This window comes from Gracilinanus agilis, chromosome 3 (assembly GCF_016433145.1).
Source record: "Gracilinanus agilis isolate LMUSP501 chromosome 3, AgileGrace, whole genome shotgun sequence".
NCBI lineage: Eukaryota > Metazoa > Chordata > Mammalia > Didelphimorphia > Didelphidae > Gracilinanus > Gracilinanus agilis.
Window position 1 is genome coordinate 479,877,612 of NC_058132.1, and position 72,089 is coordinate 479,949,700.

The following is a 72,089-nucleotide window of genomic DNA, read 5'->3' on the forward strand; positions in this document are numbered from 1 at the left end:
GAAAAGCAGTAAATAACTACAATACCAGGAAAAGCAGATGATTGGTTTAGACAGAATGTGCTCTAGGAGTTCAGATCCTCTCACTTACATTTGAGGGGATCAAAATAGGCTTGGTGGAAGAACTGGGATTTGACCTCTATTCAAACAATGGTATTATTTTGATAGGCAGTAGGAGACAGCATTTTAGGAGGAGGAAACATGAGTAAATTTTCCAGATGAGGAAACCGAAGTCCTGGAAACCTGAATGATTTTCAAAAGGCCACAGAATCAGTTAGCAACACCATCAGCATCAGTTCCATTGATATTTTTGACCTTTCGTTCTTCCAGATGAATTTTGTTATTATTTTTCCTAGTTCTAGAAAATAGTTTTTTGGTAGTTTGATAGGTATGGCACTGAATATGTAAAACTGATTTAGTTAGGATTGTCATTTTTATTATATTAATTCAGCCAGCCATGAGTAATTAATGTTTTTCCAACTGTTTAGATGTAATTTTACTTGTGTGAAAAGTGTTTTGTAATTATGTTCACATAATTCCTGCATTCACCATAAGTATTAGGATCTAGTGTCCTGTGTTCTTAGCAATAAGGAAAAAAGCTTGTGGTTGATCACATCTTGTCTTCCCTATGTCTTCATTTATTCCTCAACATTTTGAAGGTCATTGGGGTAGAGTTGGGAGGAAATTGGAATAGTATAATAAGTAACCAGAATATAGAAGGACCTGGAAAAGGAAGAAAAATTGGGGATAGACCATATGGATTTTAGGATGTGACGTGGATTCAGATCACTAACCTGATCTTACCATCTCTTCTACCTAATGCCACATTTCCCAAGCTGGGGTTTCAGCAAACTCAGAACAGTGTTAATGGTTTTATATCTTAAATGTATGCCTAACTACTTAATAAATGGAAATTTTAGACATCTCTTTTGGCCTGAGGCTGTCAGGAAAAAAATGTTAAGTCACCAAGAGCATAAGGAAATGAGAAAGTTTAGGAACCTCTATCTCACCTTTCTCTATTCCTTATTTTCATCCTTCACTCTTATCTAGTGTTCTTTTTTCTTAGCCTTACTTAATCTCTTCTTTCCTCCAATCTTTCTTTTAACCTCCCACAATGTACCCAATACATGCCTTCTTTTCTTTCCCAACATCTACCTCCTTACCCTCTATCTTTCTAAGCATTAGAAAAGCATTTGTGAGGTAGAGGAGGCTAGGAAGGGAAGAGAAGAAAGGAAGACTAATCAATAGCAAAGTGGCAAGGTTAGGGGATGGTAGAATGCATTTCTCCCCAACCTTCATGAGGGCAGGGACTACTACTCCAATTCCCAGCACATAATAGTTGCTTAATAAAGATTTGTTGAAAGATGACTTCAGAAAAATCTGGAAAGATCTGCATGATCTGATGCAGAGAGAAATAAGCAGAACCAGGAAATCATTGTATACAGTAACACCAATATTGTATGCCGATCAGCTGTGAAAACTGGGACAATCCTGAAAGACTTGTGACAGGGAATGCCATACACCTCCAGAGAAAGAACTGTTGGAATCAGATGGATGCAGATCAAAGCAGACTATCTTTCACATCAGTGTATTTGCAGTTTTATTTGGGGGGTTTGGTTTTGTATGTGTTCTTACAACAATGACCAATATGGAAGTATGTTTTGCATGACGATAAAAATAAAATTTAAAAATAAAGATTTGTGGGAGGCAGCTGGGTAGCTCAGTGGATTGAGAGCCAGGCCTAGAGACAGGAGGTCCTAGGTTCAAATCCGGCCTCAGACACTTCCCAGCTGTGTGACCCTGGGCAAGTCACTTGACCCCCATTGCCTACCCTTACCACTCTTCCACCTATAAGTCAATACACAGAAGTTAAGGGTTTAAAATAAAATTTAAAAAAAAAAATAAAGATTTGTTGATTGATTAAAGCTCTACTCCTTTGTCTCTCCTAACACCCTGTCTGCCTCTGTGTCTTTCCAACTTTCTGTAGCTCTCTTCTTCCCTTTACCCTTGCAAAACTTTATTCTTGTTAAAAATGAATATTAATAAATGTTTAAATAAAAAAAACTTTATTCTTTCCCAGGACACATGGAGAACAAGAGATAGAAATGATAAGGAAGGGTACTTAGATATAGCAATGAATATGTGTGATCTCATTGAAGGTGATCCTCTCTCTCAAATGGCACAGATTACAGTCCACCCATCTTCTCAGCTGGTGAGGTTTTTGTCCATAATCTAACAAAGACCTCCCACTGAAGTTATTCATCATACTGGAGGCCTTCCCTTTTGTGGAGGGCTCTTAACCTTTTCTGTGTCATATGAACCCTTTTGGTTATCTGGTGAAGCCAGAATCCAGTTTTTAAATGCAAAAATTAAAATAGGTAGATTGTAAACGTATATATAAAAATGAAATAGATTACAAAAGAACCAGCAATTAAATGGAAATAAGTTATCCAAATAATTTCAAAAAATTCTTAGACTCCAGGTTAAGAATTTCTGATCTAGATATTTTTCTATTTGTGGGTGTAAATAATGTCCTAGGACTATTTGTTTATCTCTCTTAATATATAACCAATCTACTCTTTTTTCCTTAATGACATCCTTCATGCTATACGTTGTACATAAGTTATCATTGAAAATATAGGGTGTCCCCAAAGTCCTAATGCAGTTTTAAGTAGCTGGAGGCTGGCCTGCCCATCTGATGGGTCTCCCAACATGCACAACAATCTCCTTCTATGTCCCAAGGAGGGAGAGGAGCACAGTGAACCATCAGTGGGGAAAAAGAAGACCCTATGGGTGTTGACAGAATGTGATTTCTGTCCAGCTTTAAAGACAAAGTGAGAAATTCTACATTGCCCATCTAATAGAAAAATAGCATTTCTAAAGCATCAAGATTTATTTTTTACAAAACTGGAAAAGTTCAAATATGTGCAAAAAATAAACAAATTTATCAAAATAAACAAATAATTTAATCCTAATATCATTCATTATCTTCTTGCCCAAGTGGGAAATGGACACTTTCCAACATTCTGTCCCAAGATCCTCTTCTCTTTATACTCTATCTCAGAGATATCATCAACTTTCAGTTTTGCAGATGACTCTCACATGTATATATCTATCCCTGATCTCTCATAAATTCCAGTCTTGAATTACCACCTTACTGCTTGATATTCATAGGTTCCATGGGCAAAGCCAATATGTCCAAAATAAGATTCATTGTATTTCCCATGCCCCAACCCTATCTTTATCCAAACTCCCCCATTCTTGTTGATGGCATCACCATCATAGCACTCTCTCAGATTCTATCTAATCATTTACCATGTTTTGCTGATCCTTCCTCCACATCTCATACCCTTCTTTCCATTCACACTACTACCATCCTCATTAGTACCTTCATCACCTCTAGCCTGAACAATTGAAAGCCTCTTCATTTGTCTCCCTTTTTCCATTCTCTTCATTCTGCATATAGCTGCTCAATTGATTTATCTAAAACATGGATCTGACCATGTTATTGATGTTATCTATCGCTACTAAGATTTTTTAAAATTTTCTTTTAATAACCTTTAAAGATGTTGACAATATGGCCCCCATTACTCTGACAGTCTTGTTTTATATTGTTCTCTTTCAAACTGTGTTCCGAACTGACCTAGTAGCCATTTCCCTTCTAGGATATCCTATCACCCACTTCCATAACTTTATATAGGCAGTGTTCCTATCTGGAATGTATTCTACCTTTAGAAGTACTTTGCCTCTTAGAATTCCTAGCTTCTTTTAAAGAACAATTTATGTGCCACCTTCTATATGAGGCCTATCCTACCTAGTTTTTAGCGCATTCCCCTCTTGAAATTACTTTGCATTATTGTTGTATTCTTTTGTATTTACTTATCTAGATGTTATATCTCCACTTTAGAATGTAATTTCTTTGAGGACAGTGTCTATTTTGTTCTCTTTTAGTATCTCCTGCACCCAGCAAGCATAGTGCCTTATACTTTTAGTAGGAGCTTAATAAATTTTGTCATTGATTGTAATTGAATTTAGGTTTCTGGAGCAAAGTATTTCTCTTTCTTGCCACTGTTTAATTTTCAATGAGGAGTCAATAAAAATAATTATTTTCAAGGTGAAGTTTTTTAAAATAAATATAGAAAAAAATCCATACTATGTTGCCACAATGAGTACCCTTTCACAAGAATGCCATTAATGCATTATGATCCAGCGTCATTATGATGTCAGTCAAACAAAGTCAGATATTCAGCAACAATTTAAGTTACAATGTTGTTTTATCTAATGTGTTTTCACATACTGATTTATGACCTTGGGAAGGATATGACTGTACTCATTGCCTGGCTTCTCCAAAGTCTCAAGAAAGAATTAGGCACTCAGCATTCACTTCAGAGACAATATAATGATATCAAAGATATGTACGCACCCAGGGCATACAGAGGGAAAGGCAGGATCAGTTTTGCCTCATTGTCATCTTTAATGTACCAAACTTATGCAGAGAACTGTGTAGAAATTATTCACTCACCCAGAAAGTACCCAATTCTTTTTTCTCTTCTCTTGTCTTTCTTCCTTTCTTCCTTCCTTTCCCCATTCTTTCTTCCTCCCTTCTTTCCTTCCTTCCTTCCTTCCTTCCTTTCTTTCTTCCTGTCTTTCCTTCCTCTTCTTCCTTCTTCATTTCTTTCTCTCATTTCATCTTCTCCAAGCTGGAAGTACAATGGCTACTCAAAAGGATCAATTCCATTGCTAATAGACATGAAAATGAAAGACTCCATTTCTGACCTGGTGTATTCATCCCTTCTTAGACATCTAAGTGATCCCCACCTCCATGCTCTTCAGGGCTCATTATATAGTGCCAGACTTAGTATGAACATCAAATCAGTTTGGCCCACTATAGCACAAACTCTAAGTTAAGAGGTCCATCAGCCTTAGTGTCCCCAGAAGCAAGGATTGCCTTTGTGTCCACCCAAATACAGGATTATGTCTAATGAGACATCCCTCACTCTTCATAGTAAAGTTTCCTGAGTGAATTAAAGCACTAATGTACTCATTTCTGCCTACTGAAGTGATAATACTGAGCTGAGGCTAATAAGAAAAGCAAAGGGCAACAAAATAAAAGTTTAGGTTTTTTTTAGCTCTGCTGGAGAAAGAGGAATATCAAAGAAGGCCCCTGCTCCTAGTATGAATGAAATGATTATAACCAGCAACAGAACTGTTCAGTTTTTCTTTTGCTTCTGATTTCTGTGCCAAGGACAATGAACTTTAGTTGAAATAACCAAATAGAAGTATCTAATAAGCTGCTGGTAACCAATAAAAATAAGGCCAAATGAACTACAACCTCAGTACAGAAAGAAATGGTGGGTGTTGTAAAAATGAAATTTGGGAGATGCCATCTTTAAGTATATATATGTATTTTCTATGGACACGTGGAAATTATCAAACTACATTTCCCATGGTCCAACGGGTTTCTGGTTCCGGTTCTTTGGGCGTGGGGACGCCTATGTCTCCACGCAGAGAACAGTTTAAATCTCCTGGGTTAGGAGGGAGTGGCCCTCTTGGCTAGCAGACTCAGGAAGAGACAGGAGGTAACAATAATGGCTGGGGCGGCAGTTTTGAATTCTTACAAGCGTGTGGTCTAATAACTTTATCTATCAGCATGGCTTTAATTAAATTACTAATTTATATTATTATATCAGCCTTTATTATTTTTTATCCTTATAGTGTGATCACTGTCATTGATATTTGAAAGACTGTGGAGGATAGGTCTGGAGAAGGGCAAATGTCCCAATTTTCAAAAAAGAAAGAGTGTAGTTTATATACTATAGGCCAGTGATCTTGAGGTGGATTGCTTGCAGAATTTCAGAATATATTATTAAAGTTATGGCTATGGAATATTTGGAAAAGGAAGAAATAATCCCATAAACCTAAAATGACTTCATCAAGAACTGGTTATTCCAGATTAAATCTATTTATTTTTTTGACAAGCCTACTAAAATAATAGATTGAAGAAATTGCATAAAGATAATTTATATAGATATTAGAAAAGTGTTTGATAAAGTACCTCACACTATTCTGGTGAGAAAGATGGAGAGATCTGGACTAGATAACAGTACGGAGTAGGTTTGACTTCAGTTGGAAGAAACATCCAATGGAGTATGCCCAGGGGAACTTCTGCTTGGCCTTCTGATGTTTAGCATTCTGCTATTTAGCATTCTTATCAATGATTATATAAAGGTTTAAATGGCATGTTTATGAGATTTATAGCTACCACAAAACTGAGGATAGATGACAAACTAGATGACAGAATCTTAACAATCTAAAAAGCTGCACTAAACCTATTAAGATAAAATTGAATAGGGAAGGGGGCAGCTAGGTGGCTCAGTGGGTTGAGAACCAGGCCTAGAGAAAGGGAGATCCTGGGTTCAAATCTGGCCTCAGACACTTTGTAACTGTGTGACCTTGGAAAAGTCACAATCCCATTGCCTGCTCCTTACTGCTCTTGTATCTTGGAACCAATTCACAGTATTAATTCTAAGATGGAAAAGTTTATCTATCTATCTAGGCACTACATATAAAGTAGAAGTACGGTGACAAATCAGATCTTCAGTTCATTTAATCTCCTCTTTACTGAAATGAACCCTGGAAATTCTTATTTCTTAGATAGGTTAATAAGTAGAGTTGTCAAAAAATACAAACCAGGGATAAATCAATGCTAATTAGCAAAACTCCCAAACCAATACAAATATTTTATAGTAGTGGGTGTTTCTTGTGCTTTCACTATAAAACCATCTTTTGCTTCAAACTCATGCTCCAGGAATTCTGGCTTATTTCACCTGAACTGGCACTCATCTAGCTAGAAGTGAAGCTTATGTGTATGTGATGTTGTATCAGCACTGTAATGAAATAGAAAGTTAGCAGTTTAGCTTTTAAGACCCTTCACAATGTGACTGCAACCTATCTTTCTGACCTCAATTTACATTACAGCCCTGTTTGACTCTATAGTCTCTTCAAATTGGACTTGTCTCTATTCCACACACACAGCTCTTCATTTCTTATCTCTGCACTTTCAAGTTAGTGGCCAAACCCACTGGAATGCACTCCCTCCTAAATGTTTGTTTATTGATTGGTTTGGGTAGACAAAATAAATCAGCATATTGTTGAAATAAAATAGATGTTCCAGTCAACTAAGTTTTTCAAACGATAGCTGGGTTACGGAAATTGAGCAGCAGCATCTAAGTTACCTCTATCTTGTCTGAAACATCCCTAACTTTAAATCTGGTCCAGATTTTAATGCTAGTCACCCGTAGGTTCATGAAGGAGTTTGACGCTAGGTTCTGATTATAGAACCCAGGACCAGAGGCCAGTAATATTTTCAGAGCTTGACTTTCTTGCTTTTATTTTTTATGAAGACTATGAGATGGACAAGATGAGGATATCCCCCAGGTGTTGATTCCTAATCAACTACTAAAAACATACCCAGATATCTCTAGTATATTTAAAAAATCACTTGATCCTGCCATCTCAACAAACTATCATCTCTTTCCAATGTCTTAGAAAAATCCATCTATGCTTACTGCTGCCACTCCCAAGTCTCTTGCTACTTCTCATACTCATTTTAATTTGACTTCTGACTTTGCTACTTGGCTGAAACTCTTTTAGCCAAGGTTGCCAACAATCAATTTCTTAATCGTTCAGTCCAATAGCCTTTTCTCAGACTTCATCCATTGCTCTTAAAGATAACCAGCCCTTTTCCTGGATAATTTCTCCTCAGTTGGCTTTTGTGACACTGCTCTGTGCTAATTCTCCAATCTGGTAACTTTTTTTCTGTTTTCTTTACTTGCTTATTATTCATCTCCTTTAATTAAGTTTCCCAAAACTCTGTCCTAGGCTTATACTTTCCACTCCATATTTCCACTATCAGAAAACTCATCAATTTCTATGAATTCAATTATATCTTTTTTGTTGATGGCTCCAAAATTATATATTCATGTCTAGTCACTCACCAGTTGTGACACAGTTCTACCATACCAAGTCGGTATTAAATATCCTACCAAGATGTCCTACAAGCATCTCGAATTCAACATATCCGAAATGGAAATCTATCTTCTGCCCCTGGAATATACCTCTTCCAGTCACCCAAATGGACAACCTCAAAGTCATCCACTTCTCTTTCCCCTCCCTCAGAACCTGTATCCAATCAATTGTACATCTTGTCAAATCTGCTTCTGTACCATCTTTCACATTAATCTTCTTTATCCTTAGGTAGCCATCATCCTAGGTCAGGTCTTCATCATCTTTTACTCATACTACCATAATAACTTCCTAATTGTTGTCCTTGTTTTTACGTTCTTTCCTCTCCTCTTTGTTGTTAAGTGACCAAATTAGTCTTCTTAAGGAGCAGGTAAGACAGTGTCACTCCCCTTCTCATTAATCTTCATGGCTTCTTATTGCCTCTACAAGAAATATAAACTCATCAGAATGGCATTTGCAGACACTCATAATCTGACTTATGTCTAACTTTCTAAATTAATATCTCTTCACTTCCCTCATGCATTGTGATTTCCTGACAGTTCAACCTGACACAATGGATAGAGCTTTGGCTTTAGAGTAGGTAAACCTTAGAACCAAATCAAGCCTTAGGCTTTTACTACCTATATTACCCTTATAGAGTTTTCCTTTAAATGCTTTGTGCCTCAGTTTCATTACCTGTAAATTCAGAAGACTAGAGTTGATGCCTTTTAAATTCTCTCTCATATCTAAATCTATGATTCTTGCCTCAGCACAGCCTGTTATTCATACTGGAATTTACTTTGCTCTTTCTTCAACCTCTTAAAAATCTTAATTTCCTTCAAGGCTCACTTCCAGACCCTGCCCCAGTCTTTCTATTGCTCTCCAACTTCACATCTCTAGCTGCTTTCCAGTTTTTCTTCAAACCGACTGTCCTGTAAATATATTAAACTCAATATAATAAAAATGACACTCATCATCTTTCCCCCAATAAACTCTCTCTTACCTTCTCTATTAATGTAAAAGGCAACACCATCCTCTTAGTCTCTCAGGTTCATAACCTGAATTGCACAACCTAGGAGTTATCCTAGATTCCTCACTATCTCTCACCCTCCAGATCCAAGCCGTTGTCAAGATCTGTTAATTTTCACTTCGCAGTGTCTCTCAAACATTCCTCCTTCTCTCCTTTAACCCTGCCACCCTTTTAATGTAGCCCCTCACCCCCTCATGCCTAGACTGTTACAATTGCTACTGGTGGGTCTACCTGCCTACATTCTCTTCCTACTTCAAACTATCTCCCATTCAGCTACTAAGTTATTTTCCTAAAGCCCAAATCCAATCATGCCACCCTACATAGTAAATTCTAGTGCATTCCTTTATTCCAGATGCAAATACTAAATGTTCTACTTGCCATTCAAAGTCCTTCATGATCTAGCCTCCTCCAACTTTCCACCTTACTCCTTGATGTGTTCTCTTTGATATGGTGACACTGACCTTCTGGATGTTCTATAAACAACACACTCCATTTCTTGAATCCAGGATTTTCTCTGATCTCCTTGGCTTCCTTTAAGTCTCAACTAAAACCCCATCTTCCACAGGAAGCTTATCCCAACTCCTCTTAATTCCAATATATTCCTCCTGTTAATAGCTTGCTGTGTGTGTGTGTGTGTGTGTGTGTGTGTGTGTGTGTATATATATATATGTATATATAGAGAGAGATAGATATAGATGTAGATATTTCATGTTGTCTCCCCATTACATAATAAACTCATTACTTCTTTTCGTATCCTCAGCACTTAACCCATTTCTTTGCACATAGCAGGTACTTAATCAGTGTTTATTGATTGATTTTTAATTGATATGTTCTAATAATGTTGTGCTTTGCCTGAGTAAGCATGAAAAGTGTGTTTGAACCCATGCTTGCACAGGAGAAAAAGCAATTGATATTACTTGAAGTGTCATTGAAACTGGCTATCCTTGACAATGCCTTGAAAAATCTGGAGGAGATTTTGAATCATACAGTGGTAGATATGAATTCTATTCCCTGTACCCTCTTCCCCAACTACAACTCAATATAACATAAACATCAGCAAGGTATGAGCTGTGATGAAAAGATTGATAGAACAGATTTTGTGTCATACCACATTATCTGAATTATGGCTCTCTGAGTTCCTCTTAGTTCTTTTTTTTTTCAGAAAAGACTGATGTTAGAAGGGCAGAGGATGACTCAGAGAATGGGGAATATATAGCCCTAAAGCTTTGTAGCAACCATTATCTATTCATATTGCCCATTCATTCCATGGAGATCAACTAAACCCAGTCCTCTATTTATCTGCATACATTCCTCATTCCTGAAGGTTAAGACCTGGGACCTTCAAAAGCCTTGGATACAGAGGATGAGTATCCATATCCATCTCTAAGATCATGTAACATGTGAAATTGTAAAAAATGTTTTTAATCTTTCTTCCTTGAAAAAAAATTACTCTTTTCATTAAAAAAAATAGTTTCATGGAAGTCCATTATGATTTCCTATTTTACGACTTGAGAAAAGTCTACTAAATCATTTTGGGAATTACAGGCAAATTAAAATTTCTTTTCTTTTATAAGCAATTTAAGACATGGCATAACTGAACTTTAAATGCAGAGGTTCAGATGCCCCATTTTTTCTGAAGTAGAGTCCATTGGGTAATTACAAAGGAGAGAAAGAAATAATCTTTTAGCTGTTGAAAAATAATTTGGGAGCCTAAGGAGTTCAAACGTGTGTTTCATTTATACTTAACATTATCTTTTCCATGCCTACAGAATTTTGTAAACAATTCAATAAACTTGTTTGAGAATTATGCACTGCAAATATAATCTTGCACCGATAAAGAGAGGTGGGTCTGGCTTATTTTCTCCCCTTTTTTTCTCATTTGCTTTTGCTAGAGAAAACCTTTCCTCCCTGCAAATCTCATGGCATTGCCCTGGTTGCCAATGCATGTGTCACAAAATCCAACTATGATGTTTCCCAGGCAGAGAATCTAATAATACTACATGGACACAATATGATCCAATAGCAAGTGCAACACAAGTAAGATCAAATGAATACAAAAATATGTTTTTTGTTGTTGTTGTCATTGTCATTGTTCACTTGTTTCAGTCATATCCAATTCTTTATCACCTCATTTGGGATTTTCTTGGCAAAGATTCTAAAGTAGTCTGCAATTTCCTTCTCCAGCTCATTTTACAGATGAGAAAATTGAGGCAAACAGGGTTAAGTGGCTTGCCTAGGGTCACATATCCAGTAAGTCTCAGAAACCAGATTTCAACTCAGGAAGGGGAATCTTCCTGACTTTAAGCCTGGCACTCTGTCCACTGTGCCACCTAGCTATCCTAAGAATATGTTTGAATTATCAGTTTTTAAAATAAATTTTTATGAATGACCTTTATTTTTGTATCACCTACATTTCCCAAATCATCCCTTCCCTCTCCCTTTCCCAGAGAGCCATCTCTTCTAATGTAGAAGAAAAAGAGATGGGGACGGGACCTGTGATTTTATTAGCTTAGGAAACTCTGGGGAGAGAAAACTTCCTTTACCAATGCAGGTCAGCATTTTTGCTGCAATTTATAATCTTACAGAACTGCCTAAAGCACTGAGAAGCCCTAGGTCAGACAAGTCATTATGTATCTGAAATGAGACTTGAACCCAGACTCACATATTAGATCTTCCTGCCTTTGAGAAGGCCTTTAGATCTACTATGCCCTGTTGAAATCAGAATAAAGTGGGGTAGGGGAAAGGAACAAGTATTTATTTATTAAATGCTTGTAATGCATCAGGTACTAAGTGCTTTACAAAATCTGACATTTTATGTAGCGTTCCATACCCATGGTCCTTTACCTATGGAAAGAAGTAGAAAGAAGGAAGGCACCTTTGTTACATTTTTTTTTGGGGGGGGGGAAGGAATCTTCATTCTTATCACCATGTGTAGGACATGAAGAGAGGTTCGGTCAATTGAGTGACTTAATCTGTTAGTTTTATTATAAGTATTCACTCTACCTGGCTTCTCTTCCCATTTTATGAAACAAGGAGGCTGTGGTCCTGGTTGCTCTGTGTCATAGTATCTCTTTGCCAGGAGAAGAAGTGGTCTCTCTTTACAGAAGGACCCAACAGTGGCAGGAAAATGATAAGCAGCCAAGAAGAAAAAAATCTTCTTGGGTGATGTACAGTATGTCTGGGGAAACGAGGAAACATATTAGGTGTGAATTAGTCATACAGTGAATAAAGCTTCAAGTTTTCCCCAGAGCAGGGGACTTTCTCTAAAGTAATGAATCTTTTGGGGATGGAGCTCAACCATTGCACTGAAAGAGATCTTTCTTTTTTCATGAAGGAATAACTGGAATTGGAGAGAGGAAGTGAAGGGAAAACTGATAGCCATTATTCATCCAGGGGGATTTCTGTTGTTACTCAAAAGTAACTGTGGGCTTTGATCACACCTTGAACTTATCTTGTTAGTTAAGTAATACATGAGGTCTTTTTTTTTCTGCCTTTCCTTTCTTTATCTTTTTTTTCCCCCTCTCTCCCCCTGGCCCCTGCTTCAGACACCAGCAAGCCTATTGTTCCTATCTTTGGTTTGCTTCCTGTGCTAACTATTGGAAGGATACACCTTCCCAACTTCACGGTCACATTTTTTATCAGCAACAGCTGGTTTGGAAAGAAATGAAGGTGAATAAATTCCATGCACATTGTCAGCCATCAGCCACACTTAGCACCTTAAGATGCCTTCAAATATCAACATTCCTAAGTGTCGGCAACAGCAAAGAAAAGCCCCCGAATCCACTGTGGATTTTCAAAAAGATAGCTCCAGACAGTAGGTTTAGGGCTTCCTCTGGGTGCACATTTTTATATTCTCGAGGCACTGAGGTGTCAGGCTCACCAGGACTCCGTTTTGCATATCTGCCTTCACTTCAGAGGAGAAAGCTGTGGCGCATTTGAAACAAACCCCATTTGGAGAGCCATGGAAATAATTTCTGACTACCAGGCCTAATTAAAGCCTCCACACTGACCTCTGCATCTAGCCCATATCAAAAATGTTACAGCAGAGCTGATTCAACATGAACTTGAGATCAGGCAAGACCTGGTACTAATGAATACTAATGAACAGTAATTACTGGAACTCTGCCACTGAAACCCACTGCAGAGACATATGCTAATGGGCTTCATGCCATCCAGTTCCACTAAGAGACACTATTCTCAGCCGGCCATAGAGAATAGTGCTAGAGGAAATCGTGGACATGCCAGTTCCCCACACCACCTGCCCCTCATGCCCCGACAGCTGACCTAGGGCCCTGCTCCGTAATTCCAGGTGGCAATCCTAGGGGCTCTCGCCATGCCACAGATGCCCCAATACTGGCACCCTCTACTACTAACCTAGCAGAAATTTTGAGATGAAATGAGCTTCACATTGGAGCTGTCTTCTGGCTTTCAGAAAGGATGTATACATCATTTACCACCTCCACAGACATACAGCTAGAATCTGGCTTCTCACAGATGCTGATACTAATGACAGCTCCATGAGATCACAAAGCAAATGTGACCCTTGTAATTAATTGATCTTTCAAACGCTCCCTTGACAAGGATCATTAGATACTTCATTATTCAAGCAAATGATCACCAGGATACCACCTTTAGAATATGTTCAACGTCCAACTAGAAAGGTACACATTACTTAAGAAAGATAAACTCTCCTTAGATCTGAGTATTTCTGTAGGGAATTGGGTTTTCCCTGTCTCTTAATGAAATAGGCTTAAATTTTTATGTAATCTTACCTGGATACCATTATCTTTTCCCCTCTCTTTCCTTCCATGCCTAGTAAGCCACTTGTTTTTCAGGAGTATTAGAATCTTGGAGAAAAACACAGTGAAAAGACCATTATTTTACTTCTCATTCAGGATACTGAATCTTCAGCCATTTAATCATTAGTCAAATTCTAAGTTTAGGCCAACCTATCTTGAGTCAGATATTCTTAGGTGCCAGTATCCTATCCTAGTTTACAATTTTTCTTGAGCTCCTCGGTATTTCAGAACTATGAAACAGAATGGGGATTTATTAGTCATAACTAGTACTTTTCCCCTCTAAAATATGTTTGCTACTAACCTGAAATGGGAGAAGAGAATGGGGAAAAAATGAATAGTTTTGAAAATATTGAAATAATTTATCTTGAATTACCTTGGAAATCAAAGAAGATTAGAAAAATATGTACAATTTTGGGGGTACATGATGGTTAATTGTACAACACTAGGTAAAACTGAGGACTTTATGAAACTTCAAGTATTCAAACAAATTTCTTGAACTTGAATTAATTATTTATTTGCACCTTCTTATAGCTGAAGAAATAGATAGCAGAAATTGGCTTCCATAGGGACATTTTATAATAAGACCAATGGAAGAAAGCTGAAGCTGTGTGTCTAAATTTGTTGAAATATATATTCTTTCTCTCATCACACTCAGTTAAATATGTGATCAGTAAATATGTGGCTTTTAATGAGTTTGGAAGAATGCAACAATGGTTTGTGATTCTGTCATGTAACACCTGAAAATGAAAATCTCGATTGATATTGAATGTTGAAAAATTCTTCTAAGAATATCCAAAAAAAGCAAAATCAATAAATATATGTTCAAAACTGGATGTTTCAGATATCATTCATTTCAAGAATTCTCAATATAAGGCTTTCAAGATTTTCAAAATAGATCCAGTTGCACACCTATTTGTTGCTAGAGCTCAAAAGCCAGAGCTCAGAGAGTGCTGTGTGGAAAAATGTACTGGCCTAGTGTGACACTATGACTCAGCTTTATTAAATACGGTGGACATTCAGAAAGAAGAAAATGAAGACCTAACTATCGTATGTGGAATCAGGGTATTCTTATACATGAATATTTATTCATGTCATTGCTTGTATAAGAATATCCATTCATGCCATAGGACTTTCTTCCTTGTATAAGAATACTCTGACTCCACAAAAGCTAATGAACGAAGGGACTGGCACCTGCTATAGAGGGTATGGAGAATCCAAAATCTGAAAAAGTGCTCCTTAAAAGCATTTTCAGCAAGAAGAGTTATTGGTATGGGCAGAACACCATGCTTGTATATTCCAACTGATGTCTCCTCTTTAGATTGTAAGCTCTGCAAAACCTAAGAGCAAGCTTAACTTTCTCAAACCCCTTGTACTTACATAGAATGAGAGGGTACATCACACTGACACTATTAAATGTTTCCAAAGGTCCTGACTCTCCAAAAATCATTCTCCCATGATACCAACCTCTCTTTTGGGTGACCTTCACATTCTCACTATTGGAATTTTTTTTTTTGTATTTTTTTTTTATTTTAAACCCTTAACTTCTGTGTATTGACTTTATAGGTGGAAGATTGGTAAGGGTAGGCAATGGGGGTCAAGTGACTTGCCCAGGGTCATGGAATTTTTTTTAAAAAAAAGAAACGGTGTTAACTCCTCTTTCAAAATTAAAATTTATTCTGTCGATTAATAAGGATTTATTTTCTTTCCCTCTCACCTTCTCCATCTACCCTAAAAAACATCTGGACAATGACAAAAAAGGAAATCCTTATGATAAGTTTGTATAGTCAAGCAAAGTCCCTTCCTTACTAACCACATCAAAAAATGCTTATTTCATTTTATATTTTGAACCCATAATCCTTCCGCTAGAAAATAGGTAAAATTTTTGTTGAGCAGCTAGGTGGTGCAGTACCAGGCTGAGAGTCAGAAAGATTCATCTATCATGAATATAAATATGGCCTCACACACTTATTAGCTGTGTGACCCTGGAAAAGTCACAACCCTGTTTGCCTCGGTTTCCTCATCTAGAAAATAAGTCAGAGAAAGAAATGGCAAACCACTCAGGAATCTATGCCAGGAAAACCTCAAATGGGGTCACAAAGAATCAGGTATGATGAAACAATAACCAAATACTTTGTTTCTGGTTACTTGGAATTATGATTAGAGATACTGATTCCTGAAAATTATTGTTAAAGTGCAACTGCTTTTCTATTGAGGAAATAGAGAACTCTAGGACAAGCCTTCTTACATTACCCTGTTGTAATACTCGTCATCAAACTGGTAGGAATTCGTTTATTAGATGGCTTGCTTTTCTCTCTTTTTAAAGCAGAACCCTGGGAAGGAAGTGTATGGAGGGGCCAAATGAGATTTGATGAGAAAGAAAAGGTAAGGACAGTAAGGTTCATAAGGAATTATCTAAGATGGGCCAGTCCAGAAATGATGTCTTCAATGAGAGGTCCAATAGAAGACACAATAAGTATAAAATGGGATGAAGAGAGATGAAATGGGGGTATTGAAAATAAACTATGTCCAGAAAGTTGCCAACCTATGAATGTCCTTTGCCTCAGCTATACTTCTATTAGGCCTAGATCTAAAAGAAATCAAAGTATAAGTTAAAGGATCAGCATGTATAGGGACAGTTAGGTGGCACCAGGGACAGAACATCTCACCTGGAGTCAAGAAGACCTGGGTTCAATCATGGCCTCACACAATTCCTAACTGTGTGACCCTGAGCAAGTCACAAATCCATTTGTCCAGTCTTTGCCCTTCTGTCTTAGAGTTACTAAAATAAAGGTGTTTTTTTTAAAAAAAAAAAAAAGGATCAATATGTACAAAAATATTTATAGCAATTTTTTAAATTTTAAATTTTCCTTTGCTGTCATATTGACCAATCTGCTAGGTGTGATGTGGTACCTCAGAGTTGCCAAAAACTGGGAACTAATGGAGCATCCTCCTTTTGGGTAATAGCTAAACAAATTATCTTATTGCAATGGAATGGAATGTTATTATGATGAAAATGATGAAATGGACAATTTCAGAGATCAGGAGCCTATGAATTGATGCAGAACAAAGTAAGCAAAGCTATGCAAACAATTTATACAATAACATAAAGACAGTTTTGAAAGTCTTCAGAGCCCTAATTAATGCAATGATAAATCACACATTCAAAAGAAAAGAATGAAGAATAAACAGCACATGTCCTGACAAAGAGGCGATGGAACCTAAAATGCAAAAAGTGACACATTTTCAGACATAGCAAATGAGGGAATGTGTTTTGTTGAATTAAGTCAACAAACATTAAGGGATTTGATTTTTTAGGGGTTATTTTGTATCTTTATATTTGCATAAAGGGGGAAGATGGAGAGGGAGGAACAAATTAAAAACAAATGCTTGTTACTTAAAAATAAAATTAAACTATCTTAAAAAAACAATAAGGACAATTTGTAACAAGAATGTACATATTACTGGCTAAAAGCAGTCATGTCTGATGATCTGAAGTAAGAAATAATTTCATAAAAGTCAGAGACTATAATATATTTTTTGGTAACATAATATTAGCAAACTTAATCCTTATCTCAATTCAGCAGTGTTTTGAAATGTCCATCCAATGAACAAATGCCAAGAATCTTCTTTTTCCTGCCAAAAACTCTCCCAAACCCTGCCAAAAATCTTGAATGAGCTTTCCCACAAGCATGAGCTATCCCCGTTCAATATTAGTTTATTCTTTTTCTACTATGCTGGGCATTCCCACCTTTTAGTCAGCAAAAGCTTCTAAGTAGATACATTAGTCTACTCAGTGTAATATATCATAAAGCTTTCTATACAGTCATCATGCTTTATCAATATCAAGTAACAAAAATAAATCATCTCCTTGGGATTACACATAGATATGACCAAACAGAAAATAGTTTCCACTTTCATGATCTTCCAGAAAATAGTAATAGTTTCTCTTCCTCTTTCAGAAAAAAAGAATAAATACCAAATTGCTTAAACTATTGAGTTTTTGAGTTATTCTAAATGACTGGCTGACCATGTGGAAAAGTGTTCTAAATCCCTCCTGATTAGAGAAATGCAAATTAAAACAACTCTGAGGTACCACATCACACCTAGCAGATTGGTCAATATGACAGCAAAGGAAAATGATAAATGTTGGAGGGGATGTGGCAAAATTGGGACACTAATACACTGCTCGTGGAATTGTGAATTGGTCCAACCATTCTGGAGGGCAATTTGGAACTATGTCCAAAGAGTTTTAAATGAATGCCTACCCTTTGACCCAGGCGTACCAGTGCTGGGTTTGTGCCCCAAAAAAGATAACAAGGAAAAAGACTTGTACAAAAATATTCATAGCTGTGCTCTTTGAGGTGGCAAAAAAAATGGAAAATGAGGGGGTGTCCATCAATTGGAGGATGGATGAATAAATTGTGGTATCTGTTGGTGATGGAATACTATTGTGCTGAAAGGAATAAAGAAATGGAGGAATTCCATGTGAACTGTAATGATCTCTAGGAATTGATGCAGAGTGAAAAGAGCAGAACCAGGAGAACATTGTACTCAGAGACTGATACATTATGGTACAATCGAATGTTATAGACTTTTCTGCCAGGACAATCCAGAGAAAGTGAGAAAGTGGGAAAGTGAGTGAGAAAGTGATCCAGAGAGTGAGAAAGAACACTATCCACATCTGGGGAAAGAACTGTGAGAGCAGAAATGCATTAGAAAAATATGTGCTTGATCACATAATGCAATAGGGATGTAATTAGGGTTTTGAGGTTAAAGGATCACTCTACTGCAAATACAAATAGCATAGAAATATGTTTTGAACAGTGATACATGTATAACCCAATGGAACTGCTTATTGGATTTGGGAGGGGAGAGGAGAGAGCAGGGCAGGGGGTATTATGAATCATGTAACCATGGGAAAATAGTCTAAATAAAATAAAATAAAATAAATGACTGGCTTACAAATGACTAGTTCACAATAGCTTTATAAGGATCTAGAGAAGGGAATCAAGGATGTGAAAAAGCTTTGAGTCTGTGGTTATAAGGACCAGTTAAAGGAACTAGGGTTGTTTAGCTTGAAGAAGGGAATACTTGAAAGGAGATGGGAAGCTTGAGAGTCCTCATCATTTTTTGAAAAGCTAACACAGTGATAGCCAACCTATGGCATGGATGCCAAAGATAGCACAAAGAGTCTCTCTGTGGGCACAAAGCTGCCCTCCTTCCCTCCCCACCCCATCCCCCAGTTCGTTAGTAGAAAGGCAGAGGGACTGGGGCAGAGTTGCTCCCATCCCCCTCTCCAGCATGCCTGATGACATTTTTTCATATCCTCCATCCCAACAGTCAATGGGAGCACACAGTGAGTAAGGAGGGCAGCTCACAGGCAACAGAGCTAGAGGGGAGTGGAGGGCTCTGGCCACTCCCCTCCCCCTCTTTATACTAGCTGAGGACATTCCTCACTTCACTCACCCCCTAGGTCCAGCAGCCGAACAGAAGCATTTTATCCCTCCCTCCCCTGTGTGGGGGAACAGTGGACAGGGTACTCCAGGCACCTGTTGGAGGGGAAGGAGCAGAGCACTCGGTCTGGGGAGTTGGGATAGGGGTGAAGGCCAGCACTCCACCTCTAAAAGGTTCTCCATCACTGGGTTGACACTTGAAAGCAGGACTAGAATTAACAATAATAGCATGTGTTTAGCATTTTAAAATATGCAAAGAACTATACATATGTTATCTCAATGTATTTTCACAACAATCTTGTAAGGTAGATGCTATTATTGCAAATGAAGGAAACTGTGACAGAGGGATTAACTGACTTGTCCAAGGTTCCACAGCTGGTAAATGTCTGAGGTAGGATGTCAACTCTAATCTTCCTGACTGCTCTCTCATTTAACAGTTTTGACTTGTTCCATTTGACAACAGGGACAGTACCAAGATCAATTGGTAAAGGTTACAAAGAGAAAAAAATTAGGCTTGGATTAGAAAAGACTTCCTGACAATATGAGGTAGCCAGAGGTGGAATAAGCTGCCCAGGAGAAGATGAATATTAAAGGTCTTCAAGAAAAGGTTTTATGAACGTGTGTTAAGTATTTTGTTATGAGAAGTTGTTTGTTTTTTTCAGACATGTTGGATTATCTTCAGGTAAGGACCCTTTGATTCTAAATTCTGTGATCCTGGGAATATAAAATATAAGGAAAAATTATATAATAGTTACTAAGTTACTAAGGAAGTAACTTACTCAATAACAAAGTTACTAAGGAGCTTTTCTTGGGAACTTACTCAAAGTGGGATGATTTTTCAATTGCCTAGAAAGGTTGTAGAGTAGCAAGTGGCATAGAAGATAGACTAACTAGGTCTGAAATTAGGAAGGTTCATCTTCCTGAATTCAAATCTGGAGTCAGGCACTTACTACTTATGTGATCCTGACCACTTAAGGCAGTTTGCCTCAGTTTCCTGATCTGTAAAATAAGCTGGAGAAGGAAATGGCAAACTACTTCAGTATCTTTGCCAAGAAAACCCCAAATGGTGGTCAAAGAGAGTCAGGCATGGACTAAAAACAACTGAATAACAACATCAAAAAGAATGACTGAATTGTCAATGGATGGTAAAATTGTTTTTTTTTTTAAATCAGTGCTTTTCATTCCCTATAATACTGTGATTCTAGTTCAGGAGAATGTTGACATGTTCGTGGAAAGGATAAAAAAAAAAGACTTTTACATTCTTCTTAGCATTTTCAGATTAGCATATCAGTGATCTAAAGGGACTAAGACAATCCTGAGAAAAGGTGTGGTAAAGGAAATCTGGGAGTCTTTCTATGTCCAAACTTCTCCATAGAGCAAAAGTTCTTTTTTTTTGTCTCCTGGACTTCTTCGGCAGTCTGGTGAAGCCAATGGAGTCTTCATAATTATGGTATTTTTATTCATAATTTAAGGAAATGCATAATTTCAGTTAAAATTTACTGAAAATAAAGATATAATTTCTTCCTTTACAAACTCACAGATCTCAAATTTAGAATATCCAACCTAGATCATCTGGTATCTTAAAAAACTATATTAACTCCTTTAATAGAGCATATAAGAAGGTGAATTAGAAGAAACAAAACAACCAGTTGTGTCTTTACCACAACCCCATAATCTAGGCAGAGCCAGACTTTTATAACAATTTTTAGAGGTAGGAAAAATGAGAATTAGGAAGCTTAATGACTTACCAAAGGTCACAAAGACAGACTACTGCTAAAGTGTCACAATTCATTATTATCATTCCTCAGTGTTCTCTTCTGTATGTTGCATCTCATTTTCTCTCATCTTTTCTGAAAGATCCTACTTTCCAACATTCCTCTAAAATATGGCATCTCAAATGACAATAGCATTCATATAGCACTTTGAGATTTACAAAGTACTTTACAAATATTACCTCATTTTATCTTCACAATAACTTTGTGAAGTAGGTACTATTATTATCTTCATTTTACAGATGAGAAAATGGAGGCAATCTGGATTAAGTGACTCGTCCTGGGTCAAACAACTAGTAAGTGTTTTAGAACAGATTTGAACTCAGGTTTTTTTGACTCCAGGTCCAGTGCTCTATTCACTGTACCTAGCTGCCTCAAACTATATATAATGTTCTAATAAACAAGATGTACATCCTTTCCCATGGCCTCCTTGGTGGACAGCCCAAAATGTTGAATTAGTAGCTATGAAACATTAAAAGGCTGAAAGTAGGATCTCCAATGCATTGAGTAGATTCTCTATAGAGGATTTCTAGGAGGATATTAACAAAAATTGCAGATTTTGAGAAGGAATAGATGGATTGCGAGATGTAGTGGCCACATCTATGAGTTCACAAGTCCTCAAAATATCAAAGTATTAAAAGATCAAATCTCTAATCTATTATCAAATCACAAATGTACCAAATTTTAATTCAGAAGGTCTATATCAAGAAATATTTAAAATTATTTCCTATGATGGACATTTCTCTAGGATAGGAAGAAAAGAGAGATGAGGGAAATGTAGGTAATGTTAAAAACAAAAGAAACATCAATAAAATGTATTTTAAAACATTTGTTTTTATCACAATTAAGGAACACATATAGAATCATAGAATGTAAGCTATGGAAGAGATCTAAAAGATTATTTAGAACAGCCTCTTCATTTCTATAGATAAAGAAGCTCCTACTCTACTGAGTCTTTAAGAGAGGAAAGGAGGGGTCAGAATTACCCAATTAGCTAATAGCAGAGCTAAAACCAGGTCCAGGTCTTTGTGATAAGAGATGGTCCAACAGTGGAAAAAGACTGATTTTGGAAAAGATCGAAGGCAAAAGGAAAAGAAAATGGCAGAGACTGAGATAGATAGATAGATAGTGTCATGTAAACAGCAAACATTAACTTGGACAGACTTTTGAGATATGGTACAGAATAGAAGAACTTGGCATGCTATGGTCTATAGGGTCACAGAGAGTCAGAAACAACTGAACAACTAAACAACAATAACACAATCTTTCAGACTAGCTGCCAGCACCACAAGGGCTATGTTGAAGCCATATTGCATCCAATATGGAATCATCGCACATTGTTGGTTGAATTATGTAGCAGCTTTGAAAAATAAGGAAAGGCTAGGGAGGAAGATATGAGCTTGGAAACTGTTGAAAGATTTTTGGCTCCATCTTGTTGAAAGCAGAGAACCAGTTAAGAGCAGGAAGGCAAGAAGGAGGTCCTGAAGACCATGAGACTACTTTTAAAGGTGAGGGTGGAGAAGGGGGAATGGTCTTTGCATTTATATTTCAGGTCAATTTGAAAAGTCTAACTACAGGAGAAGCAATGCCAAAACCTCTAGCTATCATTAATACCCAGCCTTTGGAGCCAAGATGTTCTCTACACTTAACATTGCTAGTGGTTTATGGCAGACTCCTGCATATGGTAAAACTGTTAAGCTGCCAAAATTCATTATACCATAGAGGAGATATTGCTTTCAACTCTTGCTTTTTCAGAATTACACATGCTCCCAAAATATTGCAAAGAAAAGCTACGGAGGCATTACGGGGAGTGGATCAGGTTCTGAGCTAGATGAGTGATATTTTAGTGTTTCCTCATTCATGGAAGGGCATGATAGGTGCCTAAATAATGTATTAAAAATCATTCAAGCCTCAGGGCTGGAGCGGAATCAAAAGAAGTGAGTCATGCAAAAGAACCACTTAAATTTCTCAGGCCATGTCATAGATAACAATGGGGAAGACCTAGTCTTGATAATGCTCAAGCTTGGCGAGATTTAAAATGTCCCATGTGTACTGCAGATGCATAGAGAATGAAGGAAGTATTTACCTATCTTGGAGAGTACCTGAAGGGCCTCTTTAAAAATAATACATGCCCCAAACAAAATGTCAGCATGGATGTATGAACCACCTGACTGTACTTGAAAGTGCTCAGAGACATGTTCTCAGCTGTGTTCTTTTCTAGTCCTCTTAGCATCACAACAGTTAAGAGGATAAATGACACTACTAAAACATGACCATGATGAGGAGGTATGGACAGCACTCTCCTGATAATGAGACAACTCGAGGAATGTAAAATAGGAATTGTATGGCCACCGCACAAGAAAGTCTTTTTAAAGTGGGACAAACCTATGGCTTTGGATACTACCGAAAGCAGAAATGCTTTTTCCCATTTTCCTCATATACAAAAATATCTGGATCTATTTTACTCTGCCCATTAAAAAGAGAAGCTTGTAGCATTCCCATAAGATCAAGAATATTCAAGCTTAGGAATCTCGGAGGCAAGTTAACAGCCCTGAGAAATACTAGTAGCCTTCAAAATATCCCATACCCCACAGTAAACCTTTGCAGCCTTCAAATGTCTACCACTTAAATGTTTAGAAAAACCAGCCTTCTCAAGACAAGTTTGTTGTAGAAACTCTCTTTTGGCATTCAAACTCTCAGCTTGAGAAAGACGTCCAGAACTTTGCAATTCTATAGAGACTCCCAGGTTCATCCCTGACAGCAAGCTAAATCAGATTGTGTGTGCCAGTTCCAGAGTGTCATAAAATGTACAATGTCAGGCTGTTCTTAATATGCAAGAGAGAACCCAGTGAAACTCAGAAAATTCATTGAAGTTAAGATTCAGCTAATCTCATCAGACAGACGTTTGATTCAGGGTGATTGAATAGCTATTTCCCTTGGTGATAATATTCTGAAACTAATACATAAGGAACATCCAGGTCTCACTAACTGGAAGCAATAGGCCAATATGTCAGCCTGCTGGCCTGTGAAGCGTGAGGAAAATGTACTCGTGGTTCTCAGAGCACTCTACTCACAGAGCCTGGGGTCAGCATCCCTGAAACAAACCCAGGCATCAATAAGGCAGGGTTTCAAGCTACAAAGATGATGTTATGTAGTCTGACCTGTGATCTCATCAGCATGGAATCTGCTGACCCCAGGGAAGATTTCTTGCCCAAGATCTTCCATAATTCCCTCCACAATACCTGAGACTCCTATTGTTCTTATTGGTCTTTGAATATCACAAGGGTATCAGTATAGAACTCAAGTTGCACACCTAGTGGTTACATAAGAAGGATACCTCCTTTTCTAGTTATTCATATGCTTAGTAATGCATTTTGTACATCATCATGTGCACAAATCATCACTGGAAATATTCTGCAGTCTGCTTAAACCTTCCATATAGTTTTCCTTTGTCTTTGGGTTACCAGAGGTTGCATTTCTTCTAAGAACATGATGTTCCATCATTTGCAGCTAGATAGCATACAGAAGAATACAGATGTTAAAGAATTAAAGGACTTCTGCCACAGTGAAAGCAGCTTAGGTTCTTTGAAAGAAATTCAGTTTCTCAAAAGCAAATCACTCCAACTTCCTCCTTCTACTCAACTTCAGGTCTAGCTCATTATCCATTTTTAGCATCTGTCCAACATATGCATACAGAATGTCTCAAAAGCTGTAGTGCAATCTTAAGTTTTAATAACTTATGGCTGCAATAAAACTTTTAGGATACCGTACATACATGAAATTCAATGAGCTCTATGCCCAGCTGCGTGTCATAGTCTGGGAAGTATGCATTTGTCCATCGACTTTATTTTTCAGCATTGACAGTTAAGCTAACCTCCTTTGAATAATTCTGGATCAATCAATCAATAAGCTTTCATTAAGTACCTACTATGTGCCAGGTGCTCTGCTAGGCTAAACAGAGCACTAGATACAGAACAAAGGCTAGACACCAGAAGACCTGAGCTCAAATCTAGGCTCATAAACTTATTAGCTGTATCTCCCTGGGCAAGTCACTCAACTATAAAAATAGAGATAATAATAGCCTCTACCTCCTAGAATTGTGGCAAGAAGGAAATGAGATATTTGTAAAGCGCTTAGCACAATTCCTGACACATACTAGGTGTTATGCAAATACAAACTACTATTGTTGTTATTACTAGGCTCTGAAAGTACAAAGTAAAAAAAAATGAAACCATCATTCCCCTCAAGGAGCTTACTTTTTTTTTTAAACCCTTACCTTCCATCTTGGAGTCAATACTGTGTATTGGCTGCAAGGCAGAAGAGTGGTAAGGGTAGGCAATGGGGGTTAAGTGACTTGCCCAGGGTCACACAGCTAGGAAGTGTCTGAGGTCAGATTTGAACCTAGGACCTCCATTCTCTAGGCCTGGATTCAATCCACTGAACCATCCAACTTCCCCCCCCCCCCAGGAGCTTAGATTCTAACAGGGGACACATGTGCAAAGAGTATATATGGTAAAGACAAAATACAAAGAAGGTAGTTGGCAGGAGAAGGGTACTAGCATCTGAAGAAAGCAGAAACGGCCTTCTATTGAAGATACTACTTAGACTGAGTCTGAAGAAAACCAGAGATTCTAAGAAATGAGGGTGATTTCATTGAAAAGGTTTTGTAGAATTTTCAAGGTATAGAACTCGATCATCCATGAAAAGTGGCATTTGGAAAACAGTAGTAGAAGCAAAGACTTAACCATTTCACCACTGCCCAGAACATCATCCCTGATACGGATATTTAAGAGAGTGTGAATAGGTCTACATTTCTTGTATGCCAATATTCAGTCATTTACAATAGAAAACTATCTTAATATTTTCATCCATTTACCTTCTTATTAAATATTTTGGAATAAATATATTCGAGAAAAGCTTTCAAAGAAGCATTTTACTCTACCAAGTTAAATGCCTTTCAAATATCAACAAAAGTAGACATTATAGGATCATTAATTTTCTATTATGCAGCTATTAATGTCATCTTTTGGAGAAAAGTCAGCTACCATTGTTGGTGGAGTTGTAAACTGATCCAACCATTCTGGAGGGCAAATTGGAAGTATGCCCAAAGGGCCATAAAATTGTGCATACCCTTTGATCCTGTAATATCTTTACTTCGTCTGTATCACAAAGAGATAATAAAAAGGGAGAAGGAACCTACTTGTACAAAATATTTAGAACAGTTCTTTTCTTGGTGGCAAAGAATTGGAAATTAAAGGAATGTCCATCAATTGAGGAATGGCTAAACAAATTGTGGTATATATTGGTGATTAAAAAAAACTATTGTGCTTTAAGAAATGGTAAGCAAGATGATTTCAGAAAAAAGCTGGAAAAATCTACATGTACTGATGCAGACTGAAATAAGAAGAACTGGAAGAACATTGTACACAGCAACAGCCAATATTGTACAATGATCAACTGTGAAAACTTGGCTACTTTCAGCAATGCAATTATCTGGGGCAATTCTGAAGGACTAATGACAGGGAATGCTATCCACCCACAGAGAAAGAACTGTTGGAGTTTGATGGATTTGGATCAAAGCATACTCTCTTTCATAGTTTTATTTTGGAGTTTTGGTTTTATATGAGTGTGCTCTTACAACAAGGACCAATATGTGTTTTGCATGATAATGCATATATGGTCCAGATCAAATTGCCTACCATCTCCAAGTGTGGGGAGAGAAGGAAGGAAGGGAGATGGTTTGGATCTTATAATCTTGTATGTTGAAAATTATCATTAAATATAATTGGGAAAATATAATCTTTGAACTTTAAAAAAAGTCAAAAGGTAAAAAAAAAACAAATAATTGGAGAGAAGAAAAAAGAAAAACCAGCTACCTGTTCATTGCTCATATTGTCATTAAGAATACACTCTGTACATACATAGATTGTTCTCATAAATGTTTTACAGAATTAAGAAAGTAGGCAGAAAGCCCCTAGTTGCCAATTCCTTCTGGGTTGCCTATTAAGCACAAGCTGTGCTCTTTTCCATTCTTTAGAAAGCTTCTCATAGAGATATTTTGAAAATTGTCCCCTGAATATCTTTAAAATTGTCTCCTTTGCCATGGATTTCTTCTGTGCATATTTGGATAAACCCAGATACTATTCCTAACTTCATCATCTTAAGTGCCAAGTCATAATTGGCAGGGAGAGGCCAAATGTAGTGATTATACTGTTATCAAAGATAAAAACTGATCACTAGAATGCCCTCAGACGATGGTCAATTTCCACATCAGTTCATTGTGCTCCTTTGGTTTTCATCTACAAATGATCTAAAGATGATCTGGCTTAGTTTGTGCCAACCTTGCCAAAAGTTTATTTCTTCTAAACTCCTTTTTTCTGTTGAATGAAGTAATACTCTGTTGTATTCCATCATCTTTCTCCCAGTTTAAGAAAAAATAACTTGGTACTTTAAATTGGTGCTGCTCCCAGCTGCCATGTCTTTCTACTGGGAAAGGAAATCAAGTATCAAGTGTCTGAATTAGTTTCTGAACTTTTCCATCCTCCTCATCATGCTTAATTTTGAATCACTTAAACTTTTCTAAGTGGTGATTGTCAGAATCATGTCTCTGGTTCTAGCCATTTCCCATCTCTACTTTTACAAGTTGACTTAGATCTCTTGCAATCATACCTAACATTTTCTCATCTTTATTCTTTTAATTTGGACTTTACTTTGGCCATTATTTACTCTAATCTATCAGTTGTCCAACTGTATGTATATATCTAATTCTGAAGTTACAATTACATCAGCTACTGGTTATTTCTTCTCTACACACCAAGTCCAAAGTATTCTATGTTCTTGAAGAAAGAATTTATAACATAAATTCAACAGACTTCCACATAGTGGATAATAAATCTTTGGCCCTTTTCATTTCTTGTTTCCAAGTCATAGTTTTCACAATCATTTTCATGATCTTTCTTTCTTTCTGCCTAAATTTGTAGATTCACCGAGTATCACAAAAAAAGGTTTACTTAGTTTGGAAGACTTTATCAGTTCTTTCCTAGACTTTATTCACCTCATCTTCTGCAATGAGCATTTGCATATAAGCAATAAATTTGATGGTCTCTTTACTTAAACTCATTTTGAATAACATGGCAAGAGATGATCAAGTGTCACACAAAATGATTTTGATTATTGATTCGGTCTAAATGCATGTGGATCTGACCCCTCCAGCCATGGGTCCTGCCCTAAGCTTTTCAGATTTTGTGGTGCAAATGAAGCCTTAATAGACAAGACTGAGTGAAATAGGATTTCAACTAGGCCTAAACAGATGAGTAAGATTTTGATGATGTTGGAGAAGTCAATGTCAATCTAAGCAAGAGAAACAACATAAAAGAACAAAGAAATAAGTGAGCATGATATGTTCAGGAGACCAGTGAGGATACTGAAACAGAAAGTTTATCCTAAGAATAATAAGAAATAAAGTTGTCAAAATGGGAGAGGGAAAAATTATAGAAGACTTAAAAAAAAACAGGCTAAAGTCTTCTAAGTTTTAGGTTTAGTCAGTTGAGTTCTGTAGAAGGTTTGGTGCAAAGGGAAATAACATGATGAGAGCAATTTTAAAGAATAACATTCTAATAACAGTATCCAAGATGAATTGGAAGAAAGAGAAATTGAGGGCAATTAGGAGTGCAGTACTTACCAGTGCAGTAATTCAGATATGAGGTGATAAAAACTTGATCTACATTATTGATACTTGAAATGGAGAGAAGAGGATGAAGAAGAGATATATTTTAAAGGGGGGGATGGGCTTTATTAACTTATTGGTTATAGGTAATGAAGAAGATGAAGGAATAAAATAGGACTTTATGAATCTGAGTCTGGGTGTCTGGTGCCATTATCACAGGCACTCAAGTCTTAGCTGAATATGAATATAATTCCCTATCATATGATATAATTTATTACAGGAAATGGAAGCATTATGAGCCATTTCTGTAAAATTATTTTAGGTTCATACTTTAGTCAGGTCTAATTTGATATTGGGGATGTTAAGTTTTTTCTTCTCTTATCCTTTTGTCTCTGCCTATCGTCTCCTTCTAAGCCTCCACCTTAAATCTATATCATCACAAAGAAAAAAAAAATCAAGCCTGCACAAAAAAGTTTAAAAAAAAATTCGTTTCATTTGAGTCCTCTGGTCTTCTGGTTCAGCCTTTTGATTAATGGATGCCCTGTACTTGTTTAAATATGCTAAAACACTCACCTCTGCTGATTAGCAGTCTGACACAAAAGGCCTCCGTATTGTGCCTTACGCTGATTGGAGCTGTGCTTAGATCCAAGAATGCTCTTCTCTTTCCTTTTGAACTCGTTTAACTTTACCAGTCAGGTTTGCAAAGTGCATTTGGTGTCAAATGATGGCAGAAGCAGCAGTAACCGAAATATCTCTCTGCACCTTGCTCTTAATTTCTTTTCCCATCCACCAAGGACACTTCAAATTCCAACATCTTTCAAGTCATGAGCAGAGCCACTTATAATAATCAGACTTTGTATCCAGAGCCTTGGTGTCAGATGTCAATAGAACAATGGAGGCTAGGCAGGCAGTGAGGCATAACAGAAATCGTGCTGGATTCCAAGAATCACGGGGTCTCAGTTCAAATTCTAGGTCTATTTACAACCTATGGGTCCTCAGCAAGTCTTTTCAACTTTCTGGGTTCTAGTTTCCTCTTCTCTTTTGCTATAATTCCAATTGCTTTTAATTCTCCTAAATGCCTAGCAAGATTGCTAACTGGGGGAAGCTAGGTGGCTCAGTGGATTGAGAGTCAGGCCTAAAGATGAGAGATATTCAAGTGCAATTGTATGGTCCTGGGTAAGTCACTTAACCTCCATTACCTAGCTCTTACCACTCTTCTTCCTTGGAACCAATACACATTATTGATTTTAAGATGGAAGTTTAAAGTGTAAAGGCAAAATAAAATAATTTTTAAAAGGTTGCTAACCACAGGCTAGCAAGACATCTTGCATTAGAATGTAAACACTATGAGTGCAGGAAGTGTTTTCATATTCCAAGATTAATACATTTCATGGCACATTTGCTATGGAAATTTAATAATTTTAAAAATTGAATCAAATCTCAGACAAGTCTGTTTTATGTTGGATATTACTTTTTGCAGGACAGATCCATGATATCATTGGTAGAGGGAATACCAAACGAAGTGGTGACATGTCAGAGAAAGCCAGGAAATATTGTGGAAGCCTAGAACCAAATCAGATAAGGCCAGTTGCAACCTAGTATGGTTCCAAGGGCAGAGTCCAATCTTCTGGTGGAAAAGGGATGAAGATCATGGTCCTGTAGAAATGGCATTATTGAGTATGTCTGAGAAGTGGATGTATCTTATCCCCCTCAAAACAGAGGTATGAGTTTGAGTGGGTCCTAAAAGTCATCTTGTCCAATACTTTCATCTTATACTTAAGAAAACTGGAACTCAGAGGGGGCTAAGGTAGGCATCAGAGGCAGGATTCTAACCCAGGTCCATTGATTCTAGAGCCCATAATCTCTCCACCAAACCATGTCTCCTCTGTTCTATTATACTGACAACTTGATAAAGACAAGGATCTCCCCTTATCCAAATTTAACATCTTCTCCATTGCCTAACACACTATTCTGCACTCCGCAGAGATTATGTTGAATTGAATGCCCTACTGTAACCCAGAGTAACAAGAAGATAGAAATAGTTGAATTAGCAGCTGTTATGAGGAAAGGCTAAAGGGAACTCAGGTGGGTTCTAGCAATAATTTCTATAATGAGCAGAATTCAAAGCACTGTGCAAATCAACAAAGAATGTTAGTTGATGAGTCATTTGACTTGTAGCAATTGATAGGAATCGCTTGATAGCTACATGATCATTATATTATAAATGATTAGAAGCCAAAAGCAAAGCATGATGACTCGTCATACATTTGTATCTAATCAGAAGTTACTAATGATTATATGGAAAGCATACATTTAGGAGACTGCATTAGGGTCTCATTTACACTTTACAGGAGAAAGTGAGAAATGCTCAATTGACCAAGGACCAAGTTTTAGCAATTAAACATCGTTGGCTCAGTGCTTTGCCTGTAGTAAAATTCTGGGCTTTGAGCAAGCAATTGCTGGCATTGCTCTCTGGCCCTTACATAGGACTAAAGAGGACTTGCACTCATTCCTTTGAGTAAAAAGGAGCAAATGGAACAGATGCATCTGAATAATAACATGAAGAATTAGAGGATGTGGTCTTTGCCGAATATAAGGCTCTTACTCTAGAGAAAGGAGCTTCCATTGATGAAACTGGAGAAGGAAAGCTCCCACCAACCATTTAGCTTCCAACAGTACTTATCACCTGGTATTTTGTGATATGGTTAATTATATAGATATATATATATATATACATACATACATAGATAGATATAGATATAGATATAGATATAGATTCAGCTAGCATTTACTTAGCCCTTTAAGATATGCAAAGTACTATATGTATGTTATCTCATTTTATCTTTGATTCCTTCTAGTTTGTAAGATCCTAGTGTACAGAAAAAGTATATTCTGTATATTTTTATCCACCCAATTACTGGTGCACAAATTAAGCTCTTCTTGGTTAAATAAGATCTGAATGAATAGAACATTACTGTCAGTGTAAACTGCCAGGCACATAGAAAATGCTTAATAAATTTTTGTTGACCAACTTACTCTTTAAGGGGAGAATTTACCCTTTTTTTGTCTATCCAGTGCTGGTGCCCTGCATAGAGGAGGTACTTAATAAATGTTTGCCAAATTGAATTGAGCATTATTAGATACTAGGCAAAGTGCTAAAGAAATAAACTGTTAAAATTCATTTTTCCTCTTTCCAATATATTTGTACTAAGAATTATATTTTATTTCTCTTATCTTATATATTATAAGATATGATATATGATGTGATACGATATATGATATATTAAATTTAACTAAGAATTATAAAGTCTAAGAATTGAAAGATGTCAGAACTCACCTAGTCCTTCACAGACATGAGCAAGAACATCCTCTATAAATTCCTTGAAAAGTGGTTGTCCAGCATGACTACTTCCAGAGATGAACCACTCACCACCTACTGAAGGAGTCCATATTAGTTTTAGACAACTTACATTGTCAGAGTTTTTCTTTATGTCAAGTAGAAATCTATCTTTCAGCAACTTCTACTCCCTGATTTTAGTTTTGTCCAATGGGGTTAAGAAGAATAAGTCTAATCCCCCTTCCAGATGACATGCTTCAAAATAATGGAAGGCCACTGTAATGCCCTCCTTAAGTCTTCTCTAATCTAAATTTCCCTAGTTCCTTAAGCCCATCATCATCTGATAATAGTTCTAGAACCCTCATCATCCCAGTAACCCTCCTCTAGCTATATTCTATTTTCTCAATGTCTTCCAAACATTTGATGCCTATAGTTAAATATGTACCTCAGTTGTGATCTGACCAGCAGGAAAGCAAGTCTATCACTTTGGTATTGGATAATTGGGTTTCTAAATTCAATAAGTGAGATTTTTTTTAAAGAATTGCACCCTTTTTTTCATTCTAGAGAGATGAAGCAACATGCCCAAAATCATGCAGTGAATAATTATGGGGCCTGGGACTTAAACCTATGTCTTCCCATTCCAAATCCAATTTTCTCTCTGGTACTTCTAGATAAAATTCTTTGGAATCCGTTTGAATTTTTTCTCACTTATTTTAAATAAATTAAAAGAATCTTTTATTTCATCATATATGTTAAGCCATTTTCAAAGGAAATTAGCACATTTATCTGATTTTCAAAGATATCCAGAAAATGACTCCCCATCCTTTCCTTCCAAGAGAGAATCTTTAAATCAGAATATGTTAGTAACCTAACTTCTGGCTTACTGGAAACTTTTGGTCAATGCATCATTAGGATTTTACATGTAGAAGAAATCCATCCACAAAACAGATTGCAACTGGTCTGTCTTATAGTTTTAGAGAATTGTCTGGAGCTTAGAAAGGTAAAGTGACTTATCCATAGTCACCCAGCTAGTGTGTTTCAGAAGAAAGACTTGAACCCAAATTTTCCTTACACCACCTCTAGCACTCTGTATACTGTACCACAATGTCTCTGGTAATGCACCAGAATTTCATATACAAGTGCACCAAAATATGGGCAAGGAGGAAGAAAATGAAAACATTTTTCTCCTATTAAGCAAGTCTGATGAAACCTGCTCTTTCATCTGTCATTTGATGCGTAAATGTACTTTCGCGTTCACAGTTGGATGGAGATTTTTTTGAGTTCAGCCCTAATTTATTTATCTTAAAGCAGGCAATGTACTGCAATTTTACAATAAAGGATTTGCAATCAAAGCTTACCTTATCCAGAGGTAATTAATACAAAGATTGTTGAATTAAAGATGTGAGTCTTGACACTTTGGCAGGGGGTAAGGGACATGGTCTCAAAGGCCCAAATTATGCCTGAAACAGACCAATTAACACCATGTATCTTCTTTTATGTTAACTTCAATTAAGGTTTCTTAAAATTTTTAAAGTTATTTTCTTCTTTACAATCTCAGAGTGTCAGAAACGTACATCAAAGAAAAACGCTTCAGTAGAACACCATAGGTAATGCTCATTTGCACACAAATCTACATATTGCAAAAGAGTTCAGAGCCTCCTTTGCATGAATTACTACAGCATGTGAGTCAGTGAATTAAAAAGCTTAAAAATAATAACCTTCCCAATGATAAGTACTTATTTGGACTTACAAAATGTGTTCTCAAAAAAAACAACCTAAAACTTATCTTCATGCAATGATGCCAATGTAATATGTGCAGAATTGCTTTTATTCTAGTATTGGGCATGGAATCAAAAGGCTATTTTTCTATATTAGCAGAACATTGCTGAAAACTTATTTTTTGCTGAATATCAACCTACAATGATAGGGAGAGATTGGTGATTAACTAAATTTTTATTTCTTCATGCTATGATATGACTTTAGATGAATAATTTCACCTCTCTGATTCATTTAGTCAGTATCTATAAAATTTAAGGATCTGACAATTTACACAATGACTACAATAATGCAAATAGAAAGATCACTAAAAATAAGCTAAACTTTAGATAACTAGGAAAAATTTCATAATGAGCCTGGCAAACAAATAATAAAATGTATTTTTATACTTTTCTTTTCTTTTATAAAATATACTTTTATACTTTTCTCCTCTCAGTGGAATATCAAATACTTTGTTAGATGTGGTCTACATGATATAGAGCATTTTTGATGAACTGTTTTTCTCTTATTGAAAAGGGGTTTTAATTCTTTCTTTGAAAGGAGAAAGAAAGCATTTCCATAAATGACTAGGATGTAAATACGAAAGGCATCAATGGAACTTTTTTAAAAATCAAAGTGCCAAAACATGGTCTCTAAAGTCCCCTAAAGCTCTTAAATGTCTGACTTGGCCTTCCTTGTCTACATCTAGATCCTCAATTCCAAAAAAGCTATTGGAGAAGTGAGTCATATTAAGTACTGAAACAAACATTTATATAAAGTGACTGGCAAACCTTAAAATTCTATATAAATACGAATGAGCTGTTACTATTATAATTATTATTATTATTCAAACTATATAAAGATTTATTGGTATCAGAAAACAACTTGGTGATTTAAAATGGAAAATGTCTCTTTCCAGTAAAGAAACCAACATGGGAAATAAAATTAAGCTCAGAAGTCCGTTCAGGAAATATGTGGATTCAGAAGAAGATCCAGGTATCTAAAAGGAAGTCTTCCCAAACCAACCAATTACTGTTCTCAGCTAACCTAAACCACCCACCACCAACAGCAGCAGCAATAGCTGATGCCAGAGATTATAGTGCCACATTTCCTCTACAAAACTCTCCCTTTTCAAAATCCACTAGCATTTAGTTAACCTCAAACAGATTTTCTATTACATTTTGGGCTTTCACACACACTTAGAGTGATGTAGTCTCAGAAATTCAACTTCTCAATAATGTAGCCTAAATCGTTTCTTAATGGTCTTATCATCACAGATTCAACCCTTGACCAAAAAAAAAAAAAATGACTGCTTGCCATAGGAATAGTACAAAGTGCTTCTAAAAGATATACTTCCAGGGAGGAGACAAAGAGATATACATTCATCCCGATCTGCCTTCCTGTCGGTCAACACAATAGGGAAGAAGCACAAAGATGTACATATGCCAAGAAAACTTCTCCTTGGAAAACCTAAAGAGCGTTTTCATGCCAAGCCTCAGACATTTACCTGGGTTTCATTGCTCTGCAGACAACCCAAACTGTTTTAAGGCAGAAAAGTCAGCCAGCTTGATTATCTTCTGGCAATTGAACTTTCTCCTTAGCTAATGCCACTACTTAATTGTGTTATGAGAGTGACCCAAAGCAGCTCAACTGGAGGCAGCTTTGTGGCATTTCATAGCCGTAATGCCAAGAGATCCAGGGACTTCCCACTAAGCTATCTCCTCTGACCATGGTGCTGACAGCTTCTTGAAATAATACTGCTAACAACCCTGGTTGCTCAAGGGAGAACTTTCATTAATATTCTCTGCCTGTTTTTCTGCATATGCCACTTTCTCAATAGTCACAGGTAGGTCAAATTAACCCTCAAACTATACAACTAACCAGATTCAGGAACTAAACTTAACCCTAAGAAAAAGGAATATGAACATTAGGTTAATCACTCAGCTTTGACTCAATCTTACTATTTTTCTCATTCTGACATTTCTTAATAAGTCTTTTTTCCTTATGACTAAATCCCTGATGATGTCTGATCTATTCTCCATTAACTAGATTTCTTGGTTCTTCAATGACTAATGATTCTTGATTTGTTTTCTTTTCTCCTTAGAGGTGGGATTTTCTAACTGGTTCTCCAAATCCTGGTCTGGTAACTCAATTCCTCTGTCTCCACTAGCTGCTACTATACACATTCATTTGGCCCTCCACAAATAAAGTATTAGTCCTTCATCTATATTTCAACTAATTACTTATCCCCACTTTGATAAATAACCTGGATTTGAACTCATTTTGTTTAGATGTTTTGCCAACAGAACTAAAAATAAGATACTAGTTCTTTCTCTCAAAGATTGATTTGTTGATTTCATCCTCATATTCCTAGATTTACTAGGTACTCTCTCACTCTGAGTCTATCTATAGGAGGCAAATAGAATTAGGAAGAGTTAGAACCACTAGTCTAGTTTTATAAAGTGGTCCATCAAGAGCTGTTTTAGGGATCTTTTTTGTGAAAGTAAGGAGAAATAATGATTCTAGAAAAGCCTATTTTGGTAAAACTATGCAGTTCTGGATATCTATTACTTCTGGGTGAATTTCCCTGTTTCTCTAAAGAATGTTCCTTTCTTGCCAGATGCTCTGTGTGGTCTCAATACTATAAATCTCATCATTTCCCCAGGATAAGTTCATCACCACAAATCTCATCTTCATGGAGGTTACTTCAGCATTGGTACTCCACACCTTCTCAACATATTTAGTTGTCTCTCCCCTCTAATTGGAAGGATGGAGGGTGAAGCAAAAAGATTCCTTCCAGTATCTCCTCTTATACAGGGTTCGGAATTTATAAGCAACCCTGCATTTCCCATTCTGCTTGGTTTCAATCCATCATATTCCTCCCCATTTTTTAGCTTCCTTGTTTGCATTGTATTTCTCCATTAAATTGTAAGCTCCTTGAGGGCAGAGACTATCTTTCTGTTTTTTTTTTAATTTATATCACTAGAGTTTAACTCAGTACCTGCACAAACAAATGTGGTTGTTGCTTTGAACTCAGGGAAATTAATTTTCCCATTTCCAGGCCCAGCACACTATCCACTGTGCCACCTAGCTGTCCTAGCTGGCCCATAGTATAGATTTATTGACTACTGAAGTCTTTACCTGCCTCAGTGTCTGTAGCCTGGAAGATTGGTCTGCCATCTTAGTCTCTTTTTCTCGTTAGTAAGTTCCTCCCAAGGCTTCTATTTTGGGGAGAAGACCAGGTCAGTCCAATTTCATTCCTCTGCTGGCTTTGCTTTTGACCTCTGAACTTCAAAACCATGACCTCACATGGTTTCCATTCCTCAGTTTTTCAACTCCCTTTTCTGTCTTGTTTTCCCTTGAGAGCAGGGACCATCTTTCTTTTTTGTTTGCATGTTTATCATTAGTGCTCAGCACAGCACAGTACTTGCTACATAGTTTAGTATGTGCATAATAAATGTGTGCTGACCTGCCTTTCAGTCACATTTTAGGCTGCCTAAAATTTTGGTCATCTTGAACACAAAAAGACTTGGCAGTGATAACTGTGTGTCATAATGTCATTAATCACTTTATCCTTGACAATATTTTCAGAGCCCTTTCTTCTCCTTTCAGACATGCCTCTGCTAGAGGTTGTGAAATCTTTGCAGTCAACAGTTATAGGACCCTGAAACTACTCATAGCAATGCATACAAAATGTAGACCAAATTTATTGATCATCATCAATCATCTCATCCACAAACACTTAAATGCTTACCATATGTCAGGCACTGAGCTAGGTGATGGAGAAAAAAAAGACCAAAAAAATGAAACAATTTTTGCTCTTTTATTAGCTTGTATTAGATTGGAGGAGCTAATTGGCATGTTTCTAAATCTATGTATATAAACATATATGTACATGGAAGACAGAGAGAGAATAAATATAAAAAATACAAAATAAACATATGTAGAGAGGGAATGTCTAGCAATTGGAACAATGAGGAGAGACTTCATGTGGAAGATATTACTTAAACTGAATCTTGAATCATCCTGCCTTTTTTACTTATTGTGTGATATTGGGCAAGTAATTAACCTCCTTAAACCTCACTTCCTTCCTCTATAGAATAAAAGGGTTTGACTAAATAATGTCTTAGTAAAGTCCCTTCCAACTCAGTCTTTGAAAGTCTATGATTGTATATACATATATGTGTAATATATGTATGTATATATACAGAAAAAAATACAAAATAAACACCAAATATTTAAATACAAGGAAGGGAAAGAAGAAGAAAGGAAGGGGAAAATTTTTATCAAGCCTTTACTACATTTCAGGCATTCTTGTGGGCACTTTACAAGTATTATCTCATTTGCTCCTCAAGATAACAGGGTTGGAGTGGGAGAATAGGTCCTATAATTATGCCCATTTTACAATGAGAAAACTGAGGCAGATAGAAGTTAAGTGACATGCCCAGCATATAGCTAGTAAGTATCTGAGACTGGTTTTGATCTCCCTAATTTTAGGCCCAGTGCACAATCCATTGTACCACCAGGTGCTAAGAGGACACTAGAAGCTGAGGGCATCAGAAAAGCCTTCATATAGAAGGTGGTCCTTGAACTGATCCTTGAATGAAGTGAGGGATTTCTTGTTTCTATCATCTGATGAGATTATCACAATGTACTGAGAAATAATATCTTCCCATGATCAGATCCTTACAAAAGCATGTCAATAGTCATTCATATCAAAGAGTTAAAATATTTCAGAGGTTGCAATGATAGCTTTTCAACCCACCCATCTACATACATTTCATCCAGAATATCATAGTACCTGCAATGATAATTCACATTTCTTTTTTTTTTTATTTTAAACCCTTAACTTCTATGTATTGACTTATAGGTGGAAGATTGGTAAGGGTAGGCAATGGGGGTCAAGTGACTTGCCCAGGGTCACACAGCTGGGAAGTGTCTGAGGCCGGATTTGAACCCAGGACCTCCTGTCTCTAGGCCTGGCTCTCAATCCACTGAGCTACCCAGCTGCCCCTGATAATTCACATTTCTATTGAACTTTAGAATTAAAAAGCACTTTTCTCCCCAAACCCACAAAGATAAACCAGCAGGCTCAATGGATTGAGAGCCAGACCTAGATATGGGGGTGGGGAGGATCTCATGAGTTCAAATCTGGCCTCAGTCACTTCCCACTTGCCTGAGATTAACCACCATTGCCTAGCCTTTATGGCTCTTCTACCTTAGAACCAATACATAGGATTGACTCTAAGAAGAAAGTAAAGGTTTTTAAAAAAAGGGAGCCTAAGGTCTACATGCATAAATATATCCATAATGTCTTCCCATTATCAAAGACACATCTATTAGGCTTGCTCAGCCCTTTCTGCACAATCTTACTTCCAATTGTTCACAGTATTCCTTATTCCTTACAATTTGATCTCTTCCACATAAAAATGTTAGGATACTGTGTGAGTTGCCCCAATCCATAAACTCTAGGGATGGGCCTACCAAAGGCCAGCTCTTCTGATGAAAGAGCTCGTGGTTTTCTTCCAGTTCATAAGTCAATTAGGGAAACTTGTACTGCTGAAAGGAGTGGTAAATGGGGAGTGGGGATTAGCTCACTTTGCTCGCCCTGAATCACTAATAATTGATCAGAGGGACCAATGGATAAACTGTTTAGTATTGGCTTTGGTTTTCATTGTACTCCAAAAGTAAGCTCCTAAAGGAAGATGTCAGTAAACAGCCTTTTAGTGGCAGTGCCTTAGTCAAAGCACAATAATGAAATGTCATTTTATCACTCAGACTTTCAATTCTGTGACCCAGTGCTTCTTTCTTCCATTGAAAAGCAAGATCTGCAATTACTCAGCCATGCCAGCATCTCATGAGCTGCATTGGCCAAAAAAGATAATAAAAAAAATTCTGCTTAATTTAATTCAGTAAAGCATTTATTAGGGGCCAGGCATGAGCCAGGAACTGTGCTAGGCACTGGGGATACAAAGACACAAACAAAAACTCTCAATAGATGTTGCTGATGTGATGAAAGTGTGATAAAAGACCTACAATGGGCATAAAATCAATGGCAATCTGGCCTTACACCCCTACTACAGATGGTGATAATGTATAGAATTTAATATACCTCACCTCCATCAAAGGGATAGTCCCCTTCAAAGACATCAACTTCATTTAAAAAGAATTTGAACCGCAACAACCTTCTCCATAATGTATCACTGAACAATATCTGCCATGAATATCAGAACACAGGGTTTGGGCAAGATTCTATGGCACTTGGGTTTGAATGTAAGCTTCCAGACACTTATTAACTAGGGAGACCTTAAGCAAGTCATTGAGTTTCAATTTCCTCACCTTTTAAATGGGTACTATAACACCCTATTCTACTACTTTCTCCAGAGAGTTACAGTGAAGCATTTTGTTGCTCTAAATACCTAAAGAACTTAATTATCAATCAATGAGAGGCAGACTTCTCTAACCCCTAGTTCTATCTAAGGTCATGGGACCTTTTGCATTTCTTTCACCCACATCAAGATGTCATTATCATCTACTTTGGCTATATTCCTGAATCTCTAATTATCTGAATAGGGGTCATTGGAGGGGGCAGTAATATATTGGAAATCCTGGACACATCCTCCAGAAGGTCTTGCGTTATAATATATACAGTTGAGGATTTAGAAAGATTCCAAGGACTATACTCTCAAATATACAAAGCAAGCTATAGACTTTATAGAAATGTGCAAGGAGCTGATTTCCTCTGACTTTCATAGGAATCTATGTTTTGTGGGGAAGTCCAAGTTGATTTTCTTCAGGCAAAACTTTAATAAGGTCTCACAAGCTTTGTTTCTATAAAATCACAGATGACTAAAATGAATCAGCATTTCTGAATCTCTGCTTCTAATGAATTATTATGCACAGCTTCACAAAGTTTTTCCATGACAAAAATGAACTAGAAGTGTACCTCAAATTAAGTAAATTAACTTTATGAAAAATCAACGGATATTAGGGACTGATAATTTATATCACAAAAGGAGTCATCATGTGAATGCAAATAACCAACTTCTCTAAATGTAGTCTATTGCTCACCCAAGATTTCAGGGCTCATATGAATTGGCTTTGATCTCTGGGTTGTCCCCACTATGAGTTTTCCCCAAGAGGACCATTTTTTCATTCTGGCCCATTATCCTATCTTGGAATCACTGCAAAGAAAATAAGTTATTTGGCTCACACCTAGTAGCAGGCACTCAAGGTAGCAATGCATATGGTGAGGACAGCCTTTATTTCACCTCAGAGAATTACCAAAAAATTGTAGGACACTCACAGAATCCCATAAACATATATAGCAGATACAGATAAGTAGATACAGAAACACATATTGCATACAAATATCCCTACAGTTCCTTTGAAGGAAATTGAACTTGAAGTTACCTTTTTAAGATAACCTTTTGGTATTCTAATTTCACAAAGTCCTATACCAATGATGGCAAACCGATGGTACACAGAACACTTTCTGTGGGTACATAGCACCCTCCTCTCCCCCCCCCCAAGAGTTTGTTACTAGAAAGGCAGAGGGACTAGTGTGGAGCTGCTCCCTTTCCCCTCTCCATGGTGCCTGATGACATTTTTTCCCATCACCCACCCCTCTACCCAGCAACCCAAGGGGAGAGCTTCCTCCCTCCCCTGTGTGGGGTAAATGGAAGGGCATGCCTAATACTTGGCGGGGAGGGGCACAGCACACGGTCTCTAGGGACAGGAGAGATGGCATGGCATGCCATCTCTAAAAGGTTCACCATCATTGTCCTATACACTCCCTTCCCGATTTATAGAAATTCCCTGTATTTTGAATTCTTCTAAAAAGAAAAATACATATTGGAGCTACTGAACAAGCAATCCCCATTTGACTTGTACTGTCTGAATAATCCACTGGATTTTCTTCAATGACTATATCAGTGACTTCCTTCTTTCTTCTGTGAGCATAGTATAATGCCTATCTTTGATTCAAAGATCTGATCCCTAAATTTTTGAACTTGGAAACTCACTAATATACTACTGTGAAGTATACTCCTCTTGTTTTCTATATATGATAAGATTAAATAGAAGCCCTAAGAAGAAAAATGAAAGGGCAGCTCAATTGTATAAACCATGGGGAAGGGAAAGTGATTTCTCAAAAAAAGTTCATCCTCCTGATTACCAGTCAGTTAATCATCTTAGGAACTAATCAAGAATTCTGAGTCCTCTCAGCAAGTTGCCAGTAAGCATACCTATACTCTCCATTGGAATATATCCCTAAGGAAAAAAAATCTCCACCCTTGTAATCTCAAATTGACTTAAAATTTTAAATTAATCAAATATCTTTACATGTTTATTCAAAATAGAATTTAATTAATAACATTTACAAAAAATTGATTTGCCATTCTATTCCTTTTCTTAAATAGCTCCAAAAATTAGATTTTGTAAATCAAAATATGTCTTCCTGTTGAACTTTATTCCATTGGTCTTAAAATCTGCTTTTTGTGACCAAGAATAATGACAGGCAAGTTTATTATAAAAAGCTTTGGGTTTAGAGTCAAAGAAGCTTGATTTGAATCACTAAAGTCATTAAAAGTCAATTAATCTTTTTGGATCCTAGTTTCGCTATCTATAAAATGAGAAGATTCAATTAGAATTACTCTGAGGTCCCCTCTAGTTCTAATCCTTGATCCTAAATCTAATGACAAGTAGGTGGCCCAGTGGAGATAAAAGACTTAGAGTCAGGAATACCTGAGTTCAAATCTAGTCTCCAATTAACTGGGTGGCCCTGGATAATTCATTAAACCTCTATTTGCTTCAGTTTCCTCAAATGTAAAATGAGGGTTATAATGGCATCTATCTCACAAGGCAGATCTTGTGAGAATCAAATAAGTTGATATTTGTAAAATTCCTTAAAGCAGTGCTTGGTGGCTTGATCAATATTTATTCCCTTCCCTCCCTTCTCCATTCATACTTATTAATGTGAATCCTACTTTTTCTGCTTTTTGATACGTCAATGGTAATAGGAAATCTGGAAAGAAGGGCAGGTTTTAGGATGAATTCAGTTTTGGACATGATGAGTTTCACATGTAGCATGCTATCCATGTAGAGCTTATAGGGTCAATATAGAATCTGGAATTATTATGTGCTTAATGACTTCTTTAGGAGTAAGATCTCAGAGTCAGTAAGATGTAGGTTCAAATTCTGCCACTGACATATATTATCTATGGCACACTAGGCAAGGCACTTAACCCTTCAGTACCCAAGGCATCTCTCAGTCTGAAGTATAGGGCATCTACTGAGCTACATTAATAAAGGGGATTATTTTTATCATGTATTTCCTAAACAAATGGAATTTTCTTAAATTCTTACTTTCCATCTTAGAACTAATATTTTGTATTGGTTCCAAGGCAAAAGAGCAGTAAGGGCTAGGCAATTGAGGTTAAGTGACTTGTGCAGAGTAACAAGGCTAGGATGTGGCTGAGGTCAAATTTGAACCCACAACCTCCCATCTCTGAGCCTGATTTTCAATCCACTGAGCCACTTAGCTGCCCCCAAACTAATAAGATTTGATTCTGGTTACAAAATAAATTGCAAGACATCTGATTAACCTCCAAAACATTCCAGATTTATTATATCTATTTTATCTAGTTTTAATACTGGGTCCCTAAAAGGGAGAAACTGCATCTTCTTTGAATGCCACATAACACACATCACTACTAGTGAAACATTACACCCACAGAGTTATTAAATTAATATTGTTCTCATTTTAAATAGAAAAAAAATAGGACTTGGAGCCAGAAAACCCAAGTCCAAGTCATGGGTCAGGCATAGCTTTTCCAAGGTGATTAAATAAATTGCTGTATCTAAGCCTTGGTCTTCTCATTAGTAAAATGGGGATAATAATAGTCATACTAACTCTCTCACCAGGCTCCTGGGAGCAAATTTTAAACTGCTATAAAAATGTGTTGTCACTATCATCATCATGATTAAATTATGTTGCTGGAGGTTTTATCAGGCTATATCTTCTAAGTCAAAATCACATACTGCATAATATATTTGAACGTTAAAACCAAATCCTCCCCTCAGTCCTCTGATTTCACTTCTATTTAGCTCAGGTCTCTATAAAAAAAACAGAATAGGGTGGTTGGCATTAGATTTGAAGCCAGGGAAAAGCATTTATACTGAACCAGGGCAAAATCTGACCTGAATACCTTTGAAAATTGCTCTATTGGTAATGATGCTATTCATACTTCTTGGTATATTCTCCAATCATAAGTGACAATTATTGTAATGGTAATATCTGTCGCTTCTAGAAACATTCTAGCATAGCTAGAGTATGACTCTGGCTTCTATTGTGCTAGAAACAGGAACCTTGTTCTAAGCAACTTATTCAGAGAAGGTCATTTTCTATTTTTCTTATATCTCTAAAGCACGCACATATGAACACCAAGGCTTTGCAAATCAAAATCGCTTCCACATTCAGAACTTCTTTTCATTTCACAAAAATTTGAAAACTCACTTTTCTTCCTGGGAGGAAAATAAAAACAACCCAACCAAAGGCATCCAAAGCACAAGAGCCCAATTCCATCTGTTTTACTTTTTTTTTTTAAGTGTCAGAACGAACTGTGATAAAGCTGATTGTTAATCAGCAATTCAGAAAACTTTGGACTTTGGCCAAAATTCAACTAGCAATTTTTCAGCTAAGATTCTGTTCAAGAAATCTTTATTACCATGAAATCTGAAACAAATGAAGAGCCAGGACTTCAACTACCACCTTTCATTTTTCAAGGCAAAAAGCTGCCTTCCTATCCAATTAAAAACTGGGTGTCGAATGAATGAATGAATGAATGAGCAACCTAGACAGTTGTCTGAAATTCTCAGGGAGATATTGCCTTTCCCAAATAAAGACTAGCACATAATCTTTATTTTGCTTTTAAAAAAGAAAAGGGAGTAGAGGCCAGTATGCACCAGGGAGGAGAGATTGTCCACATGCAGTTAGTCAGCCTCTTTGTCACTGCAAGGGAATGTCTAAAGCTGTTTGCAAAATAGCCTCTTCATTAGGTCTGCCTGCCTGCAGTCTCCCCTCTCTTGAATCAATATTTTACACTTGTGCCAGTCATTTTTTTAATACATAGATATGATCGTCATTCTCCTGCTCAAAATTCATCACTGCCTCCCTACTCTTAATAAGATAAAAGAAAAATTCCTTAGAATGGTATTGTCAGGACACCAAAATTAACTGTTTACTAATGCTTCTCATTTTCCTGAGTTGTCATGTTCCACAGACCCAGACCTAGAAGCTCCCACCCCAAACCTAGCTACTGAGCATATCTTGCCCAATCAAAATGTGTTATGAGCTTGGCATAACAATAGTCCTTTGCATACAACTCCGACCATTACAGTAGTTCTAAGCAATGGAAACCCCTGCAGGAACTGCATCACGATTAGAGTTTCAGTCACCAAATAAAATTGACTGTCCCCCTTTGATGCTGGCTGGACAAACCATGAGAATAGATTCTTTGATACTGGACAAACCTCAAGAATAGACTCTTTTATGCTGGACAAACTGTCTTGCCACTAAGCAAACTTCACTATTGTTATAAGTAAACCTTCGTTAGCTTGCCTCAACTATATGCATCAAGACTGTATTTTGGCATTTGGGGTTAGACTTGGGTAAGAGTCTTTACCCGTCGTGCCATGACTTGTCTTTACCCTCCAACAGAATAAAAATTTGCTCACAAAAGCCCCTGGTGGATACTTTAGGTTATTCTTGTGTCCATTTGAATGGGTGGGTCTATAGTATTCTCTATTTTTCAACATCAAGGAAGGAATCATGATTCAAATTATGACTGACTCAGAGTCATCCTAATCCAGAGTCTATAATCCAAAATGTTCTCTGTGTCCAAGTACTCTGGTATATGATTGCATAAAAATTCCCTCAGAAACACACAGAGGCACACAGGGAAAACAACACAGGAACACCTAACTCCCACAATCTTACTGCAGCACCATGAAAATGTTCTACTTTACTAGATCTCTACCTTCCCCTTTATCCCCTTTATCAGTTCTATAGGAGGAAATGTAATGGATCAGCTTAGAATGCCAGCCCAAAAGTTTTGCTTCTGCTTTTTACCTCCTGACTAGAGTAGGTTGCTTCATAGAGACTTCAGAACTATTTCTTACTAGCCCCACAGATTAGCTGCCCTGGCTAATTTAGTGTGGTAGTGTGGTAGCATCAGCAATATAGTTTCAACCTACATTTCAAGGCTTCGTTCTCATAATTCCACATCATACACACTGTCCCCATAAATTTGCCTACCTTTATAGCCTTCTTCTCTTCCCTTCTAGCTCTGGAACTGTAATCAAATCATCACTGTCATTGCTACTAGAAAGGACATGTCAATCAACTCCCCTGTGGCTCTCTGCACCATCAATGTAACTGTCCCAAATAAAATAAACCTTCCTCGGCTACTACTTTTCTGTATAAGCTTTCTACTAAGGACTGTGTTTGTTTGCTTCTGCATATAGTGAACCTAATCTGTTCCACTGATGAAACTCTTCCAATTTTTTAACCAGTTTGAAATCTGTGTAATTATTATGAGTATATGTTATTGTTTGGTTCTGTAATTCTCACTCTTTTTTTCATTATTATCCTTCATAATTCTTGACCATTTGTTTCTCCAGGTGAATTTTGTTGATTTTCTATCTCCAAAAACTATTCTTTTGGAAGTTTGATTTACTGAATAAGAAAAGGTACATTACTAAATGAATAAATTAATTCTTTTTTCATGTTATTTTTATTTTATTAACCTCAACTATTCTTGGATAATTAATGATTCTCCAATTATTTAGGACTGTCTTTATGCAAAAAGTGTTTCATTAGATTTATATAGTTCCTGAAAACCTCTTGGTAGATAGACCGATAAATATTTTATTGCATCTATAGTTATTTTGAATTGGATTTCTCTTCTGACTCTTCTTGATTTGTTTTTGTGCTGATGATTTATGTGGATTTATTTTATATCCTGAAACTTTCTGAATTTATTAATCCTTTTGTTTAAATTTTATTTCACTTTTAGGATTTTTTTAAATCATCATATCATCTAAACAGTGATTCCCAAAGTGGGCACCACCGCCCCTTGGTGGGTGCTGCAGAGATCCAGGATAGTGATGGCCACAGGTGCAGTTGGGGGCGATGAATAACTGTAAGGGAGCAGTGATAGTATGTGACAGGGGGAGCTAAGTAATATTTTTTCTGGAAAGGGGGAGGTAGGCCAAAAAAGTTTGGGAACCACTGATCTAGAATAAGCAATTCTTTTTTCCCTCTTTGCCTATATTTATTCCCTCAATTTTTCTTTCTTGTGTTTTTGCTATAGCTAGAATTTCTAGTAATATGTTTAATAGTGATGATAATGGATATTTTCCCTCTACCTTTAATCTTATTGGAAAGGTTCTATCTTCCTTTACATGTTTACGTTCAATTTGGGTGCATATAAATTACTGTTAAGAAGAGATCAATTTATTCTTATGATTTCTAAAGTTTTATTAAAAAAGATGAGTGCTGAATTTGTTTTAAAATTTTTTCAGTTATATAATCATATAATATGTATCATTGATGATAACATTCATATTTTTTTAGTTATCATATTAACATAGTTTATAACATTCGTGGTCTTCCTTATATTAAATCAACCCTGAAATTCTGATACAAACCTAAACTAGTCACCATTGATAATTTTTTAATATATTTTTCTTTTGCTAATATTTTATAGAAAATTTTTACATCAATGTTCATCAGAGAAATTGATCTATATCTTTTCCTTAGCTTCATATCTCCATGGGTTAAGCATCAAGAGCATATTTGTATGAAAGAAAGAGCTTGGAAGCATGTACTAATGGTGGTAACAACAATGGCTAGCATTGATATAGAGCTATGAAATTCATAAAGCATAGTGCTTTACAGAATTTCTCATGTGATATTCACAACAACATTATTAAGACGTCACTACAATCATTCCCATTTTGCAACTGAGGAAATAGAGAGTTTAAGTTATTAACATTAAGCAAGTTGATTCAGGCTTGGGTCTTCCTGACTCCAAATTCATCACTCTATCCACTGTACAATGTATTTTCCTTGTTTTCATATTAATTAAAAGTTTTTGTAATATTGGAGTCAACTTTTCTTTGAATGTTTGGTAGAATTTGCTTGTAATTCCATCTGTTTATGGAGTAATTTTTATTGTGATTTTCTTTAAGTATAGTTCTATTTTTTTCTAATATTGCATTTCTTAATTAGTGTTTTCTTCTTTTGTGAAATTGAAGGTTTTTAAAATAAATATTCATCCATTCTTCTAAGCTATCTCTTTGCTAACATATAATTGGGCAAAATGATTTCTCATAATTTCCTTTCATTTAGTTTTCTTTTGTTGAGAATTATTTTTATATAAACAATTTGGTTTCCCTCTCTTGTTAGTTTTTTTTTAACCCTTACCTTCTGTCTTAGAATCAACACTATATATAGAATTCAACACTTAGAATCAACTAGGCAATGGGAGTTAAATGACTTGCCCAGGGTCACACAGCTAGGAACTATCTGAGATCAGATTTGAAACTAGGACCTTCCATCTCTAGGTCTGGTTCTCAATCTACTGAGCCACCCAGCTGCCCCCATTTTCTCTCTTTTAAAAATCAGATTAGCATGGAAAAAAAAAAACACCTTTCTATAAATTCAGTGATCTTTTTGTTTTTAATACTATTAATCTCTGAATTTCTAATTTTATTGTTTAGTCAGAAATGTTTTATCTATTATTCAATTTTTTTAGTTGCATGCCTAATTAATGAACTTATTCTTTCTCTGTTTTGTTGAAGAAAGCATTTAAAGATATAAATTTCCCCTAAAAAATACCTTAACTGCACAAGGCTTAATATATTGTCTTATTCTTCACTTTTTCTTTAATGAAATTTTCTATTGTTTTTATGATTTGTTGATATACCATTCCTTTGAATTATGGAATTTGGTCTCCAGCCACCTTTTAAAATCTCTTTAAAAGGTCTTTTGGTTAATATAGATTGCATTTTATCATGATCAGTATGATGTGTTTAGTATATCTGATTTTCCAAAATTTTTGGAGATGTCTTTAAGTCCTAATGCATTATCAATTTTTGCAAAGGTGAAATTATGTCTAATAGATATGCAAATTCCTTATTATTCCCATTCAGTTATCAGGAGAGATCTAGTACCTTTAATTTCTCTAAAGTTCTATTTATAACCTTAACATTTTTCTTGTTTATCTTTCAGCCAGATTTTTCTAGATCTGAAAGGGGTATATTAAGGGATTGTTATAATTTCAATATTTATTTCTTCCTCCAATTAAATTACAATTTCTTTTAAGCATTTATATGCTCTGCTATTTGATATGCATATATGTAAACTATTAATATCTATTCATTATTTTGCTTTTGTGTGATGTAATGACCTTGTTTTTCTTTCCTGATCATGTCCATAATTACTATAGTCTTATCTGAAATCATTATTGACACTCAGCTTTTCTGAGATTAGCTGAAACAAAATAAATTTAGCTCTAGCCCTTCATTTTATCTCTACATGAATCTTTCTGTTTCAAATGTTTTTCTTATGAACAACATATTGCCATATTCCAGTTTTTTTTCCTAATTTTCATGAATCTCCTGTCTGGTCTCAATATCCAGAGGGAAGAAGAGAGATATGAGTTTCTCACTATGCCTCACACATCTCCCGGCCTGACCTACAGTCTCTAGAGGGAAGAGGAAAGGAAGGAAAGGACAGATGAGTGTCTTTCATTGTGCTCCACACAATAATGGTGTCTTAGCCCAGAAAACATTTGACAATTTATCAAATTTGATCAAGCCTATGTTTTTCGCTCCTATGGGTCCTATTACTTCTCCTTCTAATGCTCATGTCCCCAGTATATGGAATGATATATTAACTCAATGGATTAGTCACCCACAATATGGCATAACCTAGGAAATCAGTATTTTTTATCCATTTTGTTTTTCTTATATGACTTGTTAAGCTAAGTAGTCATGGATCTTATTGAGGAATTTGATGCAATCAATACAATATTACTCATAAGTAGTAACTTAGACATCTATAGGTTTCCTCTTCCATTTAGACCTCTCATAGTACATTCTCTATAATATTGTTAAACAATTTTGATGAGCATACATCCTCCCACTTTATGCCTCAATTGATGTCAATGTGCAAAATTATTTCTGTGGCTATATCTTTGTGAAATTGATACTGGCTATAAAAAGTTTTCTTTCAAAAATTAAACCAGTGTAAATTAGTTGTTACAAAAAAAAGAGATCAAGGAAGCCTAGAAAGTATCTTACTCAGCAAATATTTGACTCACCTACTAAATGGAGATTTCAATGCCAGGTTAAAACATAAAGTAATCTATAAAATTTTACAAAGAAGGATGGTGGAAGTTTGGGAAGATTATTGTTTTATGAAGAAGGGAGAAGGGTAAAATAAACTTAAAGTAAGCTTATCAAGATATTGAACTAGACAAAGTTATCATAAGAAAATTGAAAGATGAAAATGGAAAGAGGATTACAAACAGAAGAAAAATGGAGATTTGAAAAAAAAATCTACTAATGGTTTTTTCCCGAAATCAGGAAGAGTAGAACCACTATCTTTGAACCCAAACATCACAGTCCCTGAATTTCTTACAGAGGAAGCTGAAATGGCACAAAAGAGAAAAAAATGGGAAAACCAGCTGGATTTGGATCATGCATTTATCAAGGATATGGTAAAGGCATTATTGAAGACATTGAGGGGCTGATATATGAAGTATCTGAAATAAATAAAGATGGCAAAAGACATAGAAAGATATTGAACTTTGTCAGAGCCTAGAGAATATCAATATTTATTTATCAATATACCTTCTCCCCCATTCATATAAAATATTAAGAAGGGACATCTATACATTATTGAAAGCATTGTTGATGAAGATATCAGTAGGGAACAATTAAGACTTCACAAACAATAAAAGAATATGCTACATCTTAATCATTTCCCAATTGAATGAAAGATATGAACATAATATACTTTTGTGGTTATTTTTTGATGATCAAAAAAAGCTTTCAAACTAATAGAATGTCACTTTATAGGCTCATTTGTTTGCCTCTCCAAGAAGAACCTTTGAGACATTCTACTATTTAGACACAGCTCCCTTTTGTGATCCAGGTTTTTTCCCCATTACAAGAATATGAATATTAATATGATTTAGTTGTTCTAATATTATGTCAACATATAGGCCTTTGAATCAAATATTGGTAGGTGACTCAAAGATCTCAGATTTAGAATTTGTATGGTAAAATTAAAATTTACAGGTGTTCTAAAAATTATGATTCTCAGTACCATGCCTATAGAACTTTAGTCATGTACACACAATGTCATATAGTAGAAAAATAAAAAATTGACTGAATTAATTAGCTTACCTATACAGCACTAAACTGATTTTGATGGACTATTTCAATTATTTGGACCTTATATAAACATAACCCAAGATATTCAACTGCCAATTGTTGAGAAAAATCCTGACCAGGTATATTAATATTTTCCCCTTTTTACTTTGCACTCACTGCTCTTGATTTTCTAAAGTAGTCAGCATAGCAGTAAGCAAGTCAGGGAAAGTGGGGCTTTGCTCCAGGCATGGCTGAATTTAGAGTATACCAGGTTAACACTGCAGGCATTGTAAGATTAGGCTAGTCCTAAATAGGTCCTAAATAAGAAGAGTGAATAGAAAGCCAACCAACCTCCACTGGAGTCTGGAGAATTTAGAGGCAAGCATTTCTATAGGTGTGCCTTACAGAAACTGGGAATGTCAGATAGCTACCAGTTTTTTAAACCTTCCTGACACTGATGAGCTGGGTAATCAGATGAATAAGGAGAGAGACATAGGTTTGTCATATCCCTAATCCAGTGAATGGGTGTCCAATCATCCATCACTGTCATCATGTCCTTGTCACCTTCTCTCCAGGTGAATGGTAGGATTGGTCAAGGTTGGGAACAAAGCCCAGAATACTCAAAGAGCAAAAGACCTGAATGCCTGACCAAAGCACAACAGAGTAAAGCAAAAAAGTATATCGGTATTGTCATGGAGAGTTGTCATCAAAAGTTCCTATCTCTTCTTACTTTATGAGGTTCAGACACTTTAATACTGCTCCCAGATCTACCTTCCTTCAAAAAAAAAAAAAGGAGGACATTGGTTCTCAATTTGGAAAGGGCAGTGGTCCATGAGTTCTTTATGATTCTCTCTTCTGCCACCTCAGCACACATCTAATAGGGATTATATCACTTTGTCACGGATCTACTACAGCAGGATTGGGTCAGTAAATAAGCTTTCACTCCCACAACTGTCACTTCTTTGTGGGGGGTCCTAACACTTTTTCATCATTAGTGTCAGGTCTCATCAACTATCATAACAAAGAGGAAAAGATATTACATGAGGTCATTCCTAGATGCAAAAAATGGTAGTGATGGTGAAGGTGAGAGACGAAATAGATACAGAAACTTATCAGACCATTTCCTCTTCCAAGTCTCCCAATCTGAATGGATTACCAAGAATCCAATTATCAAGAATAAATATTTAAAATAGAAAATTATTCATCCTTTTTACAATCAGATTCTTAGATGAAGCCTTCTGTGCACCAAGCCTTCAGTTTCTCTCCTCTCATTCACTTCTCAACTCCTTGCTATCTGCTGTCTAATTTCTCTCTTCATGTGAAACTATTCCCTCCAAGGTTATCAAGAATATTTTAGTCACTGAACCCAATGGTTTCTTCTTAGTTCTCATCCTTTTTGAACTCTCTGAAGGAACTGATGTTCTTGGTCATCCTTTATTCTTAGATTCTCTTTTCCCTGCATTTCTGTGACACTGCTTTTTCTCATTCTTTCTTCCTGTCTAACCACTCTTCAATTTTCTCTACTACATTATCATTTCTAGTCCCAAACCATAGAGGTCAACTAGGATTCTTTGCTGGGACCTTTTTGCTTTTCACTCTATACTCTTCCAGTAATCTTATTAGTTCTAGTGGGTTCAATTATAATCTCTTTGCAGATGATTCCCAAATCTTTATATCCATCCCCAATCTCTCCCCTGAGCTTTCTGCCTCTACATCACCAAATGTCCATTGGAAATATCCAAATAACCAACTGACATTTCAAACTATGTCCAAAAGAATGCTCATTATCTTCCCTACTTATCTCCAGCTCCCCCCCAAAAATACAACCTTCCTCAAAATTTTTCTCTTTCTGTTAAAGGCAACCCAAGTCCTCTAGTTATACAGGTTCCAAATCTTGGCATTGTCCTTGAATTTTATTTTTTCTTCAAATGCCATGTCTAATCAGTTTCCTAATATCATACTTTCTACTTCTGCAATCTCTCTCATATCTGTTTCCTTCTCTCCATTCTAAATTCCTAGTTCAGGCTTTCATCACCTCACTATTGAACTATCATTCTTACTTCCACAGCTTAAAATCCTCAGCTTTAAGAATCTGCTCATATGCTACTTCCCAAGGGTATTCCTGGTCCTTATATTTTCTCCCTCCTCAGATAATCATTTATATACTTATCTGCAAACATTAACTGGGCAATTGTCAAAACAAAAACATCAATAAGGCTATTTTAGTATCAATCTCTTCTCCCTAAATGTTTGCCAGTCCTATGTGCTTCTGAACATTAAGAGAATGTAAAATCCTTGAGATTATTTTTTTCTACTTTTGGATTTGCATCTCCATTGCCTATCACAGTGTCTGGCACATGTTGTACTTAAATGCTTTTTGGTTGCTTTGATTATTTGACTGATTCACATTCTGGTGATACTGGGCTTTGAGTCAGAGAAAGGAAATATCCTCTGCTCAAGGGGAACTCTTTCTAAAAGCCTAATATTCTCTTAGCTATTACTCTTTCTATCACAAAAGTAATCACTTGGATAAGTGAATAATGCCCAGTGGTCTCATAGATTTAATGGTGTTTCCAAAGTCCAACTAATAGGTAGAGACGAGCTTAAACAATTCAAGAATAAGTTCTTCTAATAACTTGGCATTATAGAGAAGACATCAAAGAATAAATAATCCTGTTCACCTAGAGTTCAAAGATGAAGAAAATAGTGTTGTGATTTTCTGTTTTTGAATATATTTAATTTTATTATCAAATTGTTGTTGTTTAAATTATTTAATTAGTTTTCCCAAGGAGAAAAAAACATTTCCATTATGTGATGTGTTTTAAAATGAAGTAAAATCAGCAATACTAAATATATTGTTTGTCATTTTTAAAAAAAGGAAGGAAAAACTTACATAAAAAGTATAGACTGAAAGACAGATGTAATATAAGTAGATTGTTTTTACTTCCTCTTTTTAATTTCAGTTCATATAATCATTTCCCACATCTGGAGATTCTTTAACACAGAGAAATCTGCACTGCCAGTTGCCCATACTTAAGGTGGTTGAACTGATTTAGGTTAAATAAAGGCTTACCTTTTTCTAAAATTTGACCCAACTTCTGGAAAATTATTATGGAAGGGGTGTGTGTGTGTATGTGTGTGTGAGGTGTGTGTGTGTGTGTGTGTGTGTGTGTGTCTTTTTAAGACAATGTTCATATTCCTGGATGTGCTTTGCAGTGTCTGCCTCTAGGTGTGGCCAGAGTCAAGAAACCATAAGAAAGATTTGTTAGACTACTCTAATTGATTTGAATGAATGAAAATCAAAATGGAAACCCCAAAATTCATAAATTCTTTTTGTCCAAATGTTTTGGAGCTGTCTTGCAGGCTTTGGGAGTTCAAAAAGTTCATATGAAATAAATACTTAAAATTGTTCAAACACTAAGATGTCCCCTCTTAAGAGAGTCAGTATTCATCACCTCATGCCAAACAAATCAAACCACAAACAGAGAACCTGAATAAAGACTTCACAGCAAATAAGAACAATTAGAAGGGAAACTGGTAAAAGTATCAGGATGGAAAGAAGCCTAACTTACTTTCAAAACTCTTCCAACAAAGAACAAGAACCAAATAGCAATTGGAAAATCTAAGGTGAAACCACAATAGGCCATTTTTCCAGACTAAGACCAATGGATTCAATCCAAGGGCATGAACCAGAAAAAAAGCTTGAAGTTCTGTCTTTCCTGATCTCAGTAAAAAACAAAAAAACAAAAAAACTTCAAATTGGGCAAATGACAAAGGCAAGAACTTCAGAAGTGGACCTCTACCACTGTCACTCCAAACTGGTAGAACCTTCTAGGACCAGAAAATGTCTACTAAAGTTACCAGAGTTATCATCAAAGGAAATGCTCCCTTGTATTGCTCAAACCTAAAGCAGAATTGAAAGCCTGTAAAGATCAGATCAGAGCAAACAAAAAACTATATACTATTAACAGATTGCTCCGGACTGGTGAAAATTTGCTCCTTGGTGGAAAAAAAAAAAACTCCTTGGCCTTGAACTGCTGCTGAAATCCTTGAAGAAAATTGGACATCTTAGCAAAAGGACCCCAGAAAACACAGATCAGTACCATATAAGTTCCCAATATTTCCTACAGAAGTATTCAGAGCCTCAGACACAAAGTCATAATTCGACACTCAGTCAATAATCAATTACGTATTTAGTATTATTTAGCAGATGATTATCTACTCTATGCCAGGTACTGGGAAGTGCAACTTCCCTGGAAACTCCATTTTTTCTTCTTTTTTTGTCTTCTCCCAACACAAGCACACACACACACACACACACACACACACACACACATCCCCTCACCACTTAAAACTTATTTCGTGTAAGTAACTGAGAGGCTTCATGAGTCACAGAACTAGAGTATCAAGGGTCGGAGTTAATTACTAGATGACCTGGTTTCAGACTTGACCTTGATCTTAGCCTTGAACTTGGGTTTGACTATGGCACCCATCAGACCACTGAGAGAGACAGAACTGAGCCACCCTGGCCTTCCTTGTGCTTTGATCTGGACTATGGTGGGGAGCAGAAGCTACTTCAAGGGTCTCTGTCTAATTACTACCCCAACCCCCTAAATTGGGATCCTAAACTGGGGCCTGAAGAAACCTATTTAAAAATAAGTAGTAAATTTGTGAATTAAAACCTTTTAGATGTAGAAAAGGTCTTAGATAATATCTAGTCCTTATTTTACAGATCAGGGAGCTGAATCTCCAAGATGTCATACCATTTACCCCAAGACTCACAGCTAATGAATGGCATAACTACAGCTACAACCCAAAATTTCTAACTCTTACTCCAGTGCCTCTTAATATGTATATTTTTTTTAAAATATTGATTCTTGAATCAAGGCAAAGAGAGAACAGTCTTGGAAATCACACAGAACCATACCACTGGTATTATGAACTGGGAAGCCATATAGAGCCAAAGCTCTGAGACTTCCCAGTGTATCTATTACCAAAACTATTTACTCAAAAGCAAAATTTTCCCTTAATTATAGCTTCTAGGAAATAAACATTTATTAAGCATTACGACCTGTCAGACACTGTGCTGAGTCTTAATAAAATAATAATAATAATAATAGCTACCATTTATATAATCACACTATGTGCTATGTCCTTTATAAATATTATCTCATTTGATCTTCACCACAACTTTGGGAGATATACTATTACTATCCCCATTTTACAGTTGAGGAAACCAAAGCAAACAGAAGTTACATGACTTGTCTAGGTCATACATCTAGTAAATGTCTGAGGCCTAATTTTAATCCATGTTTTACTGACTCCAGGCTCAGCACTCTAGTCATTGTGCCAATCATCTATCACAAATAAATCATGAAATTATGAGACACTTATATGTTTAACTTTTTCAAACCTGAAGGTTTCCTTCAGTAGATAAACTTAGTTAACAAATCTGATCAAGGCACAATTTTTAAACCCTTACTTTCCATCTTAGAATCAATATTAATTATTGCTTCCAAGGCAGAAGAGTAGTAAGAATGAGGCAACTGGTGTTAAATGACTTGCCTAGTATTAGTATTTGTTAAATAATAAGGGTTAATATGACTTATTACACTAGGATCACACAGCTAGGAAGCATCTGAGATCAGATTTGAACCCAGTACCTCCCAGACCTGGCTCTCTGAAGGCATAATTTTCACTTAGGTAAATAATTCTGGGAATGATTGAACAAATAAAAAGTAATCAATTACCCCTCTCTACTCTTTATGTATGTCTATTGATCTTTCCTGTGTCATACTAGCATATTTCATTATGTATAAAGGCCTAAAATCCAAATAATGTCAACATCAGCTACAATTATTTTCTTTGTTTTATTTTGCAATTATAATTCTCTTGCAAAAATGAATACTAAGAGTTGGAAAAATATTCCAAAATGTGGCAACAAAGCAACCTGGTTCATTATTTTAAGACCTTTCATCAAGGCTGTTTGTTTTTTTCCCCAACATTAAACCATGAAGGAGTTCTAAAATTCATGGATGTGATCAGTTGGACGATTACATCTAGTTCTTAGGTAGGAAAAGGGAATGATACCTATACTTAAATTTGCTACTCTGTGGGGACCTATACAAAACAAGGTAAAGAGAAGCCTATAAGAATTAGTGAAAGCCCACTTAGAAAATCCAAAAGAATTTTGGTATTTCATTTACATTTCCCTGTCTTACATCAACTTGGATTACAAATAAACAACTAAGTAAAATAATAAATAAGCTTAGCAAGTACAGAAAACTACTTGATCCACTGTCCACTGATTTTCAAATGAAAAAGGACTGATAACTAAAATGTCTACCTACACCTTTCGATCCAGAGATCCCAGACCTAGACCTATAATAAATTAAATTCAATGATAAAAATAAAGGCTCCCTATAAACCAAAATATTTATAGGAGTACTTTTTGTAGCCATAAAAAGTTTAAAGGAAATGTTCTTTTATTAGATATTGATTGTTTTAAAATGCATAAATGTAATAGAATATTATTACCCTATTAGAAATTATGAATATCAAGAACAGAGAGAAATATAGAATGAATAATATGAACTGATGTATAGGCAAAGAAAGACACCTTTCTATATATCCTCAATATTTAGCATCATGTCTAGTATAGAGTTGGTTTGTTGTCCTTTGGGATAAACTCCTTAATTAATCAGTCAGCAAGTATTTAGTTACACACTAGAAATATGAAGATAATAAGTGAAACAATCCCTACTCACAAGGACCTGACATTCTAATGCAGAGGCAGCAAGTTCACAAAATATACATATACATCCACATATGTGTGTGAATATATATGTGTGTGTGTGTATTGCATAAATATAAAGTGGAGAAATGTAAATATATACAAGTACTAAAAAACAAAATAGTTGGAAGCAGATAGGTGGCTCAGCAGATAAAGAACCAGGACTGGAGATGGGAAGTCCTGAGTTCAAATGTAGCCTCAGACTTGGGTCACAAGTAAATCCCAATTGCCTTGCCCTTGATGCTCTTCTGCCTTAGAACAGATACTTCATATGGATACAAAGTCAAGAAGACAAAGGATATTCAAAAAACAAAGTAGTTAAGGAAAGAGGGCAATAGCAATTAGGGGAACCAGGAAAGACTTTGGATAGTAAATGGACATCAAAGGAGAGCTTATGAGGCAGAGGTATGGAGGGAGTACATGCAAGGCATGCTGGACAGACAATGAAAGCTATGGAATGGGAGCAGGAAGGGAAAGGAAGGAGTATTTATTATGCAGTCTATGTGCCAAGCACAATGCTCTTATAAATAAAATCTCTTTATGTATTATCTCTTTTTACAAATATTATCTCATTTTGTCTTCACAACACCCCTTTGGGGTAAGAGCTATTATTATCCCCCTTTTACAACTGAAGAAACTGAGGTAGGCAGAGGTTAAATGACTTATTCAGAGTCATACATCTAGTAAGTTTCTGAAACAGATTTTGGACTCAGATCTTTGTGACTACAGGCTCAGCACTCTATCCATTGTACCACCTAGGAGCCAGAGAGACGATAATGGAGTATTGTTTGTGAGATGCCAAGGGATGATTAGTTTGCCTGGAACACAGAGTAGGAAGGAAAGTAATGTCCAATAAGATCCCTTGCAGCTCTAAAGCTATGATCTTATGATCCTATATTTAGTAGAAATTGTGATTCTAATATATGGAGAAAGACTACACATTACATCTATTACTATGCATTACATCTATTTATGGTTCTGGCCATGTTTTAGCAACATAGCAATATATAATATTTTAATATATATTTTAATTTGCATGCATACATGTGTGTTCATATATATAATATATTTGTACTATAGATATTTTATATGATAGCAAGTCTATTTACTAACTTGGAAAACTCTCTGTAGCAATTGTGTTTTTTTAAACCCTTAACTTCTGTCTTAGAATCAATCCTGTGTATTGGTTCTAAGGCAGAAGAGCAATAAGGGATAGGCAATAACTTGCCCAGGGTCACACAGCTAGGAAGTGTATGAGGTTAGATTTGAACCCAGGACCTCCCATCTCTGGGCCTGACTCTTAATCCACTGAGCCATGTACCTGCCCCCTTACAATTAGTTTTAAAAGTGAATTCCAGAAAATTCCTCCTATCTAAGTATGAATTGGGCTTTGCTTCCATCCTTGCTTTTTTTTTCTCAAATAAAGTCTTTTTCAAAATCCCTTTGTGAAAACGTTTTCTGAATCTCATCCTAAATCGCTATTAATTCTAGAAGTTTTATGTCCTCTTCCCCCTCCCCACTTACTTTGGAGTTCTCACTCTTCTGAAAAAGGAATCAGGCTGTACAAGCAATGACATAGGAAATGCTATTTCCCTTTTTTAAAGGGGGGGGGGAGTCCTCTTCTTTGTATTATGATGCTTTCTTCAAATGGGGGATAGGCATGTCAGCATCAGCCAGGGTTGTTTTTGCACACCTCTGAGATCAGCAAGTTTCTGTCGAAATTCACCAAGAAAATGGGACATGACAACCAGCACTATGGGATATTCAATCATTTCTGACCCACTTGTACACTTGGCCTGTCAGGATCATGTGACAGCAAGCTGACTTTTTTTTTTTTTACTCAATTGCATGGAATGCTACGTGTGTTCCATCCTGGTCCCTAGATATTGATCGCAGTCTGACTCCCAGATTTCAAATTTTAGTTTTAGAAAAAAATTCAGATTCAGGCCAGCATTGCTTGAAACCAATTAAGGATGTGCACATCATTGTATTATCTATAATTGTAGTGGCATGAATTTTCTTTCTTTTTTTTGTAACCATGCAAAGGATTGCCTCTTAAAATGGCTATTAGGAAGCAGTATATACAATGACTACAATAACATAAAATAAAAGAAACTATTACAAAAGTGAGTGTTGTATAACTATACTAACCGATCGTAGACCTAGAGAAGAATTAATAAATGCACCTCCGTCTTTTCCTTGGAGAATCTGAGGACTATTTATGTAGAAAAGTACCTAGGTTATCAGACACAGTTATTTGTTGGTTTTGCTTAGCTTTTTTTCTTGGTTACAAGGGAACATTCTCTAGGTTGGGAGTGATGCAGAGAGGGAGAAGACCCTCCAAAATGCCTATGTTTTAAGGCAGAACAGATTCAGGAAACCTAAGTTCAGCTCCTGTCTCAGATACTTATTACCTGTGTATACTTGAGCAAGTCATTTAACATCTCTATGCCTCAGTTTCCTCTCCCATAAAATGAGGGGGTTATGGGCAGTGAGGTAGCACAATGGACAGAGTGCCAGGCCTGGAGATAGGAGAAACTGGGTTCAAATCTGGTCTTAGATATGTCCTAGTTGTGGGACCTGGGACAAGTCACTTAATCCCAATTGCCTAGCCCTTGCAACTCTTCTGCCTTAGAATCAACATTTAGTATTGATTCGAAGACAAAGTTGAGAATTTTAATAAAAATAAAGTATATTTAATTCTGGCCTGTACATCTCTCAAAAAACACTATTTCAAATAAAATATGAATTACTTTTTTCCCCTTTTAAACATGGGTTTACATTGAAAACTACTCTAGGTTTCTTCTCTTAGGGGTACTCTCTTGTTTTAGAATCATAGAGGAGAAACTAAAAGGAATCTTAGAGATCATTTCATGCAATTCCCTCATTTTATATGTAATAGAGTAAGAGTCTAGAGAGTCTTGTCCAAGGCCTTACAAGCAGGACTTGAAGCCAGTTTATTTTCTAGAATCAGATCTTGTTCAGCTGTACCATGATGCCTTTTCTTATGGGCTTTATCTCCATTTAATGTTCAAAAAAAAAAGAGCAAAATTCCTTTTGAAAAAGGAACCCTAAAAAAAATATGGAAAACAGTTAAAAGCATTCTTTACAGCTCCACATACTATCACTTCCCTGATTCACATTAGTCCCATTCATACTAAGAACCCAGACAACACTTAGAAGACCATTTAATTTCAATGTCATTTTGGGAAAGGAAATGAATACTGAAGTGTGATTTTTTTCTCCCCTCTTCTTCTTTTTCTCAAAAGGCAGTGAGGGGGAAATGTAGGAGGTGATAAGAGGCCAATTTTCTGGGAGCCTGCTTAGGGATATATGGAGCTCTGAATGTCATCTGTCCAAAAATTTGATAGTGGAAGAAAAAACAATCCAAAAATCAACAAGTCAGCTAAAAGGAAAGCAGGAAGTTTCCTTGAATGAAAACAGAGTAAGGCAGAAATTAGACTTAAAACTCATTCTTGCATATTTTCCCTCTGATAACACAAGTATAGAAGTCTTTTGTGAGGAAAGCATTGTACTATGCAGTTATCTTCCTCCACCTCCCCCATCATCTCAAAAAAGTACAACTACATGTACACAAGCATTTATGAAGATACCCACAAACCAAAACAAATACTCCAGACTGCTGCTCTTTTTGAACCTAATTCACAAACAATTTGGAGATAAATGGTGACACCCAGGTTGCTGATTGAATCTAAATTAAGGAAGTCCCACTGAGAGTCAAATTAAAAAGAAGTAGCTTATTGGAAAAGAAGGGAAGAAAAGTTACCCATGTGTCCCTTGAAAGGTTTGTGCCAGGGTTCTGGGGTAGACTAAGTACATTTCTATTTTTAAAAGGTAATATATTTTGGTGACCTGCACAATTCACGTCAACAAATACCTCTAGCAGAACCCTTTCTATCTCCTTTCCCCCACATAATACCGTGGGTTTAATGATTTGTTCCAAAAGGATGGTGGTTTGTGATGTCTTCTTTCAAGATGTTAGAGATATTGGTTTGTCAAGGTGATTTTTATGCACAGGGAAAATGTAAACAGAGTCCAGAATGAAAATGTTACAACTCACTGTTCACAGATTTATACCATTTGAAGTATAAAGGCTAGTCAGATATCTATGCCTTGTTTGTACCTTTTAAATTACAAAGTTCCATATTGAAATCAGCCTTTTTCTATGGCATGAAAGTCACAGTCCTTGCCCTGAAGTCTGGCAAGAGACCATCTTCACGATGGTCCTTTACCCTCTTTAATACACATGGCACTCTGAAGGGTCTTAACATTGTGATATAATTTCTACTTCTATTTAACTTGTCTGGAGTCCAGGTTTGACTTGGGAACTTTGCATCAGCCTAGGTTTAATGCTTTATCACTGCATTTATCCAGGCACGTGACTAAGTTTATGAAATAACTAATTCGAGTAAGGCTTTATTTTTTTTTTAATCCTGACCTTCCATCTCAGAATCACTACTGTGTGTTGGTTCTAAGACAGAAGAGCAGTAAGGACTAGGCAATAGGAATTAAATGACTTGTCCAGGATCACACAACTAAGAAGTGTCTGAAGCCAGATTTGAACCTAGGACCTCCTATCAATAGGTCTGGCTCTCAATCTTTTGAGTCACCCAGTTGTCCCTGAGTAAGGCTTTTTTTAATAGGAAAAGAAAGAAATCTAGGAGGAGGTAATAAGAAGGAAAAGAAAAAAGGAGGTAAGTAGAGAAGAATGAACAAACGAATGAACAAAAGAATGAAGGAAAGGAGGGAGGGAGGAAAAAAGGAAGGAAGGGAAGGAGGGAGGAAGAGAGGGAGGTAAGAAAGGAAGGAAGGAAAACACAATTTTGATTCCCATAAATAAATTTAGTCTTTAAACTCAATAAATTATAATGGACTCTACAGTTTGTAAGCATTTACTAAAACAAAATACAAGGACAGGGACATATATTATACATAGTATTTTTAAGTAGTTAAAATACTAGCATAACTACATACTGAGATCATTATATAAATAGGAGCTTTGTTTCTGGGAGAGAGAGAGGAGGGGGGTATTTTTTGAAGATGGTGAGTTGTCAGATGCCTAGGTTTGTGGAACTTGCATGTGGGTGGCTAAACAGAAGTGATGATTATAACTATAGCAGGTTAGCTGTCTGTTTAAATAGGATTTGGACATTATGTATCAGTTGTTTTATATGTGATATATTATGCATCAGTAGTGTTGTATGCTCCATACTTAGTCTCTTTTGCTAAATTTTATTATCCTTTACACTTTAGCCAGAGGTGCATCCTCTACCTGGAACATTCTGAACCATCATTACCTGAATGTCTAAGAATAACCAAAATAAGAATTAGATTCACTAAGTGACTCATGCAAATAGATACCTAAACTATAAGACCACTTCATCAAACCACCCTGTCAACAATAAGAGAAGTGGGCTCACATGGAAATAAAAATAAGAAAGAAATAAAAGCATATTATGAAGTATATTCCATGAACTTCTAACACCATTAAGTGATTACTCCAAAGTCTCATTGAGAAAAGTCAGAAAAATAATATTCTTCAGCTACTGAGAGTCCATGAAAAAAATAGACTGTAGAAATGGACTTTATACCAGAAGCTGTCAGAAAATAGGGCACTGATATAACCTGCAATTTTCCTGCTTACTAGTGATATTGCTGTATATACAGACGGCAAGACGTCCACTAAAGTCACCTCTTAACATAATGATATGAAAGTGAGTTAGTTTGGTTTCTGGCACAGTATAAACTCAAAAAGGAGACTCATTGGTGTCTTAATTCAACTCAGAGAAAGACAGAGAGAGACGAAGAGAGACAGAAAGGGACAGCAAGAGAAGCAGCTCTTAGAAAGTGGGCACCATTGTTTCCTTTTTGTCTTTGAATCCTCTGCATCTATAGTCCCTTAATATACTTAGTAGGAAGTGAACTGAAGAAAGAAAAGACAATTAAGCTCTCCGTAGAGAGTTCAACCACTAATGATGAACTGGATAAGGAAAGATAGAATTCAACAAACCAACAAGTATTTAATTACCTACTAAAGGTCAGTCACAAAGCATTCTTGGATGCTGGGAATACAAAATAAAATGAAACTGTCCCTACTCTGAAAGAGCTTATATTCTACGGAGATTCGAGTACCTATTTCTAGTAAAGGCAGTACAAGAGGAGGTGTTGGTAGCCAATGAGGACGTAGTCATGGGACCATGTGCAGTAAGACTCTGCTTGCTACCAAGCTAAGAGTGCCCTTCATTGGCTGTTTTGACCCATCATCCACCAGCGCTGTGTTACATAAGTAACACCTAATATTATCTTCCTGGCTTTTCAACATCAACATATGACGCTAACACTAGAGGGGAGGGAGAAGAGAACAGTAAGTAGTAGATTTGAAATAACACTATAGTTTTCCATTTTCCCAAATTTATTAGAGAAGATACACTTTGATACGTGGGGCTATCCTTACGTCTTAACCAAATGTCCATTGGGACACTGACAGAGAAGGAAGTTTACTAAATGGGGAAGTCGTTTTTCCAACAAATATTTATTGACCACCAACTATATGCACCTTAACTAGATAGAGTGGGGCAAGAGATTGCAAAGATTGTTTTTTGGTTTGTTTTGGTTTTCTCTTTTTCTTGCCTTCTTATCTTTCACCTCTTCCTCTCATTCCTCTTCTTATTTCTCCTCTTTTTCATTCTTCCTTGTCCTTCTGCTTTTTCTCCTCTCATCTTCTTACTTCCTCTTCTCCTCCTCATCTTGGTTTGATGTATTTATTTGATGTACTCAAGAAGTCTCCAATCACAGTTATTCTATTAAAACAACCCGGCAGTGAGAAATATTCCGATCTGCTGCGTGAGTTCCAGTGTTGTATCAGCAGATTACACCGCCATCTTGTGGCAGCCGATCAAACTTCCAACCACAAATATTTGAGTACAATGTTATTCTGATCCCTAAATTATAATTAAAGCTGGTATCTGTACGGGAAACCAGATGTGGTCGGCTGATCCACCATCCACTCAGGGAAAATAATCAAGACCATGAAGTATAGGTAACAGCAGACTCTCAGAGGAGATATGTTCATGCCAATGAAACCTGGCAGCCCTCTGGGTGGAAATGGATGTCACATGGTATTCTTACAAATCCTGGAGTCCTGAACGACTGCAGTTTCCTGACTCAGGGGCTCAAGGACCCTGACTCATCTCTTTGCCATGATTCTTCTTGCTTATTTATTAGAGGAAGAATAAAGCTTTGAAGTTTCCAAACGATAGAGCCCTTTTTTAAGGCAGAGGGGAAGATGAAGGGGAGGGAGCAGTAAGCACTGGATTTGAAATAGCCCAATAGTTTTCCTTTTTCCCCAAATTCATTAGAGAGGATACAGTTTGATATAATGAGGCTATCATTATGTCTTAACCCTATGTCCCCTGGGACACTGACAGAGGATGAAGTTTATTCAATGAAGAAGTCGTTTCTCTAGCAAATACTTACTGAAAACTTGGTATATGCAAGGCAAATCACTAGGTTCTGGGTGATTCCAAATAGATGTACTCACAAATAGCTCTATCTATTCTATGATCAGTCATTTTAAATAATGTCCTTAGAGTCACAAGAGTATAGATTTAGAGCTGGAAGGTCATCTAATCCAACCCTCTCATTTTACAGATGAGGAAATTTTTTTTTTTTTAATTTTAAACCCTTAACTTCTGTGTATTGACTTATAGGTGGAAGAATGGTAAGGGTAGGCAATGGGGGTCAAGTGACTGCCCAGGGTCACACAGCTGGGAAGTGTCTGAGGCCAGATTTGAACCTAGGACCTCCCGTCTCTAGGCCTGGCTCTCAATCCACTGAGCTACCCAGCTGCCCCTCAGATGAGGAAATTTTTGAGAAAAAGTGACATTAATTAATTGAAGGTCACATAGGTAGTAAGTGGCAAATGTGAGATTTGAATCCTGGTCTTCTGACTCCATATCTAACAATCTTTCCACTGTATTTGGCTTGCCCTGGTAGGAATTTTATGTACAGTAACTGTGTTTGAATATTTATATCCCTTCTGTCCCAGAGCCCCTTAATATGAGACTCTCTCCCACATTTGTGGAGCTGAATACATTGCCCTGCATGAGGGGCAGGAAGGAATATAGGGGTAGAGAGCTCCAGCCTTTTTCAGCAGCCTTTGAGACTCTTCAAGCTTTGAGTCTCCTTTGGGATTTCTCAAGCTTCAAGTCCTCTTCTGGATTTCTCTAGCTTCAGGTCTTTTTGAGCTTTGAGTTGATCCAGATAGTTCTGGCTTCAGGCTTTGAGAAGCAAAGCAAGGCCAATTCCACAATCGGAAGTTAAGGAAAAGACTTTGAGAAGACAATAAAGGACCAGTAGACTTTATTATGTCCTATTCCTACTGCTACACTAGAGACAACAGGGAACTTCCCCTGGAGTAAGAGATCATGGGTTCTCAGTTTAGCTGAGTTATCTCCCTACCAATGGGAAAAAAAAAGTTTCACTCCTTATTGTCAAAAATATTCTCCTATATGTCTTCTCTGATTTGTTTTGCTAGAATTTGGATAAATGGGTTTCTTTGCTATTTGGTATTTGTGTTCATTGGTATTTGATAGGAAAGGGGTCAAGCCTCAGATAAAGGGTTTAGGGTACCCCTTGCCCAGCACCAATAATAATGAGACACAGTAATCAGAAGTTAAATTGAACCCAATCACCCTCCCTAGACTAATAAGGGAGCAAAAAGATATAATTCTAGCCCAGCACCCCGTCTCTGAGGAAAAAAGAAAAGCCCCTGGCCCCAATCTCTTGCTTCCCCTCCTGGCAGGAATCTCCCTGGGAGAAGGGTAGGGGGACAAGAAGCCAGTTATGTTTATCTGCCTCTCCTCAAATCACAAAGCAACACTCACATGCTACAGGCAGGGAGAGAGGATTCACCACATGTGGGTTCTCTATGCTTTGAAAATATTTATTCTTAATTAATTTGATATGCTTTTTTAAAAGAAAGAAACATATTGATATGGAGAGTGGAGTGTTGAATCCGTGTATGTCCTGGATTCTGACATTTGGCCTTTTACTATAACATTATTTCTTTCCTCAGAATTAATTTTAGAAATTTAGTGTGAACTTCTGGGTTGCAGTTAAAGACTGTGGGCACATCCTTTCATTTTAATGAAACGGCAGCTCCTACGAAGAGAAATGAAGAGACAAGCAATAGCTATAAAATGATAGGATGTGGCCATCTCAAGATGGATATCTTGGTCCTTTCATGGTAGCAAGTAGAAAAGTAGTTAGAGAGAAAGAGAAAGAAAAAGAGAAAGAGATGATAGGCAACTAGATAGATAGAAAGATGGATAGATACATATATGCATAGTTTAGAGAAAGAAAAAGACAGGTATTCTAACATTTGGAGAGGTAGATGTCAGACATGATTTTGAAAGAATGATATTAGATACAAATCTAACGTGGAACATCTGTAATTGAACAAAAGTACACAGAAAAACACTCTGGAGTGGTTCCTGTATTCTCTTTTTTCTGTTCCTTGAGGTATTCCGGCACCTATATTCTCAACAAGTAGACAATGAAGGAGGAAGAGGAGAGGTGATAAATGGATGGGTCAGAATGAAGTTTTGAAGGAGTTCAAGTACATTGTTCAGGAAAAAAAACTTGAGGCCCTTTTTGGGTGATGAAACTGAAGAAAGAAGTTTGCAAAGTAGAAGCCAGGAGAAAGTGAGGACATTTTTCCCTTTTTCTCTTTACCCTATCCTATTTAACTTAGAATAGATGTAATCATCATATTTGGACTTTCATTCTCAACATCAAAAAGAAACATTTAAAATTCTTTTTTAAGCAAACATTAATAGGATGTGTAGATGCACTGTGGTTTTTATATTGCTTTTTCCTCCAGAGTTATCTGCCTAGAGTGACCTAGAGCACATCAGTGAAATCTAAACTAATCTCATCCTAGAAACAGTAATCTTAGCCAACAAACAGGGAGACTTTTCTTTATCTACACTTTCACAATTTATTTCAAACTAAGAAAGGTAAAGGCTTTGCTATGGATCTCCCTATACTGCCACCAGCTGGCTGGATCTCTAATAGTCAGATAGATGGCTTTCTTCTTACCAGACTAATGTCTTTTTGACTCACATAAGATGAGGTAATCAGGGTAACATTCAAAAGAGTTCGGAAAAGATCAGCTCAAATACTGCACTTGAATCAAGAAGGATGATCCTCTGGCCCCATGCTTCCATTTGTTTCAATTTCCCATCATGAGCATTCTCTGTGTTGCTTCTTCAACCAAAAGTGGCTTAGTTCTGATGGTCTTTGGAATACATCCAACCTAGCTTGTATCCAGAGCCTAGACCATCTCAGGAACTAGCATTTCTCTCACTCTTACTCCCACTACCCCTAGAGTGCTATTATGCAAAATAAACCACTTGAGTCAACAGGGACTAAATTCAGGTATTGCTACCATGTTGTCATTTGAGGTCTTCTGCCATGGTATTAGCATGCAGAGAAAATAGCTGAGCCACCTGTGATTCCCCACTGCTTGATGCTTTAATGAAAATGCACTAGAAAATATATTCTGTTGGAAATAGTCCTGCAGTAGGACCTCTAGGGATGGGCAAGATGACCTAATACAAGGTCCTTTCAATCTCAGTACTGTGTTCTTCACATCTGTGATTCTCTGCTACTCATAAGCAATGCACATCAACACAGTGAGGTAAGGTAATAGAGGAGCCCCATCTTGAAAAGCAAAAAAAAAGTGAAATAAACAGTTTTATACTTAAGAAAACTGAGGGAAATTTAAGGGCCACTTAGGAGAAGAACCATTATGCATACAAAGGAATGAAAACACTAGTTGAACAAGCAAAGAATGCAATCACCTTGGAATAGTTGCTTAGGTCAGACACACACACAGACACACACACACACACAAAATGGAAATAATGGTCGGAATATGGGAAGGACTTGAGGGAATATTCAAACCAGCATCAAATATGATGATAATGAAAATAGTAATTATATGGCTTTGAGAGTAATGGTGCTAAGAATAATGATGATAATGCAGTAATTAATAATGTATGATAAAAAATCTAGTTTGATGAAACTGATTATCAGGAGGTGGGAATAACCAGAATGGTATGGCAACAGACTTTTATTTTCAGGGATAAATTTATCAGACCTTTTTAGTGAATCTTATGTTTTGTTTTGTTTACCTATTCTCATTCAATTTGACAGACAGCTCCTATACAAGGACCTGTGGGGAATACTAAGAAAAATAAGCTGTGGGCTTGTCTTTAAGAAGTTTGTAGTCTAATAGGGGAAATAAGACATATATACAAATATTTGAATAGCAGAGCTTGGAAGTACACAATTGGTACAAAGTGCTGTAAGAGTTCACAAAGGGATGAATCACTTCTGGCAGTGGTGATCAAAGAAATTCACATAGAAGAGTATTTGAGCTGAGCCTTGAAATGTTAAGAAATCTAAAGCACAAAGGAAAGTAGTCTTGATTATCAAAGTTAATGAAAGCCGATTATTCATCTCAGAACATTAAACATAAGAAAGGAGCTAACTCCTGGCATGGATCACCTGTTCATTGTGTTGTGTCATGATCATGATATGGATTCATAATCAGGACCAAGCACTATGACTGTGCCAATTGAACAGCAAAATACCCAGGTCATGAAGAAGACTGATGATATGAATCACAGTAGGAAGTAGGGTGGATGGGAATTCAGACATCAGCATGGATATCTGCCCCATTTTATTCTCCTCTGGTTGATAACAAAAGGAAAGTGGGTGGGAATAAAAAAGACAAATGTCCAATAATTGACAGTTTACATCAATGAATCAAAGCCTGAATCTTCCCAACAAACTACCACAACTTGAAATAGATAATTAAAACATTCATTCCAAAAAATTCATACCACTTGAGACCCATTTCTTGCCAATATATGTAGTGAGTGACAAGAGCCATTGGAGGATAAAAATCAATGCATCAAAGGGCCACACAGAATGCTATATACAACAAAGAGAAAGCTCTTCCAATTAAAAAAATAAATTATTTGAACTCATAGCAAAAATATATATTATTCAAAATATATCTTGTTCTACATATTCCAGAGTCTAGGCAAGTTGGCTATCTTACTGAATAGGTAGTGCATCTTGAAGTATCAGGTGTCCACAAGATAAATGTAGGTCAAGGATTATTAACGGGCTAAAGAAGAAAAATTCAAGGGGTTATACCTAAAGCCTGAAGCTGAAGCTGAAGCAAAGCCAAAGTTTGAATAAAAATAATAAACTAGATCTTTAGGGTTTCCCTCTGAAAACCTGGGACAGTGGGGAGATAAGCAAAAAAGGTTAGAATTCAATTCAACTAAAACATATTGAGAATTTACAGTGAGCTAGGGGCTAGGGATACAAAGGTCTGCTTCAAGGAGTTTATATTCTACTAGGAGGGGAAAACATGTACCTAAGTAAGAACATTGCATATAACAAGTAATTTCCAAGGTGGGGGAAGTACTACTTATATATCACTTTAAAGTTTGCAAAGTACTGAGGAGAGCTTAATCTGATTTGATCCTCATAAGAACCCTGGAGGGTAAGTGCTTTTATTATCCCAAATTTACAGATGAGAAAACTGAGTCTAAGAGATGTTGAGTCACTTGTCCAAGGTGATACAGCTAATAAGTGTCTAAAACAGAATTTGAACTCAAATCATCCAAACTCCAAGTCTAGTACTCTTACCCATCAAGCCATTAATTTAGAAGATTGGGAAAGGGTTCATGAACAGTATTTTGAAGGACGTTTTGTATTCTACCAGGAGGTCAAGCTGAAAAAGAGGCATATTCTAGATATCAGGAACTACTCTCTGCAAAAGCACAAAGGAAAAAGATGGAATATCATGTATAATGAACAGCTGACAGGAAACTTTGCCTAGTATGAATGTTTGAAAGAGAGTGATGTGAAATAAAACTGGAAACAATTGAAGGGAACCAGATTGCCAGGGTGTCCAATGCCAGACTGATAATCTTGTAATTTATCTAAAATCAGTCCAATCAGGAGCCAAGAAGGATTTTTGAGTAGGAGAAGAGACAGAGAGAACTGTATTTTAGGAATGTTGGTTTGATAGTTATATGGAAAATAGATTGAAGAGGGAAGAATGTAGGTAGGAAAAATAATGAATTAACTAATTAATTAATTTTAAAAACATTTTTAAGTACCTACTATGTGCCAAATTTTGTATTAAGCACTGAAAATGCCAACACAAAAACAAGACAACCCTACTCTTGTTATTTTTTTAAGCCTGAGTCTTCCCATCTTGCCCAGCCTGGATATATATGGGTTATTCACAAGCCCGTTGCTACTGTTTGAGTCAGTTCATCCCTCCTGGGGCATTCTACTGACCCTCCACCCCCAGGGGTTTATAAAATTAATGCTGAACTTAGTGCAACCACTGAATCATCTGAATCATCGTAGGCTGCTGTAGCTCCTAATTAATGAAAAAAGAAATCTGCCGGCCTCCACCTTCCAAGTAGCAGGTTATGCACCAGTACAGCCAACAGTCCCTACACTTAAATAACTAACATCCCAATGAGGGAGATATCATATATGAAAAGTAGTGTATGAAGAAGGGTGTTTGGGGTTGGGAATTCACAAACTTGGGGAATAGAGCCTTATGGAAGTTGATTGATAGGATAATGATTATACCAGCAAAGAGATGGAAAGGGGAAGAAGAGTGTGGGTGCAGTGTCAGAGAAAAAAGCAAGATGGCCATGAAGCATGACTCAAGGGGTAGATAAATTTAGTGAGTGATGTGAATATGTGCACATGTTCTCATCAATCTAGTATGGGTTCCAAAGTAGAAGTACCAAAATTGAGTGAATTAAATTCCCCTAGGATATGTCTTTGGAGATCTGAATGTCCAGAGAAAACAAAAGCAGGGCTGATGTAATGCTCATAACTAGAGGCAAAAGTAATGATAATTGCAATTAATGCAACACCTATTTCAAGAGTGCAAAGAAATTATATA